Consider the following 72,089-nt stretch of genomic DNA (forward strand, 5'->3'; position numbering starts at 1 on the left):
TGCCTCAGTTTCTCAGTAAACCCTGGTCAAAGTACGAGTTTGGCAAACTCTGGAGTAAGGCGGTCTAGTTTTGTTTAGCCAGTGAATCACTTCTCAGGCTCACAGGAACACAGGGCAAGGGCCACACCTCTTCTCAATATCATTTCTGCCATTGTTTCCCTTTGTAGCCTTCTTTTCTTGCTTTGTTTTCTGACTGGCTTTCCATAGCTATGGATTTCAGATTCTGTGGGATTCACCCAACCACAATGGACAATAGTTTTTAAAATTTCATCTGTGCTGACCCTGTTTGAATTTCTTTCTTGTCATCTCCCGGATAACACACTGTATCCAATTTCCACCGCACTTACCGTGCATTTTTATTGGCCACCCAGAGAGGATTTAAATATACAGGAGCCTGTGTGTAGGTTATATGTGACCACGCTCCCTGTTATGAAAGGAACTTGAGTGTCTGTAGGTTGGTGTCCACAGGTATCCCCAAGTCCATCAGCTATCAGGATAGAGAACTACTGTGGTCTGTTGTCTGTCTTCATACCTTTATTAGAATTTAAACTTCATTAAGATAGGCATAGGCTGACCAAGGAGGATGAGGTACTAGAGGCACCTCCTATGCATAGGATTCTGCCTATGCATAAATGCACTTTGAGGACTTAAGCCAGCATGCTCCCACCAGGCTGTGGGAAGCAATTCCAGGGCCAGGCAAAGGCCACTTTGCTGCTAACCCTGGCAATGATGGCTCATGGGAATCACCCAAGACCCTTCGTTTTCAACACCCACAGCTTGCTCATCCAAGCTCACCTTAATACCCTTGTCTTGCTGGGTGTGGTGACCCAGACTTGTAATATCAGTATGCAGAAGGATTGAGAGTTCAAGGCTAGCTTGAGCTATAAAAGCAGCTCCAGTCTCAAAAGCAGCAAGAACTAAAATCAAAAGATCTCGCCTGTCTCTTTAATTGCGAACTTTGCCCTGTTCTACCGGCCTTGCTGCCTGGGAGAGCTACCTTGGAGTCCCACTCAGTCTTGGCCCAAATGCCCTTCCCTTGGTGGGCAGGTAAGTATCTGTGTCTCAATTTCTACTCATAAAGGCACAGTCACACTGGCGGGGCACACGCTAAAGACTGTAAGGCTTCCTATCTAACCAACTCTTTAAAAGCCCTGAATCCGAATAGGGTGGCATTGGAGGTACCAGGAGCTGGGTCTTCAACATTGTGTGTGTGTGTGTGTGTGTGTGTGTGTGTGTGTGTGTGTGTGTGTGTGTGTGGTGTGGTAGCTTGACCCATGATGACACTCTAGCTATTTTGCCCTGTGTCAGTCTTTCTCACCAGGCCAGGCCAAGTCCAAGATCCCAACTCCTCTTCTGTCTCATCCTCATGTGTGGTCCTGTCTTTGGTTCACTCCGCTTCATCCTTCTTCCTGCTTCTCCTTGACCCTCTTCTTCTTTATGTAAGTACCACTTCTCATCTGTTGGACACTTGCTGTAGTATCTCAACACCTTATAGGAAACAATGGTTTTCTCCCTGTGCTGCTTGAGTGGAGGAGGATGGTGTCACCAACCTGTATGTCAGGTGATGGGGCCAAAGTTTAGATCTCAAGCTGTTGGGTACCAGAGATTTTACTCTACTCAAAACCCTGCCTCCTGCCCTGCCCTGAGAAGACATTGCACACAGCGGGTTACATGCAAACGTATGTTAAATAAGTGGACACATTGCTGAGTCGCCAAGGCCATTTAAAATATTTTTAAAATAGCAGAGGGTAAGGGAACCTGGTGGTTTGCGTCCCAGCCATTCGCCCGTGTGACAGTTGCGGCAGAAACACCAAACAGTGCATTTGTTAGTGGTCTTCGGGTTAATTAGTAGGTGCGCGCCCGCTGCTGAAGAAACGAGACCTCATTACCCTGTCGTTTTTATTTCCAGTCTGACATTTATGAAAGGTGAGAAGATACCTTATCTGTAAAAGCAGCCAGTCACCGCGGAACATCGCCTCGACAAAAAACGCCTCATCTTCTGTTCGTTTTCTGGTAGTCTACCCTGCTGGTTTTTTGGAAAGACTCGTTTAAAACATGAAGGCTGGGATTGCAGAGGGGAGGCGGCGACTTGGCAACCCCATCAAAGCTGCACAAGGAAGGGGGATGTCTCTGCCTTGGCACCAACCTCCAGATTCTGCCCTCCCTCCTTCTGGGAGTCTGCTTTCCTTCACTGAGACCCTTGGCCGGTCAAGGGACAGGATGCCGTGAAGAATTCTTTTCACCCTCTGGGTGGACACATCTGAAATTCAGAGACCTTGGGCTCCAGTGGGGACCAATGAGACCATGAGCATGGCTCAGCCCCTCACCATCTGCTCGCCTGACTGGGTCACAGTGCTGAGTTCTAAGGAGAGGTTTTTTTTTTTCAGTTATGTATTTTTTTCCTCCCAACTGTACCTCCCATTTTTAAAATTAAATTTATATATTTTTTAATTTATGTATGTGTTTGTTTATTTATTTTAGCTTGACCTTCTAGGTACCTTAGCCAACCCAATAAATGGTTTTAATGCCCAATGATATTGTAAAACTTTCAGATGTGATGAGTATATGTCACCCCCTATATGTCTTTTCCCTAGAGACCATGAGCCTCCACAACACAGCAGCGGAGAAGCGGTCACACCGAAGAGGACACGACAGCTGCCTCTTGATATAGCAGGACTTCCTCATGTGCGCCGGGGTGACACAGGACTTTCCACAGAAGCAACCTAGGCAGGAACAGTTGCTTGTGTGTCAGTTACACGTCAGGAAAGCTGACTGAGACCCCATGGGGACACTTGTGTCATGGCCACGCTTCATTCAAAGTGTCTTATGCACAGTCTTGCACACCATCCCTTTGAGGCCCATGTTCCACTCCGGTGGTACAGTGAGAACTTGAACTCAGCTACCCAGACTGCTACTCCAGCCTCCGTTCCCAGGTTATGTGGCCCTTCAAGAAACTACAGAACATTGTGACTCATGGCAAGTTAAGCCTGGAATCTTCTGTCCTCACTAAATGCTTTCAGGAGAAAACTGGTCCCTGGTTTATTTTGCTTCCCTATGCTAATCCTTCTCTCTTCAGTAACTGATACTTAATAGAGGCCCAACTAATCCGTATTCAATGGAGCCAAGAGGGAGCACTTTCGGCAGCCAGGGAGTGGCTGGTTTACCCTCAGCCCCAAGTAGTCCTCTGCCCAAGTGGAGTTAAGGTTCCTCGCTTTATCAGCAGCATTAATGTAGGCCTTAGCTTCCTCAGCTGGAGAGGGGGCGGAGCCCATGATTTGCTGCAAAATTTGAAAGAACTAATTCAATGGGGTTTAATAAAGATCTCAGACTACACGGGGCTCCCCAGCTGTAAGTGTTATTTTATTTTTAAATAAAATGACAAGGAGTTTCCAATAACACTCAATTTGGGTATCAGTGCCAACTGCCTTTGCTGACTCAGCCATTCTGGGGTCCGTTAGCCAGAGGGTGTGTCCGGACCTCCTGCTGTGTGCATGGCTCTGGGGAGAACTGGGTCATGAGAATAATGGGTCTTTTTGTGCTTGGAAATTTAGAGTCTACTTTAGAATAGAAGGTGCAGATCATCAAGGGCTGCTAGGTCTGGAGGGTCACCAGCTCAGAAGTTGATTGCCCAAACCAGAGACCAATGTTTGGTTTCACTCTGTTCCTGGAATTCTGCTGAATGGGGCTTCAGCATTCCAAGATTTGGGTTTGTATGCCTGTGCCCTGTGAGAGAGAATTCTAAAATAGGAAATTCTCCGACAATATGCTCTCTTAATCCCGCTTCCCCAACCTACCACAGCATCACCCTTACCACCTCATCCTGTCGTACTTCCTGCATCCTGGATCATCAACCATCCCCCTGCTTCCAGATGGACCAGCTTCTGGTATCCCCATTCTTTGCCTGAAAAAAAACCCTGACCAGAAGTTCTGTAATGAAGTAGCTGACTCTGGAACCAGAGCATGGAAAAGCCAAGGTGAGCCGGGAGTCCTGTGTCTCGGAAAGCAAAGCAGTGATCCAAAGCTGGAGGAGGCGTGGCAGAGTCGTGAAGAACTCAATGGGAAGGTTTAGCTGGTAAAGCTGCCATCACTGTCAGCATCACAAGACAACCCACGGAATGAGACGAAGACCCGTGAGACCGTCCCGAGCTAACGAAGCAGCTGAGTTCTGCTGCACTTACTGCCCCTATATCCTACTGGGTCCTCCAGAGAAACATCTCACTTGGCACCTAGTCATTCTCCATGTCTTAAGAATAAAAAGCATGTCATGTTCTTGGAGTTTTTCTCTAATCTGGGGGCACAGCTGGTGCCCATTGTCAGTGTCTTCTGCATTGTATGTAGTTCTTTTCTGATCCTCCCTACACTGACCTCCATGTATGTCAGTGAGTCCGTGTCTCTCTTGAGTGTGAGTATACCCAGAGAGCAGGTCAACACACATATCTCCTGCGTGTGTAATAGGTACTGTTGAGAACTCTGCCTGAGACAGGCTGATCCTCGGAAACTGGTCCCATGACCTGTCTAAGTGTTCCCATTGGGGAGAAGCTGTTCTTTCTCTTATCAGTCAGTTAGTACAGAGCAATTCTGTATATTCTACTCCAAGCGTATCCTGGATCTGCCCTCTGCTGTCCTCTGCCCTCTGCCCAGGCCCTGGCCACTATCAGCTGTCTCTTAGGACACCTTCTTACGTGGTCTTTGCATCTGCTTCCCATCTATTCCCTGCAGAGCACGGCCAGTGCTATCTTTCTAAGTTTGTCTTCAGTCCAGGATCCTTGCTTTGACTCTTGCAAGGTTTCCTTGGCCTTACTAATGAAGTGTGATTCTTCCAGAAGGATGGAGAGTCTTCCTTGATGGTCTTGGAAATTCTGCCTCACTCCCTCAGTCCCCCCACCATCTGTGGCTTTCAGGAGTGCTGCTTCCTCTGGTGAGCCACCTGGGACACTTGAGAGTGGGTCACATCTTCAACTGGATGCGGCCATGGCATCTCTTCACTCCTTTTGTGCTCACGGTGACCAGTGTCCTGGTCTTTTAGGATGGAGAGGTCTCCCAGGATGCTGGATTTCAGTGATAATGTTGGACAAGCCTGGGTCAAACTGGAATAAACTGGTCACATTAGTTGCAAGGGATTGTTGGCTTCTGTGATGCCTGCTTGCAAGGTGAAGAATCGTGAGAGCAAGGACCCTTGTGTCTCTCTCACATCTGTATTTCAGGGCCTACTACACCACCTGGCTTTCGTAGGTATTTGGTAAATATGTGTTGTGTGTGTAGCTGAGGGGATGGATGGGTAGATGATTGGAGAGATAGTGCTAAAGGGATCCTTTCAACTCTTTGGTCTAGAACTCAACACAGGTAAAGGTGAGTAAATAAAAAACAATGAGACCGATCTTCGAAAAGTCCTTGGGACAACTGGAGGGTGATTCTCCTTATGAGAAGGACAGAGATGGGAACAATGTGCTATTTCTAAATGGAAATCTTATCTTGAGACATGAAAGTCCAGGGCTGAGTGGTACGAACATTAGAAAGCTGCAGTCTACTGCCCACTGTGCTGAGTGTGGTCCACCCATCCATTCCTAGAACTGTCCTATCAGATGGGCACTTCTTTTCATCCTGAGATTGACCAGGGATGCTAATGTCAGGAAATAAGTTCAAAGTAAGAGGAGGGGAGATGTTGGAGAAGAGGCAGATCCCCTAGGCTGACGAGTTTCCTGCTTTACCCATTTAGTGACTCGGTGCCAGATGCTGCAAGAAGAGGGGACCCCCACGGAAGATGGGGGCACATGGAAAGGAAGAGCTTTCAAAGTTGGAAAAGGAAGCAGCATTTCCCCCCAAAACATCAGGGCTCCCCAGAGATTCTGAGAAGCCCCTGAAAATGCTGAAAGGGAACAGCGTCTGGGCAGCAGGAAATGGAGGCCATGTGACCCTTCCATATGACCCCAACTTGAAAGTTGTCTTTTTCAATAGAGAAGTGAGATATTGTTTGCATTTTTTTCTCATGACACAAGAGGTAAATTAATCCTCTTAGAGCAGAGTTTTTTATTACATTCTGAGTAATTTCCTTTGGAAAAACATTTTTTTAAGAGACACTGGCAGTAAAACTAGATTCTCCCACATCTTAGATGAAAACGTGTGTCATTATTCATGTATAATCTGATTCCAGATGACTCCGTGTTTACAGTTGGCTTTTTTTGTATTTGTTATGTAAGCAAGAATTAATACTTCCAGGCATGAAAGAAATAGATTAAATTATTTTTACTGCTTCTCTTTAGGACGTGCAATATGTCTCCTTTAACTTTCAATGACATGCAAAACAGTCAGGGAAAAACACAAATAAATACCTATAGAAACAAAGACAAACATCGCCAGGCGGTGATACGTGCTTGGGGGGGGGGGGGGAGTTTGCCTTGCTCTGCTTCCTCCTGGCACCTGCTTCGTCCCCAGACCCAGTGCATACCAAGGACACTGCCTTGCTGTCTCAGAGAGCCTCTTAGTTGAGCTGAGAGCAAGATGAGCCTCCAGATGTGTATGCTTTCTGTACATTTTGAGTTGGGAGCTTCCAATTGGGGGGAAATCCTAGCTTTCCCTGGCTTTCCCATTTTCAACCTAGAGAGCTGCAAGCTAATGCAAGTGTGTGTGAACAGTCTGGGAAGTAAATTTCTGCTAATCTCAAAGCCTATCAGAGAACTTGAACAGCCTTGCTTCACTTCCTGGTTACTGTGAACGATACTCCAGCGAGCATTGAGTCGCTAATAGCTCTTCAAGATTCCAGGCCAGCAAGATGAATGAGTGAGAAAAAGGCCTTGCCACCAGACCAGAGGACCCGAGTTCAATCCTTGGGCACACATGGTCCACCAGGCCAGAGGATCCAAGTTCAATCCCTGGGCCCACGTGGTTGAAGGTGAGAACTGATTGACTCCTGAAAGTTGTCTTCTGACCTCCACATATGCCCCTTGGCACATAGACATGCACTTGCCCACTACGTACACACACACACACACACACACACACACACACACACACACACACGAACAGTTGCATTTTATACAATCACTAATGCAAAATCAAAATTTTCAATGAGCAGCTGTCATTTATAGAATAGCTAGCACAATATTTTCATTTTAATTTGTGAGTGTATGTGGATGGCATGTGCGTATGCCCACAAATGGGCCTGTGTGATGGTCACACAATTCACTTTCTATGATATTTATTTATTACGTGTGTGTGCACAGTGCAGTTATGTGTGTGGGGAGTGTTCAGGCCTCTGAGTGTCACTGTTGGAGTCAGGGATCAATATTAGATGTTTTCCCACCCAGACACTCTTTACTTTATTTATGCAAATTATTATTATTGTTATTGTTATCATTATCATTATCACCATTGTTACAGAACCTGGGACTCATCCATTGGCTAGACTGACTGGAGAAAGACTCTGGGGTCCTTCCATCTCTGCCTCCCTGCACTAGGATTACAGGTATGCATGACCACTCTCAGCCTTTTTTTAAATATGGAAGTTGGAAATACAAATTCAAGACCTCACATTTGAGCAGCAAGAATTGACTTGATGAGCCCCAGACCTCTCTTCTTAAGAGAAGCTTCTGCACTATTTTCATAGTGACAGTGTTAGTTTTCATCTACCAAGAAGGAACAAGAGTCCCATCTTCCCGTCAGAGCTTGTTATTGATGCTGTCTTAACAGGTGCGAGGCTGTAGCTCACTGTAGCTTTGGTCGGTATTTTCCTGCAGGTGAAGGGCCCAGAATCCCACTGCATTCACTGGTCAGTTACTCACTTGTATTCTTCAGAGAAACATCTATTTAAGGCCATTTTTATTTTTATTTTTATTTTTGGTTTTCTGAGACAGGGTTTGTCTGTGCAGCCCCGACTGTCCTGGAACTTGCTTCATTGACCAGGCTAGCTTTGAACTCCCAGAGATCTGCCTGCCACTTCCTCCTGAGTGCTGAGATTAAAGGTGTGTGCCACCGCAATGGGCTTCATTTTTTTTTAAATCAAGTTTAAATCAGTTTATTTCTATCTGCTATTGAGTTGAAGCAGCATCTTCTATATTTTGGGAGTCAGATAGTCATGAAATACATGATAGAATTCTACGCAGCCTTTAGAAGGAAATTCCATATTATGTCATGTCATGGGTGACACTAGAGGACATCTTGCTAAGTGAAATTAACAGAAGAAAGAAAATGTCTTGCTTACTTACATAAGTTTGTCAGATAACTTAGGAGTTTAAATCATAGACTCAGAGAATAGAATAGTGGTCCCTGGGGCTTTGGAAGGAGGAGAGCATTGATAATCAAGGACAAAATGTTTACTTTCACAAGATGATTAAGTCTCAGAAATGTACTGGGCAGTGCTGAGTCATCAGTTGCTGTGGACAATGGTCTGTACCCTGTGACTTGTATTATTTTTTAATAAAAATGCTGATTGGCCAGTAGACAGGCAGGAAGTATAGGCAGGGTGACCAGGCAGGAAGTAGAGGTGGGGCAGCGAGAATTCTGGGAAGTGGGAAGTTTCAGCCTGCAGCTTCCAAGCTTCCAAGCCATGTGGTGAACCCAGAGAAGAATAATGGGCTAATTTTAAGATGTAGGAATTAGTTAATAAGAAGAGCCTGAGATGCTAGGCCAATCAGTTTCTAACTAATGTAGACCTCTGTGTGATTTCTTTGGGACTTAATGACTTCAGGAACTGGGCAGGACAGAAACCTCGGTCAACAATCAGTCATCACTGGTGTATTATAAACTGAAACTTTGTAAAGTAGGCAGATATATTGGGTTCTTTTGTTCGCTTGTTTTTTTCTTTTCATCGAGGTAAAATAAAGCAACATGATCCCACTGCACACTGGACACCTAAACCAAATGGTTTAGGATTTGAATTTTAGGGGTGAAGTCTTAAGTGGCGATTTGTGTCAGTACCACACAGAGTGTGGTCTCTTTAAATCTAGAGATCCCTCTCTTTCCTCACTATAGGTTCATTCCAAATATGCCCTGATCTGAGTACCTTTTCTGGAACCTTTTTTTCCACAAATCCCATTAGCTTACACTTAGCTTCCTTCATATGTATAGTTCTGTATGCATAAAGTACTTTTAAAAAATCTGTTTCTACCTCTTTAATTCATTGGTCACACCTTGTTCCCTTGTGGCTTTCATTATAAGAAAAGTACAGAAGCCTTTTGAAAGTTAATGCAGAAATCAGACAGCAGATCTTTGACAGGGCTTATCCGCTGTGGGAGTAATAGGGCTGTAAAGTGTGACCTTATGAATTCAGAATATGATGGCCTCTGGGATCTTGCGGCCCCTCCTCTCCCCGGGTCTCACCATCCTATCAGTCCCTGAACTATCTTTGAAGAGATAAACTAACTTCTTTTCCTCTCCGATTCGAATAAAGTACACTCCTTGGCAACTGTTGCTAGGTTGCAGGCTCAGAAGACAGCTGGATCATACACAGCTGGGCGCCACCGTGGACCTGAAGGGGAACTGTGTGGGGAACTCCTCAAATCTTGAACAGGTGCCTGCTCTGCCGGCAGCAGTCCCTTTGTTTTTACTTCCAGGGCCCAGCTTGGAGCCCTGTGAGAAGGGCCCTGCCCTGGGCCCTGTGTGCTCGAGTGTCCAAGCACAGCTCATGACCTTTCTTCTGGTTCTCTGCTGACCGTGCCTTCCTCGCTGTGAGGAGAGTTTAGGTTTGAGTCCACCTCTTCTCTTCTAGACTCCCACTGGGCTATTTAAGACTTTGGGTATCCTGTCTCCGGGTGTGTGTATTTCTTTCTTTGGTCTGCCTTCCTGAAGAGAGACGGCATCACCAGTGAGTGTCTTCAGCGAAGGAAGGCAGAGCTATGGTTTAGATCTTGAACATCCTCCACGTGTTAAACGCATGGTCCCCAGTGTGATTCAACTGGGGGCTGGTGTAGAGCTTTAAGCAGTGGGGCCTGATGAAAGGTATCCAGGTCGTTGTGGATATGCTCCGGAAGGTAGGACCCAGCTCTGCTTCCTTTGCCTCTTTCCTGGGTATGAGGCAGATGACTTGGCTATGTATGTCATAGGACCCAAAGTCACAGAGCCAACTCACCGCAGGCTGAACCTTTTAAACTATGAAACAGAATAAACCTTTTTGTTTCTTTAGTCTGCCAGCCTCTGGTACCTGTTACGGTTATGTGAAGAAGCATAGTATCGGTTTTTAGCTGGACTGGGGATGAGAACAGGAACAGGGTCCAGCAGTGTCTGGAACCCATGGAGCCTGACCTTGCATGACAAGGGTCTTTGTGTGCTCTTCAGCCCTGCAGGTGTCCATCACAACCCTATATGGCTTTCTGATTGTCCTCGTTTTATGGGAAAAGAAACTGATGAAAGTATATATGTGTAAAATTGTGAAAGGATTTTTTTTTTAAAATAGAAAAGTGGATATACTTGATTTCACTTGGAGTTTCTGGTGTGCTATTGACCTACACTGATCCTTTGTCTTACATTAGGCAGCAAATAGAAGCATGAAGTGAGGTATAGTGACGGCTTATTTTTCTAAGGGTTGGCTTCCATATTGATCTGTTTATGAAGTTCATAATTAATTCCGTTCCTAATTAATATCTAAGCATAATAAAATGAAAGCCCAACTATACGTTTTCAAAAAGGAAGAAACCTGGAACCCAGAAGAGTCAGGGAGGTGAGGGAGCCCAAGTTTTAAAGCTGCAGCCTAACTTCAGAGCTCTCAGTCAATGTCGTTATGGTCTCAATAAAGTCTGACCTGATTCTTTAGATCCCCACCCGTGGTAACACACTAGCAGCATGACAGTCAGAAGAAGCAGTAGAAACCACGGAGGGCTTCCAGGGACTGGGACCTGCACTGAGAATCTGATCTAACATATAAGTTAGAATCATCCCTGAAAATGGAACTAATAGACACATTATGGGACCAGCTCCTGTGACTATTGAAACTGAGAAATCACATGATTAGGCTCATGTTCCAGGAGGCCAGAGAGCAGGAGGACCCGGAGACAGGTGGCACGTGTAATGGGGTCCATCTGAAATGCCCCTGACAGGCCCATGTGGTTTGGATACTTGGTTCCCAGCTAGTGACCTATTTGAAAAGGCCGTAGTGTGACACGATTCACCTCAGATAGGGAACTAACATGTCCACAGTAAGGGTTCCACCAACCTGGTGAGTCAGCGGGGTTTTGGGGGGGGGTTATGTGCTGGATTATGAGTGAAGGGTTACCTATAGCACCAGACACCACAAAGCTACATCACCAAAAGCTCACCCTAACATGGATAACAGACAGCTCAAGAGAGTTGAAAGCCTTGAGTCTACTGTATACTTTGCAGGCAGATTGACAGGCCCAGCAATGTCACTTTCAGGTCCGAGGCTCTTCCAGCAGCTTGGCTGGCCTCTACCTTTCCGAGACACTTAGTTTGGCTAAGAGTCAGTCTTGTTGACAGAGCTCAGCTGATCTCTGGCCTGAGAGTGACTCTCAATAGTCTTACTGCTTTCTCTGGGGAAGGAGGGGCCTAGTGGCTATGCTGAGTTTCAGGGACTTCCTGATACCTTTCAATTGTTTGTTTCCTGCATCTAATGGATGGAATGTTTCACCTCTCTTTAAAACACCAGCTGTCTTTTCTCCATGGTAGAGGTTTGTCTTGGAGGTTAACTGCGATGCAACAGGAGGTAGGCCTAGCTGGAGGAAGTGGATACCTGAGGGGACCTCCTGGGAGTTATATTATTCCTGGCTCCTTCCCGTCATACTATCTACTTCTTGATATGTCAGCAGGCAGGAGGCTACCACTTCATGTTCTCACAGCTAAAGAGAAAACCCTTCTAGTCACCAAGACTTCTTCATCAAGGTGAACTCTTCCCTTTGGAACTGTGTTCTTCACATAGAGCTCAGAGATGTGTTTTGTCCCAGACGAGAAAAGTAACCAATACCATGCAGTGTCTAGTGAGGCACTAGACCAGAGAACCTGGAATACTAAGAGCAGGAACAGCCAGTGTCCAGTTGATGCAGGCAGCCGAGTTCATTCCTTCTTGCCTCCTTACCCTGTCCTCTTGTCCAGTACCTGAGGAGATTTCACGGGGCCATCTCACTGAGAAGATGGCTTCTTTAGTTAGTCCATCAACTGAAATGCTTCTTCCTTCCAGAATTGTTCTAAACACCACTAGAAACTCTGTGGAACCCTGGGTATACCATGGCCCAGGAAAAAAAAAGTTGCACAAATGTGACCATCACAACCTGTTAGAACCACTGCAGCTTTCCGAGTGTCCTGTTGTGGGTCAGGGGACACTCACATGGTTATTTGATAGGGAGTTCATTCTGGGCACCAGGAAAGCTAAGTTAGCAGCTGAAAGCACTGGGGATACAAAGACTTCACCAAATCTTGAGTCATTCAATATGGTGTCTACTAGGCTCTTTTGACTTTCAAATTTCAACAAATCAAAATGAAATAAAATTAAACTATAGCTCCTCCATCACACTAATCACACTGCAAGAGTCTGATAACATTTCCCCTCTCTTTTCTTGTTTCTTTCTTTCTTTCTTCCTCTTTCCTTTCTTTCTGTTTTTCTGTCTTTCTTTCTGTCTTTCTTTCTGTCTGTCTGTCTTTCTTTCTTTCTTTCTTTCTTTCTTTCTTTCTTTCTTTCTTTCTTTCTTTCTTTCTCTTTCTTTTTTTTTTGCCTTTTTCCCAAGTGTCACATGAGTTTTCTGATATAAACAGGATAAGAACTCATGAGTCAATAAATTTTGTAAACTTTTGTTTGATTGAAAGTTAAATTGTGGCTAGATGTGGTAGCACATGCCATTCATCTAAGCACTTGGGAGCAGAGGCAAGAGGATCAGGAGTTCAAGGTCATCCCTGGATCCATAACAAGTTGGAGGCCAGCCTGGGCTCCCTGAGAATTTGTCAAAATAAAACAACAAAAAGTTAAATTGTAGCTAGATGTGGTGACAGACGCCTTTAATTCCAGCACTTGGGAAATTGAGAAAAGAGGAGTACAAGTTGGGGCTAGCCTGGGCTACATAATAAGACCTTGTCTAGCAACAAGAAAGTCAGATGTGTCCTTAGTTATTTCAGGCATATGATTGCTATTGTGCCTTTCAATCTTCCAGCAGTTTCGGAGGAGCAGTAAAGTAGAGTTCTATATTCTTCGGTAAGCCAGCTTCAATTTGACAAGTCGGGTCAGCTCAAGAGTGCATGCTGAGGAAGATGGGAGCCTTAGGGAAGCCTCACTGTTTAACTTTTACTCTTGTCAAAGTCTCCAACATAGGTACAGGTTGCATGACCCATACCAAGCACCTCTGTGTGACATCCAGAGGTGCCCAGGCAAGCTTGCAGTCACATATTGCTCAAATATCTGGATTAAAGAGTCCAGAGGACTAGAGATGCAACCCAGTGGTAGAGCACCTGCTAGCACACACAAGGTTCTATGTGCTAGCCCTGGCAACTGGTCCCCAAAGGAAACCAGGAGAAAAATAAAAACTGCATTGGTTTAAGTCACTAAGTGTTGAGCCGTGTCTTACGCAGCAGCAGCAACCAGAACCAAATTTCTCCAAGACAATAACAGAATAATTCTGTCACTCACCCCTAGCTTGGAGTCTCTTTTGAATCTCAAAAGAAAAACAAAACAAAATGTTCCAGATATGCTGATTGTTCCTAGATGGGGGAGGGGATAGTGCAGCTGACTCATGCCTCTATCAGGAAAGGACACACACACACACACACACTCACGGTTGTTGCCCTCACCTCCATGTGGCCTGGTAGGCTGAAGCCTCAGCTCTTTCTTAGCTATTGGCTAGAAAAGCCGTTACTCATTGGCCATGAGAAGTTCACACCATGACTGCTGGCTTCAACAGAGCAGGGAAGATGCAGAAAGAAAATGAACAAGAAAGAATCTGCAGACTTCTGTACCCTAGCCCCGGGCAACTCCACTTACCATTTCTGCAGACTTGTTCATTCGAAGCAAACCCCTTCGTCCTGCTCACACCCAAAGCAAAGGGATGGGTGATAGGAGGTGGCCATTATTAGGGGCCATGATGGACGCTGGTGACGGCATTGACCTTCCAAGTGGCTAAGTGAGCTGGTAATGTTAACTGACGACCAGCAAGGCTTCTCACACACCTTTATATTTTACAAGATGTGTGACCATTACAAATGAAATAGGAAATGCTACCATCTGCCTTCCTGGGCATCTATTTTAGTTGACTGGTACCATTACCCTTCCTCCTGTGGCTCGTTTTGGACCAGTTCATGTAACATGTCTAAGTCACAGATGGCTCGTGCTGGACTTCTCGTGTGGTCACTCTCAGGAACGGCTTTCTCAGCCAGCCTCAGGTCCCTGACATGTTTCTGCCAACTGCTGATGTCAAAGGACCCCAGACCGACAGCAGTGACCCGAGGACCACTCTGGTCTCTTCATCCACTGATGTGCTGAAGAAGCACACGACTGAACTCCTCTTATTGCAGCAGCCATTGCATTCCCCCTCCTCCCAGATGCAGAGTGAGGTGCATCTCCCAGTGCAGTAGGGAGGGAGGGCTCAATATGCATGCTTGAGTGGGCACAATAAATTCCACTCCTCATATTTATCAGCTAAGGGTTCTCGTGTGTTTGTTTGTTGTTGTTGTTTGAGACAGGGCTTCTATTTGTAACAGCCCTACCTGTCCCAGAACTAGCTCCTTGTAGACCAGGCTGGCCTCAAACTCAGTACAGAGGTCTGCCTGCCTCTGCCTCCCAAGTGCTGGGATTAAGGGCATGTGCCACCACCACCTAGCTTCAGCTAAGGTTATAAGGTTATAAGAGTAGCATGGGAATAACTGCTAAGCTAGGTTTTGTTTTGTTTTGTTTGAGACAGGATTTCTCGGTAACTTTGGAGCCTGACCTAGAAGTTCCTCTGTAGACCAGGCTGGCCTCAGACTCAGAGATCTGCCTGTCTCTACCTCCCCAGTGTTGGGATTCAAGGCGTGCACCACCACCACCAACTTTTTAGCTTCTAAAGAAAATGTGAAACAGTGAGAAAATCGTTATAGAACCAAAGTCTTTCCCTCCAAGATCCCATTAACTTCAACATTAAATTTCTCTTAATGACACAAGGCTATCTAGTGTGTACCTTGCAGGCTCTTGAACAACAGCAACAACAGCAAAACCAACACATTGGACTCTTTGTTCTGCAGTGGGCAAGGCTGTCATTGCTTCACGTGAGCACCAGATAAAGTGCTGCTTTGGTTTATTGGCTTATTCTACCAAAATATACTTACTAAGTTACTTACCATTCAGCATAGTCACTAGGGCTCATATGAGTTAAATGTAAAGATATGGTCTTATTATTATTTTAGTCTATTTTCTATTAATATAATGAACTACTGAGTGCTGGAAGCATAGAGAAAGTTGTCTTTGGCCTACAGCTTTTGAGGCTGCATGTCTGAACATCATGGAGCTGGCTCTGCTGGATCACATGCATGCTGGATCACATGATGGAAGTGTGTGAAAGCAGGAGAGAATACATGGGAAATGTCACAGGGACCATGTTTGTCCTTTTATCCCTACCTACGGATTTCACAGTAACCATCTTCTTCCCAGGACAGTGTCCAGCCAACCAATCTCCGTGTACAGAATTCCATCTCTTTAAGTGCCTATCACTCCCTAACATCACTAAACTGAGGACCAAACTTCCATCAGACAAGTCCTCGGGACACCCTCAACTCATACCAAGCTGTAGAAATGAGTGTTAGTGAACACTACTACAGAAGATCAAAAACCAATCAAAATGTGTATCCCAGTCCCACCAGATACATCTACAAAACACCCTAGCCCCTAAGGATCAGGAAACATTTTGGAAGAGGTGTAGAAGGATTGTAAGAGTCAGAGGATGAGGGAGTTTGCTGGGAAATCGTGTCTCCGAGGAATATCAGAAGCCATGGTCATGAAGTCTCACTGACATGAGTGGCCAAATGAGAGCTAAACAAGGACGACATCAATGGACAAGATGGGGAAAAACTCACAGGACTCAGTTTGATAAAAGAATTAGAGGCAATGGAGGAAAGCTGGGAGTTGGAGAGATCATCTTCCCCAAGAAGAAGTACACCGATTAGTTTTCCTGTATTAAATGATCAGTCCTGAAAACATACATACAAATAACGTTATATGAGTTGAACAGACTATATTTAGGAATAGATGTGAAAATACATATATGCATACAACAGCAATTAGTGAGAAAAGAGATCATGAATTTGGAGGGAAGTTGGAAGGGCATGTGGGACAGCTTGGAGGGAAGGAAGGGAAAGGAGAAAAATCTCAAAAATAAAATTTAAAAATAGCTGTTAGAAGAGCAAATCATATTCATACCATAACAAATTCCTATAAAAAAAAACCAAAGCCCCCAGGATGGGTCAATGGGTAAAGAGATACTTGGTGCCCAAGTATCTGGGACTCACATTGTGGGAGGAAAAAAACCAACTCTGTGGAGCTGTCCTCTGACCTTCTCTTGTGCACCATGGTATAGAGTCACAGTGTGTATGCACATTGAAAGAACACAATAAGTGCACATATGACAACAAAAGTAATGAAAAATACCCATGCAGTAAGAAATTCTAACTAAAAAATTGGATGTGATGGCATATGCCTTTAATACAGGCACTGGGAGGCAGAGACAGAAGGATTTCAATGAGTTTGAGGTCAGCCTGGTCTACATAGCAAGCTCCAGGACAGCCAGAGCTGTGTAGAGAAACCCTATCTCAAACAAAACTAGCCACAAAGAAAAAAAAAAAAAAAGGAGGAAATTTCCATACAGGAGGCAAAAGAGAAAGGCGGGGCTATTTGAGGGACAGACAAGAGAAAGAAATCCCTCACCCAATTCTGGTTGAAGCCTTTTCCAGATGAGAGTTAAGAATCCCAACTTTGGAGCTGGAGAGTTGGCTCAGTGGTTAAGAGCACTTCCAGAGGACCTGGGTTCAATTCCCAGCACCCATATGGCAGCTCATAACTGTAATGTAATTCCAGTTTCAGGGGATCTGACACCTTCACACTTATGCACATAAAATAAAGTTAAATTAAAAAATGTAGTTAATTTCAGTCTAATGAACATTAGCTAGAAAGTTTCTCAAAATAGAGAAAATACTCTAAAAAAGGGGGGGGGATGTTAAAATAGCCCACTGACCACCCAAAATGCCTATGACCTGAGCGTGTAGGGTCTTCCTCTTTTCCTAGTTCTAAGTCTCTGTGTTATGGGGCTCTCACAAGAAAACCCATTGCAGTAAGATCTGTCTTTACCCACTTGCACAGTCCTAGTGACTCAGGTTTCTATCTTGCAGCTTACGACCCTGAGCAACTCTCTTTCCCCACCTTACTTAAATTTCTGCTAGTCTCCTCTAGATAAATATCAACCCACCCTCCCACTGGCATATCCTGAAGTGCTTTCCTGTGGCAGTGGCGAATCCCATGTCACTCGCCAAGTTGACGCAGTGGATAAAGGTGCTTGGTGCTAAGCCTTCAAACAAGCTGTCCTCTGAGCCCCACACAAGGGCTGTGACAAGTGTGACACACAAAATAAATAAATATAACAATAATAACAAAAGATTTCCACTGTACCCAAGAGTGGGTCTTGGAAACAAAGCCTCCAGGCTGTTGCCCACAGTGGGATGGTGCTGTCTCAGGCCATGCCATACTGCCAGCCACTCAAATGCAGCAGTTTGAGCTAACACATTTATTTCTATTAAAAAACACAGAACCGGGGCTAGCAAGAATCCTGGCTCTAGAGAAATTCCCAGGAATCCACAAGGATGAGCCCAGCTAAGACCATAAACAAAAGAGGAGAGGGTGCCTGAACTGGCCTTGCCTGTAGTCAGATTGATGACTATCTTAAATGGCATCATAGAACCTTCATCCAGCAACTGATGGAAACAGAGGCAGAAACCTGCATCAGAGCACTGGACTGAATACCCAAAGTTCAGTTCAAGAGTGAGAGGAGTGGGAATATGAGCAAAGAGGTCAAGACCATGATGTATACAGCCACTGAAACAGTCTGTGAGCTAATGGGAGCTCACCAATTCCAGTTGGACAGAGAAGGAACCAGCATAGGACCAAACTGGTCTCTCTGAATGTTGTTAACAGTTGCATGCCTGGGGCAGACTGAGGGACCACTGGCAGTGGCACCAGGATTTATCCCTACTGCTTGTACTGGCTTTTGGGGAACCTATACTTTTTGGATGGATACCTTGCTCAGCCTAGATATAGTAGGGAGGGCCTTGGACCTTCCCCAGAACAGTGTGCCTTACCCTCTCTGAGGAGTGGATGGGGGATGGGGTGGGAGGGTATGTGGAGGGAATGGGAGGATGGGAGGGAGTGGGAACTTGGATTGGTATGTATAATGAAGAATGAAGAAAGATAGTTTGTTTTCTTTTTAAAAAAATAAAAATAAAGAAGCATAGAACTAATAGTCTATATATCTTGTATAATAATAATGCAATTTATGGAAGCATACTAAAATATAAAGAAATGGTCCTAGCTGTGTTCCAATGAAACCTAGTTTATAAAAACAGGTAGTGGGCCAGGTCACAGCATAGCTAGATGGTTATTTTCTTAGTCTGCTTTGTGTTTGACCTCTTCACATCTGTCCATCTGTCTGCTCCATGCTCTACCATCCTATTGTCTGTCCATCCTAGGACTGATTCAACATCTTACTGACGGCCCCCAGATGCAGGAAGCCTTGGCTCCTGTGTTGGATGAAGCACCCTCTTCTCAATTCACACGGAGGCAAGAGGACACATGGTAATTGTGGTTCTATGCTTCAGCTGCCACTGAGATTGTGAAGCTGGGGCGAGTCCCCCAAGTCAGGGCACCCTCCTTTCACATCTAATTGCCCCTTCCACCCACCTCGTACCAAGCTGTCTTAATTCCTCCTCGAGCTTCAAGGAGAAAACAAACAAGCAAACAAATAAGTGGATCACCTTAAAATTAGGGATGCCATTTAAACCCCCCCTTTTCCAGGCACGGGGTAGAGAGGAGAGACAGGGAGGTCCCTAAAAAGACAGCCTGCATCCCTTTGCAATCTCTAGTGCTTCTTTTCACTCTGCCAGATGTGAGATGCGAGCTGGCCTCCATCACTTCCTGATGCAACTTCACTACATCCTGGAAGACCTTCTTGTGGATCGCAAGCCCTCTGAGCACTGGCACTGTTCCCACTGGGAAAATGCACAGAGCCTCCACGTCCCCAGCGTCTTTCTGTCAGTCCTGAAGAACTTGCCAAGCCTACCGCAGCTGCTTGGATGACGATGGCTAAACCTCAGCGCTACACGGGCGGCTGCCTTATCACAGACGCCTGGAAAAATATTGAGCAATCAATGGGAGATGGACATAGACTATGGAGGTCAATTCTTCACGTGACAGAGGCAAGCTAGCAGATGCATATAAGGTTTTCATGAGAAAATGACAAGTGTTTTCATGCACTTGATATTTGTCTTCCTTTGCACATCTGGAACCTGAGGCAGTAAGGGTCCTTGACTCTGGCTTGGTGTCTTGGGTTTGACGCCATCCTGGAAGACTGTCTCTACAGCTTTGTAGCCCCTCTCCAATTGTTGATGGGGCCTTCTGACCTGGGCAGAGATTCGAAGGGCCTTTGGTCTAAACAGGTGCTGAAAGCCAGGGCAAGCCAAAATATTTTGCTCTTTCTGGGTCATGAACTGTTTGCTGTTGGAAACATCTGTATGGACAGACATACAGGCTAAACATAACAGAAGCTCAGGAAATATTGGCGGTCTTTGGGAGAGAGGGGAAGGAGCCCTTGGACCCCAATGAAGTCTATCTCTTAAGCTCACACTCCTTGCTTTCGGCCATAGTGACAGGCGATAAATTATCCACGTTGGTTCAAAGGGCAAGACTGCCTCAAAACAACATTGTCCATATGCTGTAGTCAAACCAAGCCTGTTCCTGAAATACCATTTAGAGAAGACGTGTGTGTGTGTGTGTGTGTGTGTGTGCCTGTGCATGAGGTGTGTGTTACGATATGTACATGCATGCGAGTGTGTGAGTGTTTGTGAATGTGCTCGCCAGCGTTATGTGCGTGTGTTCAGCGCGAGGTGGTGATGGCAGCCCCATCTTTCAGAGGCAAAATCACCATCATTAGATGAAATGTTACAAGTTCATTTCCAAAATAAAGCAAGTGAGAAGGAAGGAGCTTAAAGACTGGGTGTTTAGACAGGCCTGCGAGCCCCCTTGTGACCTTGCTCTGATATTTAACAAAACATTAATCTTCTTGCCAGCAATTATAAAGGATACAGTGATGTCGCTGGCTCTCCGAGAGTGAGTAATAGTGATTCCATTGTTCCTCTTTATTTATGCCTTGGCTGTACCAGGCAGATGAGGTAAGTTGGGGCTTTGATATGTTATTATTCCGCACTGGCAATACATAAAGGGTGCTTACACAAATATCTGTCTGTTTCCGAGGCACTGTTTCACAGCTCCTTACAACCCCAGATCAAAGCGCTTCAACAATTTATTATGAAATCATGAAAATCCTCCTCTACTTTGCATATGAATTATAGGCTTTTTTTTTTTAAAAACCACCAGTGTACCCTGGTGGCAGTGGCTTTTGAACCGAGAAAGGGAACAAGGTGTTAGATATTATTTCTTGAAGACTGTGACTCGTGGACTAATCCTACTCAGTGCAGTTTGTCAGGGGCACCATAGTCTCCTCTGCACACAAAAGCCTGGGGGTGGGGAACCTGGGGGGCAGAGCCAAGGGCCATGGTTTTTCCTTCCCTTGAAGGGAAACAAAACTTGGTAAGAAAGCCTCCATTTAGGAGCAAAGGAGAAACGAGAGGTTACGCACCTCGTGTTTATTTTCAAGCTAAAGAAGAAAAAAAACCATCACGGCCTTCCCAAAATAAAATCCTTACCCAGAGCTTGGGGGATAGGAGCTGTGTTTACTCGGTGACGATTTAGAAGTTGTCACTCAGCCCTCTTGCTCCCGTAGATCTGGCAAGAGGAGAAGCGCTCGCCTTTGTAGGATTAGCATATAAACTGGGTCTCTTCCTTCCCAGCAGGCCCCCTTCGCTGGGGACAGTTAATAATCTCCTTTGGAATGCAGGGGGGGTGGGAGTGGGAAGGGTGCTTGCCTGGCACTTTTGATGTCTCCGGGATACATATGTGCCTGGTGTGTGTATTCTTTGACTTGGGGGTCTGTTTCTTATGTGGATCCATGAAGAATGGGTAGAAATCAAAACAAGTCCAGGTTAGAGAAGGAAGTTTGGGAATGAAGAAGAGCGGCTGTGCTTCTAGAAGATGCTTTTCCTCCTTCCCTCCCTCCCTCCCTCTCTCCCTCCCTCCCCTCCTTCTCTTCCAACCAGGAATCGCAGAGCTACATTTCCAGTCCTGGGAGATGCAGTTTAGATTTTCCTCTGGCTTCAGTCAGCATCTGTGGTCTGGGTCTATCTCCGTGACCCGAGGAGTGATCCGTCTTAACTGAGTTTGGGGGAAAGAGGTGTATCAGGAAGGTAAAGGACTAGTCCTCTAGCGTGAGTGTGTCAATCCATCCACACTCTGTGTGTGGGTGTGTGGGTGGGTGGGTGGTGTGGGCAGGGAGCAGGGGGCAGGGCGGGGAATGTGGACAGTAACTAAAGCTCTGAGCAGCTGAGTTAGCACGGGACACTGCAGACTCTCTCATCAACAATTGCCCTCCCCGTGTTCCTCGAGGAGGAGGTGGGGCAGGTGGCAAACTTGAAACCATTGCAAAGCTGCCAAATCATTCCCCAAAGAAAGGTCTATCCACCAGGCTGGCCCTGTTTCTTTCTGGCTTTTGCTAACGGACACTGCAAAGGAAGTTCTGTGGGGGCGCAAGGCTCCTTTGGCAGAACAGTGATGCCCCATTTCAGCTAACAGCACCCCAGGGTGTGTAGCATTTGGTATAAATGGTTTGCCAAGTGGCTCGCAGTTTGGCTCATTTAGCTGAGAACACACAGGCGTTTGTCAGAAATAGAGGCAATAGCTTCTAATCTCGTCCCCCTCCACCGCTGGTACTTTCTGATCGTAGGAGACTGAAGGCCTCCCTTCTTTCTACCAGTCTCTATTATTCTAAACGGCAGCAAACTCACCCTTCACCCTTAGGAGCCCCGCGCTTCCTCCCAGAGTCGGGTGTCTGCGCAGGTCCCTTCTCCATAGGAAGACCAAACGAGGCTGTTGACAGCCTAACTCTAAACCATCAATAACATCTGCCTAGTGTCTGAGTTAAGAGTTCTAATGCCTGGACGGAACTGAAGACACAGGAGATGTTTGCTTGCTTTTGAGTGCTGCATGGCCACAATCTCTGCATCTCTTGGACTGCCCACACTCCCTTTCCTTCTGGATGGATCACTCACGGGTCCCCGTAAGTCCTGCCTTCCTGTGTCATGAAGCTTTTCTGTGTGCGACCATGCCTTGCCTTCTTCATGGCTGAAGGTCTTTATGACCCCAGCTTCTGCTGTTAACTGGCTCATTATCCCTTGACTTTTGACCTTACTCGGGACAAGCTTTTGCATTCTTTTCCTTATCAAACAGGGCCTTAAGAGGGCCTGTTGCTGCTCAGCGTGCAATCAAACTGTGGCACTCAAGATATTTCACAGTTTACTGCAAAGGAACACTGTGGACTGTTCGCTCTCCCTCCCCACCACAGGCTCCCAGCTTTGTCTGCAGAAGTACACCTGTTTCCTGTAGCACCTATATTAACCACTCTTTAAAAGGCTAATAAATATTCAAAGTCTTACCAGGAAAGGAATTGTCCTAATTGCCCCAAACCCACAGCGTTTCTTCTGAAACTCAGGAAGAAAGCCGTGGCTGTCACATTACCGTGTCTGTGGCTAATTTGAAGACAGATGCGTCACTTTGTTTTAATTCTTATGTTCCATTGAAGGAGTCCTTTCCAGATGTCTGACATCCAGTAAGAGACAACATAAATTTGCATTATTTCTTCCCCACCCCTTCACTTTCCCAAGCATTGCAGAGAATTCACAAATCTGTAGGGAGGCCTGTCTCCATAGGTGTTGTTTCTGAAGGACCCATTGTCAAATAAAAGCTTCTTGGAGCAACATAGGACATCAGGAGCAAAGGTGTGACTTCCTTAGGGGCTCTTAAGTGAAAGAGAAATCATTACAATTAAGACCTTGCCAAAACAGCTATTGACCAAATAGAAAGGGTCACCCTTAACTTAAGAATTTGCACCTGGAACACTAATGTGATTAATGGTGTGTTCCCAAGCGGTTTGCCTAAAGGATGCTTTCTTCTCATTATCCCAGGAAAACACGATCCTGGCCCCACAACGCTGGGGAAGCCAGCCCTTCTGAGAGTAAACTCAAAGTCCTGAGAAGAAAGGCCACAGGAGAGAAAGAAGCAGTAAATATGGCCACCCAGTACATCTTTGTTCTTATATTACTGCGAATCTGTGAATAACAGCTTTAGCGCACTCATTTTGAGGGTTTTCTCTCAGATTCTGCCCTGGTCGTTTTGCAGCATTTAATGTTGCCAACAGGGTATGAGGTAGGGGACCCCCGACTGACCTTCTGCTGTTGAGACGTCCCCACCCCCGTATCCCCCTCGGGCCAGCAGTCCCAGCAGACAGCGAGGAGGCTCACAAAGGGAAGAATTCCACAGCTCTGCTTCGAGCTTGTTCATAATTTGTTCCATTGTTCCTCCACTTTGCTGCACGTATGAGATATGTAAGACTCCCGCCGGCTCTGAGACTGTCGTAGCTGCTGGGCACAATGGGGGAGAGCTGAGTCGGCTTTGTAGCCCTAGCCTCAAGTCTCCCTGCCTTTGTGACTGCCGCAGGGATGCTTCAGAGGCCTCGGGCTTGCCTTTGTGAGCACAATTAAACCCCGGAAGAGGAAGGGTAAGTAGGGAGCTGCCTGGGCACCGCCGTTCTTCCAACAGCATCACTTCACCCGGTACTGATGGCGCCAGTGTCCCAGTACCCAGAAGGGTCAGCAGCAAGAGGTGGGAGAGCACAGTAGGACTACTTTGTATCATGATAATGCCCCTGCACTTCACAGAGCTGGGAGGATCCACAATGCCTTCGCTGTAAGGAAAGGATAATGTTTGGGGAGGCACCTATGTCTAGGACTTGATTTTCACATCACACAACGTGTTTACATATACCAGAACATCACGTGAAGCCTCACATACACGGACACATTTTTCATTGTTATATACCCATCAAAATAAATTTAAATAAACGTTTTAAACAAACAAACATTTTTTCAAAAACTTGAAGCCGGGCACGGTGCCTCACACCTACAGGTAATCCCAGTCCTGTACCTCAGAGGTGAGGCAGGAGATGAGCTTCGGGTTACAGGCTAATCGGGTTCATATAGCAAGACACTGTTGGAAGGAAGGAAGAAGGGAGGGAGGGACGGAAGAAGGGAGAGAGGGAGGGAAAGAGGGAGAGAGGGAGGAACAATCCTTTCCAGAATAGCATCCACATCTGACATCCGAGGCCTGAGTTGTGTGTGTCGGAGTGATAGCAATCTGCTTTCCAAGTGGCCCACACTGGGAGCTTGAATTCCCTGGGAACTGCTCCTCACTCCTGCTCAGTCTTTTTGGTTGACGTACCCCGTGCCATGCTGTGCGGTACCTCGGGTTCCTCAGTGGCACACAAATAGGAGGAGTCTACAGCTGTGCAATGTATCCAAGGGCTGGCTAAATCATTTCCTACATTTACTTCACTTAATCTCTCCTTTTCACCCCCCCCCCCCACAACATTGCAAAGTAGGTCATGCACACGGAATCTGGGGAGCACCAGGGTAGATTCTCCAGGAGTGTGGGGGTGGGCGGGGCATGTGAACACTGCTCAAATCAGGAAGCGGGCCACAGTGGAGGCTAATGTGATTGGTTTTCCTCATGTGTTTCCTCCATTCTCGGTCATTCGTCTTTTCACTTCCAGGGGAAAATTCATAATGCGTGCATATAAACCAGGTGTGCTGGTTCATGTTTCTGATCCCAGCACTTGGGAGGCAAGGGGCCGCAATAGGAGGCTGGCCTTGGAGCTGTTTTCCAGGTCAGTCTGGGCTAGAAAATGATGTGTTGTGTATGTGTGTGTGTGTGTGTGTGTGTGTGTGTGTGTGTGTGTGTGTGTAGGGGGGGGCAATACACCGTGGCCACTGTGAGTCCCCGAGAACCATGGCCACATCACGCCAGAGACATTCCACAGCCCTTCTCTCCATCACAGGCCCCTTACACCATTTTTTCTGCTTTTTCTTCCATGGTGTTCTCTGACTTCAACTTCCTTCTCTTTTCTCTTGCCGTGACATCTGGCACTAACATCACTTTATGTCTTCTGATTGACAGAAGAAGAAAGGTCAGTGCTTTCTGTAAGTATTTCTAAACAATGTGATTTTTAGTTTTCCTTATGAGGAACACGTCTTGAGTGTTTCCTTGTGCAGTTCAGTTTTTTTTTTTTAAAAATTGAGGTTTTGGCTTGTTCCTGCCGTTGTTCTATTCTAGTTCTTGTGACAGGGTCTCGTTATGTCTGGCCTCAAGCGTGCAATCTTCCTGCTTTTCCTGCCTCGGCCTCCCGAGTGCTGAGGTCCCAAGAGTCACCCTATTTCACCCATCCTTATGTGGTAGGTTTTACCACCACTGATGCATCCAACTGTGTCCTATTCTGCTCGTTACTGTTTAACATTCCATTTTCTCAACCACAAAAAAGGCTTCCAGAATATGAACCCAGAGTTAGAAGTACCATTTTACATAGGAATTAAAGGCAACGAGGGGGGGAAAAATAAGATTGCTATTTATCTAAATAAGTGGGCATTTTAATCAGGCAATGGTGTGTGATCTAACCTATATTTTCATAAGGCCACATAGACTAGAAGGTGATGAATGTCCCAGAAGGGACCATTAAGACAATTACAAATTCCAAGTGGCTGGGGGTGGTGGTTAGGATGAAGGGCCGTTTTGGAAAGACGAGAAACTAAGGTGGACTCCCACATTAACTCATCTGGCTGGTCACACCCAGAGGCCGGTCCTCGGATTTCCTCCCTCTGTCCTGATTCTGCCCCTGTGCCTTGGACCATGCTCTGCCCAATATGTCAAATCCTGTCTGTCCTTCCAGGTCCCACTCACAGGCTGCTTCTCATTCGCCTGGCTCCAGCTGGGGGACCAGTCTTCACACTTGTCTCCATCCCATTGCCAGGAAGCTGAGTGACCACCAGCCGATCTCTTTCTAGACCCGGGCATCATCAGCCTCTCTGTCTCTAAACGGGGAGCTAGGGTTCAGTCTCCTCCAAGATCTTATTTTCAGACCGCGTGACCCTCTGCCATCTCTCTCTTGTCTCTCATGACATTAAACCAATGGGACTGAAATACCACATTGTCAATTTCATCGTTTTACCCAGACTCCTACCGAGGAGATATTGACTATTATAATCTAAGCAATCATCACGTGTCAGTAAGCATTTGCTCTGAGTTCTAGCTGGTATTTTACGAAAACAGGGAAAGTGGGAAAATCGACTCCTGTGTCCAGCGTCGCTGCTCATCCTGCGATTTTTTTCCCACTTATCCACATGCGTCCTTCCTGGTTCTGGTCATAGGAGTGAGTGGTCACAGTGTGTGTGTGTGTGTGTGTGTGTGTGTGTGTGTGTGTGTGTGTGTGTATGTGTCGGGGGTTGGGGGTAAGAATGTACATATGTGTTGAGACCAGAGATCAGGTGTCCTGCTCAATTGCTGTCCACATTACTCTTAAAGACAGAATCTCTCACTGAACCTGGAGTTCATGGATTCAGCTAAGATGGTTGGTCAGCAAGCCTCAGGGATCTAGTTCTACCTCGCAAACCTCAGATTTATAAGTGAGTAGCACCATATCTGGATTATTTTTCCCTTAACATGGGTACTAGAGAGCAAACTCAGGCCCTGATGCTTATAGGACAAGCCCTTTACCAACGGAGTCATCTCTCCAGCCCGTTGCTTCATTTTCTTCTAATGTGGCAGCAGTCTGCTATATGAGTCTGTGTGATGTTAGCATCTGTCCACCCAGATGTGGGTTGTTAAGAGAACCTTGTCATTAACTTGACTGGACAAGTGGCCTGGTGACTGGTTACAAATTATCTAGTCCTTTTCCCGTTGTTACAGGTTGATTTAACACGATGGGTTCCGGAGATGTCCGCACAGCAGGACAGCATCTCCTCCTCGCTGGGATTCCTGACAGGCAGCTAACAGCTCAGATGCCAGCATTTGAAGCATTGTGTCTGCTGGATGTTCTGTTCAAAGATGGCCATCCCAAAATGCCAATAGGCCTCCTTTGCAGAGGCCGCCTTCCCCAAGTTCAGCATCTCTTGGGCATCTGTTGGGCTCTGGCAGAAGTTTTGGTCTCTATTATCAGGTGCTCCCAAGAGTAAAGATATCAGCTCTGTAGTTAGAGAGCTGGGATCCCAGTTTGCCCAGTGCTCCAGAAGACAGACAAACCGGAGTGCTACTGCAATGCGGAACTTGGAACTGAGGAAGCCGTCTTAGAGTCTTAGAAATAGATCTTCAAGGATGGACGGAAAGGAGCCGAATGAAGAATGGTACTCCAGAGATGGGAAGGAGCATCCACAGAATGTTTCTTGCAAAGTAGGGACTTGAACGAGATTAGCAGGAAAAGGCACGTTAAGGATTTGGTGGGGAGCAAGAAAGCAAGGATGGGACTGGAGAGATGGCTCACGACGGACAGCTCCTGCAGGGGACCAGGCTTTGGTTCCTAACACCCGCGTGGTATCTCACGACCAAGTGTTACTTCAGTTCCAGAGGGTCCTACATCCTTGTCTGGCCTCCACAGGCGCCAGGCCTGCACGTGGTGCACAGATACACATGCAGACAAAACGTACAATCATATGCATAAAATCTTTTAAAATTTAAATTATATTAGAAAAAAACGAAAGCAGGAGTGATGGTCAGATTCGAGCTGTAACCTTGGCATAGGATTCAGGTCACTCTTTCTAGGTGGGAGACCTTAGATTAGATATTAGACATTAGTCAAAGGGGAGCAACTAGTCCAGAAAGACATTTTTGGAAAGTTTAAATGCAGAAGGTGTGGGACATTGACAATGAATGATAGACAACTATAGAGACCATTAAAATAAACCGGCAACCTTGCTGAACAGCTAGAGGAAGAAAGGGCCGTAGATTTCTGAACTGAAAATCTTCAGGCTGCTGAAGGTGGCTGCTGGCTCTGAATGGTGACACTCTCCACTAGAAACCCCTGGTGCCAACCCAAAGTGTGAAACAGATGGTATGCCTGCCTGTTGTTTGCTGGCATGGCCACTGCTTCCTAGCCATGACTTCTCTTAGTGACCTGTGCGCTGTCACCAACCAAGGACTCTCTGTCCTAAGTTGTGACCCTTTCTGCTTGCCACCTGTGGATAAACTGTTGATCTCCTTTGCCACACAGTCTGCCCCAGGACAGTAGCTAGAGGGCTTGCCTCCCATGCACAAGGCCCTGAGGTTCTATCCCAAACTGTGGGGTACCCCAACAAGTAGGTCCCTTCACAGTGTTTAGTAATACAATTGAGCTGGTCTCTATCTCTGATGTTTCAAGGTCTCCACAGTAACCCTACGTGATGGCCAACAGTGGCTGTCAACTAATTAGAACACAGAAAGGTGGCAAACTCCTGGACTTATCAATGTAGGAGTGTCTAGGTTGGACTAACTCAAGTGTGGAAAGACTCACTGGATTGCCAGTCACAGGGAAGCTGGTTGCTTCACTCCTGTCCATGATTTGTGGTGTGGGACTATCTGGTGTCTCTTGGACCTGGTGAGGTGTTGACAGAGCAGAAGACAACGTTAATTTTAGGAAGAAAAAAAATGTTTCTTCAGGTTCTGGTAATTGAGGAAGAGGGTGTCAGGACCAGGGAATTGAGAGAGGGGTGTATCTGACCTGTTTAAGGTGAATCCTTCAATTCAGTTCCCTGGAACTCACAAGAATTCTTTGAGTTTGTGAAAACATAAGTTTCAGACATATGTATTGTATAAACAGCAACATATTTATGCCACAATGTCTGCAAGAGATGTTTTTGCACAATGAAAAGTATCTTTAGAAAACAACCAGAAAGAATTTAAAATCTTGATCTTGCAGTGTAGTAGTGGTAGCATTCTCCCAGGGTTAGATTAATAGCTTATCAACATTTTATTGATACTGTGAAGACTATGAGTGGCAGCACAATAGGAGAGAGAAATCTGACAACTTCTATTCGTCCTCAGACCTTTGTAACTCGTCGGTACACACCTTAATAACTTGTATTTGTATACCTTTTATTAGACATAGTAAGAGGTTGTGCTGAAATCTGTGAGGTTGTCCTGGCAAAATCTCTCAGCTGTCAAATTGCATCGGAGATCTTTGAGAAGGATAAAATTTTACTTAAGTTACTGATTTAAAAAATGATAGAGAACTTGCTCAATTGGCTACCTAGGTGCTCTGTGCATCGAGGGCAGGGGCTTTCAGGGCTGTATTTGCTTTCTGCTGGGGCCTGCCAGGCTTCAGAAGAGCCTGTGGGCTAGGAATCTGTAGGAAGACAAGCCTACCTAGCACTGAGTAACGAGGCAGTTGATTGCAATGCTCATTTGTCCATGTCTGGAGATCTTTAGGAGTTTGGATGAAAGGCAGTTTTGCCCACTGGTTAGCTCTTTCACTTGATGAAGCGAGCTGCAGATGAATGTTATTCTGTGTCCATCTGTCTTCTGTCTTCTTTGGAGCAAATGTGGTGCTGCTGCTAGGAGACAACCCGTTTCTCTGTTACAAAAAGTCTTTTAATAATTAAACATTTAGCTGGGCAGTAGTGGCGCACACCTTCAATCCCAGCACTTGGAAGGAGACAGAGGCAAGTGGATCTCTGTGAGTTCGAGGCCAGCCTAGTCTACAAGGACTAGATTCAGGACAACTAGAATTGTTACACAGAGAAATCCTGTCTCGAAAATTAAAAAAAAAATTAAATATTAAATGCCATATTCCCCAGATCTCTGAGCTCTTGAGGACTTTATCAGGTATAGATAAGTTATAACTACAGTGTAGGATCTGCCTGGAGAGTTGAGTCCAAGCTTGACTGTACTGGTTTTTAATATAACTGTTTAACATTAGAAGCTTCACGGTAAAACTGACAATAGTGAAGAACAGCTTATAGGAAAGGCTCTAGGTTAACTTTAAATTTTTATAACCTTAAATTATTATTATTATATACACTATATTTCAAAGAAGAGTTGAATCACATGTACAGTATGTTATAACATATTTGAAAGTGTATACCAATTTAAAATATTTGAAGCTTATTGCATTGTTAGTGTGGAATGAGATACGATGATCAGAGCTCATTAGTCTGTTAGCGGACAAGCTGCTGGCACCATTTGGCTAGGGGAGGATCCTCACAAGTCTGTGGCTCCTCCCTATCTTAAGCTCAAACAAAATGGCAGTGGTTGCCCCTAACAAAGATGGTGGCAAAGTCACATGGTGGAAAGCACTGAGCAACCATGGCAATAGTTGCCACTAACAAAGATGGTGGTGGTCATGTGATGCAAAGCACGGAGAAACTGCAGGGATTTTAAATAACAAGAGAGACATACAGGACACATAGAACATACATTTAAAACAGAATCACATCCGTGTGGTACACTGTTCCCATATTCTTTATATATGATATAGACGGGAAACTTTGTCAGCACTGCCAGCTGTAGTCTGGTGGGAAAAGGACATGCTCTGTGAATGGTGGGGATAGGACAGATAGAAGAGCAACATAGATCCTGCCCCAGGAAGGGGCCTCTGTGCCCACCCTGATGGCTGGAGGTAACTGGGGGTGGACAGTGGCAGCAGCAGGAGTGGTGGGTGTGGACGCCGAGGGTAGCAACCCGACCAGCCTTGATGGCTCCTGCTTGAGATCATGCCCCAGTCAGGCTTGGCTGTGGTGGAGGCAGCCCAGTGGAGGGAAAAGCAAATGGGCGTAAGAAAGCAAATGGGCATAAGATGACGGTGGGATGGAATTTAGCATGAACAGAAGCTTTTCCGTCTGCCAGTTTGCTGACAGAAATTAGAAAGCTCCTGTGTTGGGGTCTTCCATTAGGTGGCCAATTTAGGTTGTTATTTAAGGGGTACATAGGCCATTTACCAGAACTGAGGAGGGGCCGAGAGATGTGATCCAATAGTAAATATGTTTTAGGCATCCCTAAAATGATACAAAGATCAAGCAGATTGGTCAAACCATCCTAAGGTCTATCAGCACAGAAGGTGAGAACCAGGCCACTGGACTACTGTCCAAGACGAAGAACAACAGCCTGAGATGAAAGACAACAGTCGGAGATGAGAAACAAGACCCTAGTCATCAGTCGTGGAGAATTCCAGAGTTGAACGTCAACAAAAGCTGACTTGGAGAAGGGGACTTTACCATTAGGTCAGTGTTGTGTGTAGTCATGGAGCAGATGGGAAGTTGGAAAGTGGTCCAGGCTCAGGGACCACCCAATGCCTCAGCCTGTCTGCCCATGGGTGGGAGGGGACATGGAGAGAGCCTGGCTGAGTCACGCACCAATGTTATGATTTCCGGCAGTATAGGTGACCTTGGCAGGTCCCACTGTGAGTAGGAGACCTCCGTGGGTGGGAGACAGACAGATATGCCATGTGGAGAGGGCTTGGGTATAGAGTTTATTTAGAAGGGTATAAGGTTAAGGGGTAGAGAGAGAGAAAGAGGGGGGTGGGACAGAGAAAGAGAGGAAAGAGGAAGGGGGAAGGAGAGCTAGAGGCTGCCTTTTCAGAAAAATGGACAGAAAGAGAAAAGGAAGAGAGGAGGCCTGAGATCAGCTTGCCTCTGTAGGAAGGGGGAGTTGGGAGTGGTGGAAGCTTGTGTCTTAAAGGGACAGTGTACCAGGGTGACAGGGCAGGCCAGCATAACTAAACTTACAACAGTGAGACCCTGTCTCAAAAAAACAAAACAAAACAAAACAAAACAAAACAAAACAAAACAAAACAAAAAACAACCAAACAGAATACCCTTCTTACACTTTAGAGGCATCTCATACTTATTAAGGGTGATGAAAGTCCTTCTAGATCTTTCTCTCCGAAGGTATGCATTTGTGTTTACAGACTTCATTGTACCGCTCAGTTGTCCCTCGTCCTTGCCTTTACTTCCTTCTGGTTTAGGCATCCTTTGTACAGCCCAAGGACAGCATGCTGCAGACAGCAGTGCCCTGCTGGCCTCAAGGAGTGCCGTCCTGTGGGGTTCCTCTCAGTGACCTCTTCCAGAGCAAGATCCCATCCTTGACAGTCTTGCATAAAGTCCAGCAGGGAATTCAATTTACAGTGCATTTTCTTAGACCTCTTCAGCAACCCTGAACGATAATCTAAGCAAATAAAAGGAACTCGTTTCTCGTGAACCAATGAGAGAGATTCAGAAGGAATCAAGTTGGCCTTTTGAATGTTCTCCACTGGTCCGTGTGTTCAGGACGCGGTCCCCACCTTGACACCATGGGGGATGTGATAGAGCCCAGGAGAGGTGGGAATTAGTGGAAGGACTTCAGGCCATCGGGGTCATCATCCTGTGGAGGACTCTGTCCATCTGGCTCTTCCTCCGTCGGCCTGTCTCTTCATTTCATCCAGAAGAGTGGTGTTCCTCTGCCCTGCACGGTTCCTGCCATGTGCTATCCCATCACAGCCCCAAAACAACGATGTCAAATCGATAAACTTCAGTTTCCTTGGCTATGAGCCAAAGGAACCCCTTTGTCTTTGTAAATTGGTTGTCTTGGGTGTTTGCTAACAGTGAAGGAAAGCCAACTCATGACTGCAGGAACTCTATGCTGAAAGCCCTTGTTTTCCTACTACCCTCACTTGAGAAGGAGTGTATTCATAGAGGGTCTGAAAGTAGCTTCAGAGAAATTAATGAGGCATAACCAGAGGCAGCAAGTGACAAGAGCAAAATGACCCTCAAGACTTTGGTTAAAATGGGAAGAGAGTGAGCTCAGGATGTAAAGGGAGTTTAGGGATGGCCTAAGGCCAGGGCTTTAGTGCCTGGTGCATGGGATGTGTGACTCAGAAACTGAGGCTACTGTGAGAAAGGACAGTATGAGCCTTTCTGTTTTTCTAGCAAACTCCTCCAAACCAGTCTGCAGTTTTCCCTAATCCCCTGCAAACAGAAAGCCTACTTGAAGAAGAAAAAGAAAAATACCTTGGAGTATATTCGGTTCTCAAGTCCCAGGGATCATGTTATATTTGGAAATAAAAAAAATTGTAATTGGATTATGCTCAATTGCAGCCGTAATAGGATTGGATCTCGGTATGGAATATGAACAAGGTCAGCCTACAGGAAGTAATTCATTCCTCTCATGACAACGTCTTGGTCTATGAAACGAAGATCAAAGCTCATTCAGAAATAAATGCATCTAATGGCACAGTAGTTAGAGAAGTCTGGAGAATTGATTTTATTTTCCCTGTATAATATCTGTTTCTCATACGGTTGTCCCAGTCACTAGCACTTTTCCTATGCTTACGACTTCGCATGGCTTTGATTAGCTTCCTCAGAGTTAATGTCTCGGGGAGCAGACCGTGGCACTGTGAAAGTCTGGGTTCTTGAAGACTTTGAAAAAAGAGAGCCGTGGGCCTCGCTCTATGCAAATTCAGAATCGAGTCTGATGGCTATTATCATCTTAAAATAATTGAAGCACTGCTAAAAATAAAAAAAAAAAACAGGAGGAAAAAAAACTGAACCTGAATAAAAAAAGTGGAGTTAGCCCAGATTTGGATACAATTCTTGCAGCAAATTGAGCTTAAATCTCGAGTCTTAGGTAATTTAACATGAATGCCAAAAGTTTATTTTTTTTTCCCCTCTGTGCTGTTCCAAAGTGTGGTCTTCTCAGGTTCACAACATTGCCTTTTACTTTCCTTCTGCTGTCTGTGGCTCCCTGTAAGATGAAGGGGCCATGGCAGGGCAATGCCATGGCAGACCCAAGTCTTGACAGATCTTCACTTATTAGCCAGCATGGAGTTTTGCATCTAAGACTCTAAGGAAAACAACACCATGGCCTCCTTCATGGGCTTCAAGGGCCAGGCTGCCCACTCCTTCCTGGTTAAGCCAGTGGGCTAGTTCAGACTGAACAAGAAGATGGGCTTTCCAGCCATCCTCCTAACTGAGCAGGAGGAAGGACGCCCACAAATCAGGGTGCAAGCAGAGCTCCAAGGTTAAGCCTTGCAGTCTGCTGCTCAGGAAGCTGAGGGAAGAGGCTGCTGTGGACCCGGGAGTTCAAGGTAAATCTAAGCAACACAGTGAAGCTCTCCTCCCAAATAAGGAGAGAGGGGACTGGAAGATGAATATGGTCCTAAAATTGATTTCCCTTGAGAATCGAGCTGTCCTTTAAATTCTAAAACACTGCCCTAATCAACTGGGGTAGTACGAGAGAGGACACTTATTTAGTTATTATACTCTGTACTCAGGACTAGGGAAAGTGGGGTTACATCCCGCCACCCCCCAACATACTGATGCCCTTATGCCCAGGATGGTGTGTGCAGAGGAGATGGAGAATGAACAAGTAATGAGCAGTCACAACAAACAACAGATTTCTCTTAATTCCAGCATTTGGGAGGCAGAGGCAGGAGGATCTCTGTGAGTTCAGGGCCAGTCGGGCCTACAGAGCAAGTTCCAGGACAGCCAGGACTACGCTGTCTCAAAAAAACTAAAACCAAAACCAAAACCAATAAATAAATAAATCACGAAACAACAACAATACCCAGATTTCTAACAATGTCACAAAGCACAGATAAAAGCTAATGATGCAAATAGAAATTATTAGTTATTTTCATTCTTTTAAATTCATCTTTTATTTTTAACCTCTGTAATGATAGAGACTGGATCCAGGGCCTGTGCAGGCCAGACAGGCTCCTAATCACTGAGCTACACCACCAGTCTCCCGTCCTCTCTGAGACCCTCCTGCCCCATATTGCTTCCTTTCTCAGAGAAGGCCTCACTGTGCAGCTTAGCCTAACCCTGGACCTGACTCCCTAACCCAAGGGCAACCTGGTGGTGTGACTTTCCTGTCTGCTTCCCAAGTGCTGGGACCTCAGGTGCGTGCCTCCACACCCAGCCTTCCCATTCTTGTGAACAATATGCTTGCTATTTAAAAATTAATATTTAAGCTTCCTTCTAGAGGTGTTTTTCTTATAAAGAAGTCTTAATCACCATTGATGATAATGTGTGTTGACTGAGTAAATGCTTTGTCAACTGGATATTTTGATCAAATTTCACCTCTGAACGTTTGTCTAAATTGTCTATTGTTTTTCATGGCCCGTTTGACACCACATGGTGTTTGGATTTTTCAATCTTACTTTAGTGTTTACTCTTCTCCCCTTGGATTCTATTTCCTTGAACATGGACCAGTTCAGAGCTAATTCATTCACCTCTTCAATTCACAGATGCGGTGTCCACTCTGAGGCAGGCTGGGCTCTGGGTGCCGGGCGCCAGCCCACAAGACAGCAGGAAGCCACCAATGGCGATCGATCTTCTCACTCCCTCTTTCGTTTGCCTCTCTAGTTTCCACTCTTATTTGATGCTCAGACCAAGCTGGGCCCTGTTACTTCCAGTTCTTCACAGAGCCGTTTAGGGCTGCTGAGAGGTGCCGATGGAGAGGTGCCCAGAACAGCAGGAGTCCCGATGTCTTTCTGGGGACAGACCACTCACTACTAAGTGACCAGGAAGAGAAATGGCTCAGCCTGTTTTCTCTTGCAATACTCAGTGGGACTAACTCTTGTCCCAGAAACTATCGCTCCTCTATCTGAAAGTCGGCAGCCTTTGACGAGTGCTTCATTACCTAGTTTTCCTTCTAATGATGGGCATTTTATTAGGATCCAAAGTCATCAGGTTTAAATGAAAGGATGCCCACTTCCAAGGAGAGAAGGCTGACTCCATGTCAGCTGTTTTCCTTCTGCTAGGAGTGCCATCTATTGGGACCTAAAGCAAACTGTGAGGCGTGGTGACTTCAGAACAAAACATTTCCTGCCTCACAATGTGAAGGACGGTGGGTGAAATCTGGGCAAGCCCTAGCACCAATGCTTCTGATCGGGAATTCCAAACTGGCAGGCCCGGTGGGGGTTCTCACCGGCTGCCATTTAACATTGGCATTTGGGCCTCTCCATAGTTTCTTGCGGTGTGGGAGGTATCACCTCCTTTGCAGGGAAGCCTTTCCTTATGAGTTTGTGTGGTTGGAGTCCTGTTTCTTTGAGAACAGCGTACAGGTCTGTGGGAGACTTGCGCGTCTAACTTCTGCTCATTTGTGAGCCTCCTGCATTGACAAGCTTGGAAAGTTGGCTCTGTGCCTCATCAATTCTGTTTTCCAAAAATCTCCCACTTTCTTCAGCACATGGCTGCTGTTCAGTCACTGTAGCGAGGGGCTGCGGGCAGGCCTGCTTTTCGCCTCACCCGGCTCCCGCACGGCTAGCTTAGTCCCAGAAATAACAACACACAAATTGTATTCATTTAAGCACTGCCTGGCCCATTATCTCTAGAGAGTTAGTTACTGACTAACTCTCATATCTTGATATTAACCCATTTCTAATAATCTGTATAGCACCACGAGCTGGTGGCTTACCGGAAAAGATTCAGCATGTCTGACCTGGTAGCTGGCTCCATGGCTTCTGCCTCATTGCCCTCTTCCCAGCATTCTGTTCTGTTTACTCCGCCTACCTAATTTTCTGTCCTATCAAAGGGCCAAGGCAGTCTCTTTATTGACCAATGAAAATAACACAATAGACAGATAACCCTCCTCCATCATTTCCCCTTTTTCTGTTTAAACAAAAAAGAAAGGCTTTCATTTTAACATAGTAAAATTACACATAACAAAACAGTTATCAAGCAAGAATTACAGTCACAATATTTATAACTATATCTTTATCATAATAATGGAGAACTATAACTTTGACTATTCATTCTTCAACTCCATCAAAGACTCCAGAAGGATATATTACCTAAGTAAACAAGAAGTAAGCAACTTCCAAAACTCTAGAAATGACAGAGACATCTCGCTGCCTGGACAGTCACCCAAAGTTCCTCTGTATCGTTGGGGCACCCATCTTCAGCCTTCAGGCCCATAATATCCAGCAGACATTTCCATGAAGCAGGAAATTTCAAAGGCAGTTCAGTCACTATCTGCTGTGTCCTGCAGAATGTCTCACAGACTCTTTCATGAATCAAGAACCCTGAAAGATCATCTCACCTTTAGGCAAGTTCAGCAGTCCTCTCTCTGTGGGTTCTCTGTGTCCAGTTTATACAACAGTCCAGGCAAGAGCAGTTTCTTGCCCAAATGGATAACCAACTCCATAAGGAGCCTCTTCAATGCCCATCTTCCTCTTGAAGTAGATTGGTGCTGCCAGAAGCAGACGTGTCTCATTATCCTAAGTTATTAAAACATTAAATGCCATGTTCTGTAGTCTTTGAAAGATATGAAGAATGTCTATCTGAAATATATCTATGCACATCTAGAAAATCAAACTAACATTACTACAAGCTTGACTATTATCGATGATTATCCATTAACAACCTATATTTTTAATTATACATTGCATTTTTATATGAAGTACACAATCAAAATCAGAAATATATACACATATAACAAAATTGACCTTAAAATTCATACCAATGCAAATTATTCATATCTATATCATATCCCACTTTAAATGTAAAAGAACATTTATAAGTAATATCTGGGAATATGGACGTAGTTATTTCTCTCCAAACTTCTTCCTGCTGTATAGGGGCGCAGTTAATCAGGTCTTTCATGGTATAACTTGTCTGCCAGGTTCATCTCAGTTGGCAGTTGAGTGAAGTAATTTTTTGAGGGTGTTCACAGAAACCTTTCAGGAGGGTATGGTATCCCATACCATATTGGGATAGAAGCAATCCACAGGGTCTCATCCTCTGTGAAAACAAAAGAAGAACCTCCTTTCCAAAGCATCATATTCTTAGACCCAAATTCTGAAGTCAAGGTATTTTCAAAATATCTATCTTGGATTAGTTCTGCAGCATTTATAAGCAAATGTCTTTTGGCGACTGTTGCTCCTTCCTCAGCATTCAAACAATTAAAAGAGAGCATAATAGCATACAGTATCAAGATTCTCTGTATTTTCCATCTTTATGTAGCTTTATTTTTAACCTCTATTTCTTTTATTTTCATTTTACTTTTTGACACAGGTTCTCTGTATATCTTTGTCCTGGAATAACTCTGTAGACCAGGCTGTCCTTGAACTCACAGAGATCTGTCTGTCTCTGCTCCCCAGTGCTGGGATTAAAGGCGTGTGCTACCACACCTTGAACTCAGAGATCCTTCTGTCTCTACCTCCCGGGCATTGGGATTAAAGGTGTGTGCTACCACACCTTGAAGTCACAGAGGTCAATCTACCTCTACCCCTTGAAGTCACAGAGGTCAATATGCCTCTACCTCCCGGGCATTGGGATTAAAGGTGTGTACCACCACACATAACTACTCTCTTTTTACTTTAAGAACTTTAACTTTTATCCTGCATTTATTTGTAACACACTATAAACCATTTAGAGGTTTTCTTCGTCTTTGAATCTCTCTTTACTGTATATCTCTCCTTTTTTCTGACCACATGAGCCTAAAACCGTGGCTTTGACGGCTGGATCTAGGCCATTTCTTAGCTTTCCAGCCTCATGGCAGAGGTACTGCTGAAGCCATTTTTATTGCCACAGCTCTGTGGCATTTCAAGGTCCCTGCTAGCAAGCAAGCTGCAGCATTCTGCTCACAGACCACACTCCGTAGGACTGCCTGCCTGAAACAGTCAGAGATTACCCTGGCAGGGCAGCCCAGAAAGATGGCATTTTAAAACAGCACAGCTTTTTTCCTGCTACGGCTGAAAACCGAAGGATGAAATGCGTTCAGCTTTTCATCAACACCGTTAAAGTGTTTCACGGCAGGACCTCTTAAAGGAGCTACAAAGTTTTGCAGCTAAAGCTGAGTCAGGAAGCCTCTCTTAGATGAGAGCATTTGCTTGTCTCTAGCAAGCAGAGCAGACCCGAGAAATTGCTGCCACCAAGAAAACATGCTTTACTCTATTCTTTTCCAAACTTTCTCAGGCTTTCTGAGGATGCAGTTATCCACGTGGGCGCCATCTGTAGTGAGGGGCTGCGGGCAGGCCTGCTTTTCGCCTCACCCGGCTCCCGCACGGCTAGCTTAGTCCCAGAAATAACAACACACAAATTGTATTCATTTAAGCACTGCCTGGCCCATTATCTCTAGAGAGTTAGTTACTGACTAACTCTCATATCTTGATATTAACCCATTTCTAATAATCTGTATAGCACCACGAGCTGGTGGCTTACCGGAAAAGATTCAGCATGTCTGACCTGGTAGCTGGCTCCATGGCTTCTGCCTCATTGCCCTCTTCCCAGCATTCTGTTCTGTTTACTCCGCCTACCTAATTTTCTGTCCTATCAAAGGGCCAAGGCAGTCTCTTTATTGACCAATGAAAATAACACAATAGACAGATAACCCTCCTCCATCAAGTCACAGTTTGCTGAATTGAGTGAATGGGGGGGGGGGAGAGCGAGAGAGAGCGAGAGAGAGGGAGAGAGAGCGAGAGAGCGAGAGAGAGAGAGAGAGAGAGAGAGAGAGAGAGAGAGAGATGTTATTAAGAATAGCAAGGATTTCTCTCTAGGAGACTTTTGAATGCCCCTGTAACATTCCTTCTGGTGGCACTAACCACCTTCCACAGTGTTTCTTTCACCTCCTCAGACTCTGAGGTGCCCTCCACAGGCCTTGCCTGCGGAGGAAACAAAAAGCGGTCTCCCGTATGCAATTACGACGAAGCTCCGTTCACATAGCCATTTCCTGGCGTCTGACATACCCTCTCCCGGGCTGGGGTGGGGTGGGATTGTCTTCTCCTTCTGATTTGACAATTACTGCTCCAGGTTCGTCTCTGAACCCTTTTACAGCCAGAATTCTGCGAGCCCATTTGCTGCCAACATTTGGTCAGGAGATGAGCGGAGACGAAAGGGATTTAAGAGCTATGTGGGACAGCTTTGTTCTGGGGCTGGCGTTGGTGCCACTGTGGTCTGGAGAGGTTCTGTGCTCAGGGTTTGATTATTTGCTAGTTTTGGCAACTGTCGAGATGTTAGATCTCATATTGTTTCTATCATTTTTTATAGTTTCTTGTTTAACTCTTTGCCGAACGTATCAGCCGCTCATCAGGACTCTTGAACTTGATTTGAAACAGAAGCAAGAGTGGCGCCTCCCGGTTTTCTTGGGGCTCACCTGGCAGACTGAGTCTGGACTGTTATAGGACATTGCTTCTCCTTTCTGTGTGGAGGAGGCCTGTGCATGCTCAGCAAAGCCTCAAGCCCACTAAAGACAAAGGGAGAATCAAGGCCTCCCAAGTCCAGCCATTAGCGTATACTGCTATGGTCTGGGTATTTACACATGCGTGTGTTTAAGTTGATTTTCATTTGATATATTGATGCTTTTCCCTTCTCATCTCTGCTTGAATTTTTGTAGTGGTATAGATGGCATCCAAGATTCTCATTTATACCAGGCCAGTGGCCTTCCATTGAGTTACGCCTCCAGTCCCATATTTCTTTTTAAAATGCTTAGACCTACCTTGTTCTCTCCCAGTTATCACCTATTTCCCAAGAATCTTACCATTGAATGTACCATATCCAAGGAAACCACCCTCTCCATTCTCCATCCTCTCTACCTACCCACCCACCACATACTTAGCTCTACTTCTTCAGACTTTTTTTAAATGCCATCTTGGAGGTTGGGGAGATGACTCAGTGGGTACAGTGCTCACATGAGTCAGGACCCAAGTTTCAATCTCCAATACCAACCCAAAGCCAGGGATGCAGTGCACACCTGTAGCCCCAGTGCTAGGTGCATGCAGGGGTTAGAAGCAGATGTGTCTCTGGGGCTCACTGGCCAGCCCAGCCTAAAGGAAACTGTGAGAGATCCTGCCCCCCTCCCCAGATAAGATGGGGAGCATTAGGGGAAGATCTCACCTCCATAAGGGCACACACAGGTGTGCTCCTCCCACTGATGCCTAACACCCCCCCCATCTGTTTTAAATAACTTTTGAAGAAATCATACTTCCATGCATCCAGCCAGTCACTCCGAACACTAGCGTGTCCTCTGAGACTGCAAAGGGAGGCCATTTCCCTGCTTCTGTCCCTCAGAGTGAGGCTGCTGGCTCTGTGGGCTGAGAATGCGAGGCTACATCACCATCAGCTCGTAACCGTGAGCTAATGCTGACACTTTTATGGCCACTTATTATACTATTGGTTTTTCAGTTCATAACTTAGAATCATATTGATAGGAACATGACATCCAAGCTCTGGGAAGTCAATTCCAGGTCCTGGACTCTTGTGTGCCAATCTTGTTCGTCACAGTTGCTGTGTCGGGGGCCTGACAAAACCCCACGGGCTCTGGGTGGAACTTTCTGGGTTCTGTAAGCTGGAAAAGCACAGTGCCATAGGCAGGCATCTCAGTAGCTCCGACACCTGTCTATAGAGATTATTTGCTTGCAATTAATAGGGGCAGATGGGTTCAGATGACATTAGGGAGCAGCCTCCTTTTTCCTGTCTGTCCTTGCAGGTTTATATAGTTCTAAAACAGAAAGATTTAGTTTTATCTTTAAGTGTGTGTGTGTGTGTGTGTGTACATGTGTGCACATGTCTTCAGAGGTTGGAAGGCTTCAGCTTTTCAGCTTCCTGGAACTGGAGTTAAATACGTCTGTGAGGCACCTGAAATGAATGCTCGGTAGGAAATGAATTCAGTTCTTCTCGCTGCAAGCCCTGAACGACCGAGCCATCTCTCCAGCAACTAGGTAAGGGAGCTCTCTATGTGCTAACAGAAAACCTGACAGCTCCCATGATTAGTGTATTAGACATGTATTTCATGTTCACATCAAACTCAATTAGAGTTGGGGACCAGCAAGGCTCTGTTCCAGGCAGCTGTGCAATGACCAAAGCTGGTTTCATTCGTGACTCAACCTAACTCCATTTAGCCTATGGGGAGAAAGAGAGTGAAAACACTTGTAGAGACGCTTTCATGTGCCAACATTCACCAAGCATAGATTAATGACATGGTTTCTGTTCGAATGTCCTCCAGGAAGACAGACCTCATTCTGCAATTAGCTCCCCAAAGGACCTGTGCCCTGAGCCCCCGCCCGAGAACTCTGTCCTTTGCAAACATATGCCTAAAAGTATGTTTATTAAAGAACATATGGCTGATTTGAGATGTGGATCTGGTGCCTGGCATGGGTGTAGTGCATCCTGTAACCCAGAGATCTGTGACCAGCACAGCTCAGACCCCAGAAAAACGCTTCCCTTCCATCCAGCTTTCTGTCCTCCAAATGAGAGGCCGCTGGGCACAATACCAGACAGGGCTGGGGGCTTCTTCCTGAAAGAGCAAGGTGAGGACAGCTTTGGGAGAGCAAGAGGAGTCTACAGTGGGTGATCTTCAGGATACAATTAGGCACTAATGCCTCTAGTCAGATAGGGAGTCTGTTGTGGATCCAACATCCAGAGATGAGAAGGGATGCCCAGAAGGGGGGCACACACTCTTCTCACTTCTATTTGTTTCCCAGGTGATACTGGGGGAAGCTTCGAATGTAGTTATACACCCGTGAAGGTAGCACTGTGAAGCTTCATTGTCTAAGGGACCTGGGATTGTTGGCTCAGGCAAGTAAAAATTCAGGACGTCTTTCAGTGATCTGGAGACCCCAGGGAGGACATTTTGTTAGCTTCATTAATAACTTTAAAATGTTTGTGCATGCGCATAGTGAGCTTCCATTTAGTGGGGAGGCTGAACCCCAGTTTTGCTTAGGATTTAGATGACACTGTTTTCTTCTCGGATGAAGCCTGTGACCTTTGAGTGACCTGTTGGCACAAGTCAGCCTGGTTAAGACAACCCAGTCACAATGAGTCTTTGGATACATGCTGGAGACTAAGAACAAAGGCTGATGCATGATTAAAAAAAAAAAACCTCAGGGTCAGAATTTGGGGTTCAACCTGAAGATCCGGAAAGCAAAGCAGCCAACCCTTGACTCTCACCTCCACCTCAGTCTGAAATGGCGATCCTGCCTCCAGGAATCTCAGAAGATTCTGAGATTCAGAATCTCAGAAGTGTCTGAGAGCTGTCTCCTCCCATCCTTATTCTTCTCTCGGGCCTGGACTAAAGGTGTGCATAACTGGGATTAAAGGTGCGTGTCATTGTGTGTGTGTTACCATAAACCTGGTCTACAAGGCTGACCAGTGGGACTGTTTTACTCTCAGATCTTCAGACAGTTCTTTATTTATTCAAAGACATTAGAAATGCCATTACAAAAGGCACCTTCTATTTTCTTGATGAATTTGAACAAAGAACAGTGTTGGGGAATATTATTTTCAGGTGTGGACCTTTGTTTACGCTGATTTGCTTAACTGCGAAACTGTGATTCATTGCTGTCTAAAACACCTGATGGTTCTGAAGAGCTGAACAGCCAATAGTGAGGCAGGAGCAAGGACAGGGGAGGCTGGCAGGGAGAGAGTATAAATAGGAAGAGAAATCTGAGCGGAAAGAGAACAAGAAGCAAGAAAACAAGGAGAGGAGGAATCAGGGGCCAGCCACCACAGTCAGTCATGGAGAAAGAAGTAAAGAAAGGCATACAGAAATAGAGGAAGATAAATGCCCAGAGGCAAAGGTATTTGGGATAATATAAGCTTAGAAAAGCTGTCAAGAAACAAGTCAAGAGAAGGCCAGGCATTCATAACTAAGAATAAGCCTCCGTGTGCGGTTTATCTGGGAGCTGGGCGGTGGGCCCCTCAAAAAGCCAAAAGAGTAAAACACCACACAACAGAACACACGGACTCGGGGGCTATCAGCAGCCACTTTAAACTACTACAGGCAGGCTGTGTGGATCTGAATGAGAATGTTCCCCATGGGCTCAGGTGTTTAAATAGTTGGTCCTCATTTGGTGGCACGGTTTGACCGGGTTTGGGAGCTGTGGCCATGCTGGAGAAGCATATCTCCCAGGGTCAGGTTTGAGGTTTCAAATCTTGTCATTCCAAGTTTGCTCTTTCAGCTTCCTGCTTGAAGTTCAGAATCGAAGCTCTCTGCTTCCTGCTCCGGCCGCCAGGCTTCCTCTCTGGCACCATGGACTCTTACTCTCTTGGAACTCTACACCCAGATGAACTCTTCCCTCTACCAATTGTTTTGACTATGGTGTGTTGTCACAGCCCCCAGAAAATAACCAAAAAATACAAATGTGTTGACTACTTTTGTCTTTCTGTATGACTGAACTGCTCGAGAAGGCAGCTTCGAGAAAGGAGGATTTACTTTGCCTTGGGTTTCAGAGGGCTCAATATGTACAACTGGCCCGTTTCCTTGGGCAGAACATCAAGGCAGTGGAAGCACGTGGTGGAAGTTTCTTCACCTCATGCCAGCCAGGAGACAGAAAAAAGGAAGCAACTAGGGTTCAGTACACCCTTCAAAGGCACAGCCCAGTGACCTCTTACAGCTCGGCCCTGCATCTTCACCACACTGTTCTATCCTACAAGTTCTGAATGGCTCGAGCATAGGGCAAACAACATTAGAAACAGAAGGAAAGATGGTATTTCATCTGAAAGTAGTCACGTTTAATGTCCTGGTAAGGTCATTTCTTCTGGTAAATGTTCTAACCATGGAAAACAACCTTAAAGATGAACAGAGAGGAAGTGAACACTATCCAGCTGTGGCCAGAATGGTCCCTTGGTTTAGAAGGGACCCTTGTTTTCACTTCTGTGTCATAGAAAACTAAAGTTTCAATGGTTAACTCACTTGTCAAACACCCAGTGGGTTTTCTTAGGTGTCTGTTTAGGAATTCTGTCTAGTGGATGAGATTCATAAGTGAAAACACATAAACAGCCTAAAATGCTGGAGGTTTCTGTAGGCTTCTGCAGAGGGTGACCTCAGGTATCAGCAGAGCAGGCTTGGTCCCAACTTGAGGCCAGGAACAATTCAGACTAGAGGCTCTGGCCAGAGCGTCTTCCCTCCTGTGCTTCCTAAAACATTTACTGACTACTTCTCTTGTGGATGGAGCTAGATGTTGGAAACAAAGAACAGGAAGATTCCCTGTCTTCATAAGGATTCCATTCCAGAAAGACACAGAAGCCTATGAGCAAACGGATGCAGAAGTGTGATGATAGGGTTTAGAGTCACCTAGGAGATACATCTCTGACTGTGTCTGGGAAGTTGTGTCCATAGGGGAGTGACTGGACTGATGGGGGAAGACCTGCCCTCTAGGGCAACAGCACCTTCTACTGGGAGGCCCCAACTGAAGCCTCAGGGAAAAGTAGAGTCACCTGCCTGCCTTCACTTCATCCCTAGTGGCAGGTATATTGCTGTTGCCACCATCATCAGCTGACAGCAGACTCCAGTTGCCATGGCTCCTCGGCCTTCCCATGGGAATTCAACACTGGGTATTCAATAGGAGCCTCTGATAAGCTTCCAGGCTTCCAGCACTAGAGAAAGACTGCTGAGGTGTCCAGGTTTGTGCACTGAGCAGTTCCTGGCTTTCTGTCCCTGCAGTATGCAGGTGGCCATTGGTGGACTATGCAGCTGCTACCATGCAAGCAAATCTATTAAATCGATAGTATGTATACACTACATCAGCTCTGTTCCTCTTGAGAACCCTAGCTAACTCGCTAACTAACTAAACTTCAGAGGCTGCTGAGTAAGCACAAGCTAAAAAGACAATGGTAGAGGAAGAGTCCAAGATCAGACCCCTTCAGAACAGCCATGAAAGCAAAAGAAAATATAAAGTGGAATTAATTTTAGTGAATTCAATAATTCAAACTAATATGCATTTCTTATTTCAGTTCATCTAAAATACCATTTCAACATGTAAGACATATCAAAAATATAAATGGAACATTTTATCATTTCTCTGCCCTGATAATGGAATCGTCATATTCAGTCATATTCATCCCTAAGTGCACTTGCCTTAGTCATTAGCTGCTGTGCCCTACTGTAGAGCTCTGGAATTGTCCTGTAGCCCAGGGAAGAGCTCCTCCAGTTTGTATTGTTAAGTGCCTTAGTTCTATTCTTTAATCTTATAAAGGGTACCTGGTAATTTGAAGTTACTAACAATGTGGTGTTGTTACAGAGAGCCCAACAGAGCTGCCTGAGAGTCTTTATTCCAGCTGGCTGGGACAAAAGTCAGGAATTCAGGACCCAAGCGTAGCCCTGAGCATCTAAACCAAAGGGCTTTTGAAAGCAAACCTATATCCTGTCATCCCACTTAGCAGTTGCAGACGTAGGTTTGTACAAGCAAGCAGTTTAACAGAAGCTAAGATAAGCAGTTAGCTGGAGGCGGGGTTGGATGGGGTGGGAGGGTGGTGGTGGGGGCGTTGCACAAGCAAGCAGTTTAACAGAGGTTAGGATAAGCAGCTGCAAGGGGAAGTTTGCACAAGCAAACAGTTTAACAGAAAATAAGATAACTTAGCTGGGGCATCTTGACCTTGGATTCCTTGAATAGAGTTAGACCATTTTCCACAGGATTCTCCACCATGGAGATCAGATTCTAGATAAACCTGAAACGGCCTCAGCCAGAATACAAGAAAGAGGACCCTCTGTACTGTCTTGCCTTGTCACGGTTTCACTGATTCTTAAAAGTGAAGCCCCAGTGTTGACTTTCTGGAAAGACTGGAAGGGTTGACTTTAGTACTGGGGTACCAGCTGAAGAGAGGGCTAGGGGCTTTGTCACGTGGGAAGTCCTCTTATGCTGGAAGAGGTAAAAAAGGAGTGACTGAGTATGTCCCCCAAAAGTTCTTACCCTGGCCAAGGAGAGAAATGAACAGCGGGAGATGTTACTTATGTAATCTCTGCCGATGTTGGCTGCTTCCAGGGGCACCTTGTGATCTTTTGTAAAATGAAACCATTTTAGGAAATGATTCAGAGTGTGCTCTGGAGGAGGCTGGTGACCCATGACTCCAGCAGGCCCCAGTGTCCCCTATGCCAGGTCTGGCTGCTCTTGGGACTGTTTCTAAGCTTGTTTGACAAAGCCTCTTGCATTTACAAAGTGTTCTCAGAAGAACACTGGTGTGGGAGGTTCTTCTGTATATGTGTTGCTTTTATTGGTTAATGAATAAAGAAGCTGCTTCGGCCTGTGATAGGATAGAAGAGCACTAGGTGGGGAAAACGAAGCTGAATGCTGGGAGAAAGAAGGCAGAGTCAGAGAGAAGCTATGGAGCCACGGCTGGGGACATTCATGTCTGCTGGAGCCTGCTGAAACTTTGCTGGTAGGCCATGACCTCGTGGTGATACACGAATGAATAGAAATGGGTTAACCAAAAATATAAGAGCTGGCTGGAAATACACTTAAGTGATTGGCCAAGCAGTGATTCAAATAATATGGTTTCGGTGATTATTTTGGGGCTGAGCAGCTGGGAATGAACAAGCAGTCTCCCCCAACAGAAGATAATTGAGAGTGATTAACTTTAAGGACAGAAAAACTGAAGTTTGAAATACGGAAAAAAAGAAACGTATTTTTTTTCTTATGGGATTCCATCTTTACAGTTTGCTCCCTAGATAAACTGAAGGGGCAAAAAGTGTTATTATTGCTCATGTGGATGTGGTCCTGATGGCATCTAGTCTGGCCAGTGCATTTCAGCTGTTCTCTGGGTTCTTATCGTACAAGAGGTGTCTCGGTGTGTCTCAGGTGTTACAACAGAAGAGCTGCCACTATCTAGCTCACGTGACAGAACTTATTTTCCCAGAGTTTAGAAGACCGGAAGTCCAAGAGCAGGCTATCTATCAGCATGGCTGCACTCTGGTGAAGGCTTGCTCCAGGTTACTGACAGATGACTTGTTTCATCTCCACACAGTGGGTAGATAGGCAGCGGACTAGCTTTCTGCCCTCTGATTGGAGGGGGTGTTAATCCAATGAGGTCTTTGCACTCACCGCCTACTCAGCTCTGTGTCTGTCAGAGTTTTGTGGCTGTGATGAAACATCCGACATCAACCACGTGAGGGATGGAAGGTTGACTTTTACTCATGGCTTCAAGTGGCTAAGTCCAGTTGACTGCAGGGCAAGGTAGCACACCACAGTTTACCTGGGCGTGGCCAGAGAGCAAATAAGAGGTTGCTAGTCAACCCTTCTTTTCTCTCTTTCATTCATCTATGTTCCCAGTCTATGGTATGGTGCTGCCTATATTCAGGGTGGGACTTAAGTCCTCTGCTAATCTTTTCTGAAAACACTTTCAAGAGCATATTGGGGGCTTTTTTAATTTCCCAGTCTATCAAGTTGAAGATCAAGATTAACCGCCACAAATCTATCCCTTGCCAGCTGACATCCAAAATTTCCTTAAATTATAACATCTGCTCCTGGCCTCCCAAAGGCTCGTGTCTATCCCATAATACAAATGCCTTCAGTTCATCTCCAAGACCCTAGGGTCTTAACAGTTCCACCATTGTTCAAAAGTTCAAGTTCAAAGACTCTTCTGAGATTCAAGGCCAGTGCTTAGCTCTGAACTATTGTCAAATCAAGAGAAAATTGATACTTCTGAGACATAGTAGTACTCATAGGGAGTACCCATAGCCAACTCCTGAGATGCTCTGTTTCCTACCATCCTAATGCATAGGAGCTGGGTTCTTTTAAAGGGTCCTGATATCTTCAACAGCCACACCATCCTTAATGCTAGCTTTATACATGCTTGTCTTTAGGCAAATGGTAAGTGTTCTTCCTTTCTTCTTTCTCATCTGTCTTTGGGTCATAATTCCCACCGTAAATGTGGCTAAAAGCAGCTATCAACATCTGTGTTGGAACTTGAATGCTCCGATGCCTGAGAATATCCCCCACTAAATTAGCTAATCCATCACTTTTAAATGTAGCTGCACTCAAATCTCAGTGCCTGGACAAAACGGCAGTAAGAACTTTTTCACAATACAGCACAAATGACTATGCCAATTCCCTTCGGAGTCTTTGCTGTCATCTGAAACCTCACGAGCACTTATTTTCTTTCTATTATGATATTAACATTCTACTCATTTAGTTTTACAACATTCATTAAGTTGTGCTTCTACCACTCTCGGGATTTTCTAGCTTTTATCTCCAGTATTTTCCAAATTCCTCATTTAATAGCTCCCAAAACTTTTCACCTGGGTAGCCAGGTGGGCACAGCAATGACCTCAATCCTGGAACCAATTTGCTTAGTGTCGGACTTTCATTTCTGTGACAGAATACCTGAGGAAAGCAACTTTGGGGAAGACAAATTCCTTTTAAGGTAGAGGAGCATCTCACCTTGTGACAGCCGGAAAGTAGAGAGCAAGAACCCTGTACCCACATGCTCTGTCTGTGTTCCTTTTCATCCCCACTAACACCCTCCAGTTTATGACACAGTTTTCACGGTATTTTTACCCACACACAGCTCTCTAAAATGGTCTGACAGGGACACTAGAAGTTTGTGTAACTGGACACCTAGATGTTTCTCAATCCATCCATGCTGAGAGTCAACATTACATCTCCCAAATAGATGTCTCCTAATAGATAATGACATGTTGAGAATAAGGTTTTAAGGGAACATGCATATTAGTCCTTTTGGTTGCTGCTATTATCAAATTGAGTCTTATATCTCTATCTATCTATCTATCTATCTATCTATCTATCTATCTATCTATCTACTACCTATCTATCTATATCTATCTATCTATCTATCTATCTATCTATCTATCTATCTACTATCTATCTATCTAATTTTATTGTACCTCTAATAATGGAAAGAACTTGATGAGAAAATAGCTCAGTGTTGTCTGTATAAGAGTTTCCTAATGGAGCCACAGTATACAATCACAGATCTAGGTAGCTTAAGAAATAAATATATGAATGAAAAATAAACGAAAAAAGAAAATTTCTCCCAGGCATGCCCAACAGCTTGAGTTTTAGTTGATTCCAGATGTAGCCAAGTTGACAAGCAGGATTAGTCATTACAATAAATATTTCTTTTTCGCAGGTACTTAAAGCAAAGCTAACAGTGTGTCTTTCATTTCTGATTAAATTAGATGTTTTTCTTAAGTTTCATAATGTCCTCTGTATTAGATATAGCATAAATATATAGCTTAGTATTTATATGTACTCCATAAATGCAAAAATTCTTAATCTATAGATACATTTGTTATTATTGTTCTTTTTGGACATAGTCTCACTACATAGCTCTGGCTGTCCTGAAACTTACTATACAGACCAGACTAGCCTCCAACTTACAAAGATTTGCCTATCTCTGCCTCCTAAGCATAATCATATCCAGAGTTATAGAAGTATAGATATGTTTCTTACTGACAAAAACACTTTATTAAGGATTAAGTGCATGAAACAATCATCGTTTTAGAAAAATGTAAATGTAATCTGATAAAATGTTATTGAGCGGCTTAAACATTTGTGATCTTTTAAGTAATGATCAATAGTCAGTGAAAAGGGGTGGAGAGCGTGACTCAGTGGCTAGGTCTCCTGGCATCTTCATTATCTCCTCCTACTTCCTCTCTCTGCCCAGAAGTCCCGCCTATACCCCTGCCTAGCTATTGGCTGTCCGGTTCTTTATTAAACCAATCACAGCAATATAGCTTCACACAATATATAAATATCCTACAACACTTGAACCCATCAGGAATTCTTCTATCTCAACTTTCTGAGTGCTGGGATTACAGGTTTGAGACTACTCCTAGCCACTCCATCTTTAAAATAGATTAGTGATATAAGATTACCATTCTTATTGGATTAAACCTCTCATGGTTTGATAAGAATCATCCCCACAGAAGGCATGTATGCTGAAGCTTGGCCTTCAGCTGGTGAAGCTACTGAGAGCTGAGAGAACCAGGAGGTCTCTGCCTTCATTAGTGGGTTATTCCCTTGATAAACTGATAATATGATTGATTATTGGAAAGCGGTGGGGAATAGAAGGGGAGGCCTAGCTGGAATACGGAGGCTGCTGGGGGTGTGCCCTGGAAATACAAGCCTGGACCCAAGCCTTTCTTCTCATCCTTCTCTCTTCCTGGTGGCTGTGAGGTAAGCTTTGCTGCATCGGACCTTCAGCCTTGCTGTTCAGCTTCCACAGTTTAAGAACAAAAGGTCTGATCCATGGACTGAAAACTCCCAGACCGCGAGAAGGAAAACCCTTCTCTAAATTTCTTCTTTCTAGGTGCTCTGGCACAGCGAGGAAAGTCTGATAAAAACAGAACGCTACCCGGCCACTCTTCAAACGTTTCATTATAATCTGAAAGGGCCTACCTCCAAATGCATTCACCTTGTGTGTTACAACTTTGACATAATGGATTTTGAGATAGACAGTTTAGTTTAGGGTAAAGATTCACGCAAACTCTGCATTAAATGCCAAAGTTACATGAAAAATTAACAGAGAAACATCAAACTCTGCTGCAGCCTGGTTACCTTGGGAAAAGATCTCTGAGCATCTCCTGAGACTGACTGGCCTATAGGAGTGCTATTCTAGGACTTCAAATATTTTGCTATTGTCTTTTTTTTTTTTTTAACCACACTCGTGTTCCCCTGTACTATAGTTAATTTATTATCTTCTTTAAATTGACTCCTATATCTCAATATTATAAATGTGATGATTAATTGTCACAACTTTGCATCATTTGGGAAGAGAATTTGCATGAGGAATTGCCTACATCAGTTTGGCCTATGGGCATGTTTCTGGGGGGGGGTCGTCTAGATGTAGGAAGACTTTGCCTATTGTGGATGGCAACTGTTATCATTTCTCTGTCCCCTTCTCCCCTTCCCTGTCTCCTCCATAACCCGCTAAATAAGCTCTATACACCAGCTCTCTCTGCATGGAGTATCTATCTGTCTCTCACCCGCCGTGGTCCTCCCAACTGCAAGGGGACATGTTGAGGCCTCGGGTGACTTGCACCACCCCTTGTGGAACTGGCTAGGGGTCACCCGTTTTATAAATGATAACAGGCATCATTCCAGAAGCAAGTGGAACTGACCTATACAGAGAGAGGAGAAATCAAGATAGCAGTAACTAAGCAGGCAGCACGGATCCATCCCTTTTTCTGTGCTCTGTGTGCATGGCCGTGTGTGTCCAGCCATGATGGACTATGGTTTGGAACTGTAAGCCAGACAACCTTTTCTTCACTAAATTGCTTTTTAGTTAGAGGGTTTTTATCGCAGCAGAAGGGATGGCCAGAACAATAAATTTATAGTAAAAGAAAACTTAGATCATTAGAATGAAAGAAAGTCTTCCTTGAATTTACAAAGAGCAATCACAAACCGAAGCAAGGAGCATAATGTTTTGCCAAATTTTCCTGCTGCGCGATTTGACAAGTGAGTTGTACTTGCTATGTGCCAGGTAGCCTGGGCACACTGTCTTCATGAACGAACTCTTCACCTTGTTTCCCTTGCTTATGGAGGAATAATTAAGGTACGGAGGAGCCTGCTTCTAGACCTTCAAAGGAGAGAATCATATCTTACATTTACAGGTTCGAAGGTGAAAGTCCTGGATATCTCTGTCCACCTACTCAGCATGAAAACTGCAAACTCGGGTCAAATAAAAACAAACCCAAACTCTTTCTGATTCTAAGAAGTAGCGTCAAGAGTTTGGCCAGTGCAGCACTCCAGGGTCCCCAACTTAGAAGCTGCAAATGCCCATTGGGGTTTTGCTGGAGAGGGAAACATTGGATGGACAGAGAGTCAAGTCAGAGCAGGTTCAGGGACCTGATTCTTCTTTGTGGGCTTCCAGGGAACCCTTTGCAATCAGAGATCTCTTCCTAGCAGGATCCAGGAGGTGGGGGTAGGGGGTGGGAGTGGGTGGGTTGGGGAGGGTGGGGGGAGTGGGGAGTGGGGGAGTGGCGGAGGGGGTGGTGAGAAAGTACTAGCTTAAAAGGATGGTGGAGTTGGAAGCTCCTGAGACCAGCCCGGAAGTCAGGTAAGCACTAACCGCTAGTGCATGGGTAGCAGAAAGGATGACTTAGGTACTGAAAGATCCTTCTGGAAAAGGTTCCCCAGACTACTTCCTGCCTTTGGAATCACTTGGTTCTCCCACAGCAAAACCTTCCACAAGTCGGTTCGCTCCAGTTGGCTAAAACCACATGCATGCTCATATTCGTGTATGTTAACATATATTTTAATCTTGGTGATACATGAAAAGTTACAGACATGAGAAATTCTTTCATTGTGCCGTTGGCGATTTGTTTATACCAACATGACTGAGATAATAAATTTGCATGTGTGACATTAAATACCATAAAGTATTTACTTTCTTCCCTGTGGCCCTACGTCTATAACAGAAGACAGAAAGAGGGAACTTTCTCTTTGTTTCCTTAGCTCAGCTGTGTCAGGCTGTCCTGACAGCCCGGTGGAAAACAGACAAGCTCACCCAGGCCATCCCCAACCTACTCTCATCCCAGAAACCGGCGTAAGAAATGCCAGTCATGGCGGTCCAGCCAGCCAGTGTTCTGGGGGTGGCTGACCTCTGAGCCATGCTTGGCTTTGCCACGGTCCCCAGTGTTGTGTTGGATGTGGGCCCTGGCATTCACAGGGCCATTTGTGCCCTCCCAGCGCAGTGTCCCTTGCAGTCAGCAGGGGTCTAGGCCCTGGCAGCCCGGGTTTTAAAAGTAGCTTTGTGCAAATGATCCTCTTCCAGAAACAGTCTTAGAGCCCAGGGCCCAAAGATTTCCAGATCCCGGAGAAATGCTGGCGGGATTAAACTCTCCAGGGCTTGGGAGCTGGGGGCGGGAGTGTGTTTATATTTTCTTCGCAGCCTTTTGGGATGGGGGCGGGCGGGGAGGGGGAGGGGCCGAGGAGGGAGAATCTTCATTTATATGCTAATAGTTGCCCGCACCCAGGCTAAACTGAGCGAACTATTTCATGGGAAACTGACAATTTTTGTCAGCCAGGCTGCGCCTTCACATCTCAATGGGCCAATAATCTTGATTAGCAAAACAATTGGGGGCCTTGGGTTCTCGCTCAGGTTACACTGGGCCAGTTAGAGCATTGCTGGGGCCTCGGAGATGGAACTCATTGTCCCGAGCCAGGAGTTTAGGCAAATGAAGGGGACCACTGAGCTGGGGGAGGGAGGTAATGGACAAAAGGGGTTAATTTGATTGACCGAATCTTCATCGTTTTATAACAATCATTTACTTAGCAAGTAATTCGAAAGAAACCAGTGGCGCCGACAGGAAATTGGAGGCTGTATCTATGTGCCCCAGATGTGTGGGAATTTGAGTTGCCTCTTCCTTCCACTAGCCAACCAGGGGAAAAAGTAAAACAAAACAAAACTCAACAAAAACAAGAATAAAAAAAAATCTCAACCCTTTGGGTCCCTAATTACTACATGCATAATAAGTCCTTATCTAAACACACACACACACACACACACACACACACACACACACACACACACACACACACACACACACACACCTACAGTCACTGCGGGCCACGGCCAGCACCTCATATCGCCGCGGATCAGCTTTCGGTTTTAGTTCAGGGATTGATAATTGATTCAGGACGCAGCGCCGGCTTCCTCCTTCGAGGAACTCCGAAGCCTCGGGAAGCTGCGGAGGCGCGATTTTCGGCGCGCCCCACTGGCCCCGTTTCGTGTTTGCACACACGCGGCCAGAACGGCTGCTGCTGTCCCTGCACACGGGTAGGATTTCGTCCACACCCGCGGCGAGGGACCGCCCCTCGCTGCCGCTGCTAAAAAACTGCAGTTCAGCGTGGCAGGGGTTAATTTATTGGAAACTTTAACTTTTTGAAACAGTGAAGAACTCACTACAAGTAACTATAAAGATACCGCGAGGTCCCGTGGACCCCCGCGGTGCGGAGTTTTCAGAAACTGGGAATTTGGCCACACTATACAGCTAACCACAGATCTCACTGCGGGTCACAAGTTTTAAATACTCCTGTGTACGTTGTTTCTTTTTCTTTTTCTTTTCGTTTCTTTTCATTTCTTTTCTTTTCTTTTCCTGTGTGTGCTTCTATGTCTTAGTTTTAATTAACTGAAAAATACACAACATTTCAGAGCTGGGAAGGTGGTGGTGGTGGTGGTGTGTGTGTGTGTGTGTGTGTGTGTGTGTGAGGAGGGAGTTTCATTCCACCCACCCCCCTCCTGTTCTGAGCACCCTCATTGCAATCCCCGACTCCCTCCCATTCCTTTAGCAGCTACCACAGCCTACCTCCCCTAACCCTTTTAAATATCTTGGTCCCTTTTCCTCTGAAAGTCCTCTCAAGGAGACACAATTTTAGTGACTCAGATTAAGCCAGTCTAACTCGGTGGCCCTTTTTCAAGTCATCCCCCAGAATTTTCAAACTCCCTATGACAGAATGGACCTAAATCCTGTGTCTCTTGAGATGAGACCATTACTGCTGAGACCATTAGGGCTTGAGGCTAAAATGGTCGCCACAGATTCATGTTTTAAACAAATGGTCCCAAGTTGGTGGTGCCCTTTTAGAAAGTTCTGGAAACTTTGGGAGGTAGGGACTAGTTGGATGGAGTGGGTCACCAGGGGTGGGTTATTGCATATTCTCCAGGGACCCACTTTCTAACTACTCTCTCACTTCCTGGTACACTGGTTTGAACAGCAGCACTTTAGGCTTTTGCAAAGGGCAAAGTCAGAAAAGGCAGAGAGGAGAGCCTGCCCTTTTAAAGGTGTTTAATGGCAGAAAAATGGCAAGGATGTTGTCTTAGATCTCACTCACGTGGATGGATGGGATATATGTCCCTTGCCAAGAAGACAGGAGCAAATGCCCATCCCAGCTGTCCAGTGGATAAGAGAAATACCCCACAGGAAGAAGCCGTCTGCGACCTTCATAGGAGAGGAAATGACTCCGGAGCCCGCAAGGAAAGCTGGGAAGGGCAGTCTTTGCACAGGAAGCTGGCTTTCTGCTTTTTCCATCTCTAATCTATTGATTAATAATCTAACAGTCCTCCCTTGCATACTCCTTCAGCCATAGCATTCTATGCCTGTGCATCGGGCCAAGTAAATGTGAACTGAGCTCCCTGCAGCCCCGAGCCAAAGTAAATTCTCCTACCTTACATTCTGTCAGGTAAGAACTCAGCCATAGCAATGCAAACCTAACTGAAAAGGGGACACAGGTATCAGCATTGCTTTTAAGAATCTCAGCAGAGTGAGCACCAGAGACTGTCGTGTAGATAGAAGTTTCTGTCTTGCCTAGTTCATAACCATCAGTCCCAAACAAACACAAAGAGGCTTCTACTAATTATAAACTGTTTGACCTATTGCTCAGACTTATTATTAACTAGCTCTTATCACTTAAATTCACCCATAATTCTTGTCTATGCTTAGCCGTGTGGCTTGGTACATTTTTTTCTCAGTGAGTCATTCTCATGTTGCCTCCTTAGTGTCTGGCTGGTGACTGTGTCTCTGCTTTTCCCCTTCCCAGAATTCTTAGTCTAGATGCCCTGCCTATACTTCCTGCTTGGCTACTGTCCAATCAACATTTTATTAAACCCATAGGAGTGACAAATCTTTACAGTGTACAAAAGCATTATCCCATAGCACTGCCTGGAAGCCTGCAGGTTGTTGAAGGTAGCCTGGAGGTGGTGGTGCACACCTTTAATCCCAGCACTCAGGAGGGGAGGCAGAGGCAGGCAGATCTCTGTGAGTTCAAGGTCAGTCTGGTCTACAGAATTAGTTCCAGGACAGTTAGGGCTGTTACACAGAGAGACCCTGTCTAGAAAAAAACAAACAAAACAAAACAAAAAAAGGTGCTGAAGATAGACCCACCCCCATTTAGAGTGAAATACAGCACCCAACTAAATTTAACCTTGAAGCTAACAACAATAATAGCTTCTTGCTATAAATGTATTTTAATATCTGTCTAGCATACACTTATGCTACAAAAGCTTGAAATTTAGTGGAGTATCCTATACTTGTGTTTGCTAAGTCTGTTATGATGATATACACACAAGACTTTCTTTTTCACACCACATTCTCCCTAACAAGTTTCCAAAACCTTTGCCAGTGAATGATTTGGACTGGGACACGTTTTGAGACTGGCTCCAGTGACTGCCCCCTCAGCTCTGGTCTTGATATTGCTTCTTATTCTTTCCTCCTGGCTGCAGGCCGCAGCCATCTCTACTGTCAGAAAATTGAGAAAGTGAGGGCCAATACCAACACCAGATTCGGGCACAGGTGACCTACGACCTTTCACTTGTTGGCTAATACTGTGCTGCCATTTCACCTGATCCACAGTAGGGCATGTCCTAGCTGCTCGGTGTCATTCTTGGATATGAACAGCAGTGGCACCCAGGAGCATGATACTGCGCGGAGGAAGAGGAGTTTTCCTGTTTCAGGGTAGTGTCCAGAAACGTGTGAATTAGCGCAGCCATAGACAGAGTATCAAAGAAAAGGACTCACAATTAATGAACACAGTGAGGACATGCATGTTGAAGAGTTCACAGGGGTGATTGGAATTGGGGTTCATGTGACTAACTTACAGCAGGAAGGGAGTAGGAATGAAAGGCAAAAAAAAAAAAAAAAGCAAGGCATGTTTTGGAAAAGGTAAAAGGCAGGACGGCAGGTGGATGTCTGTCCGGGGGTAGAGGCAACTTTTTCTCTCTGAGAATCCAAGTTTACAGTTGTTCCTGAGAATGGTATTTACGACAATTGAGTAGTTATACTGATTCTCATCAGAATTGCCATCCCTTCCCCACCTCTGGGTCAGAGTCTGTGTGTTAGCTGGCTCCTCAGGCTCTCCTCAGTTGTGAGAGTCCTAAGTGCAGCTGCCAACAGAGTGCATCTCCTGTCTTTAGATAGTGTCCTTATCTGAAACACAGAACCCCTGTGTGGTACACAGTCCTGTGGGTGTGTCTCAGTCTCTTGGGAGAGGTGGGCTTTCTCTGTCACCCCTCTAGGAAGATGAGAGGAACTAGATGTCTTTTGTTTCCTCTGCAGCCATAACAGCTGATCCTTTAGAGGCTGGAAAGACCATATTCAAAGCACCAACAGATTGAGCATCTAGGGAAAGCTTGACTTTGTTTCCAAGATGGCTTGTTTCTGTGTCTTCTGGAAGGGATGAATACTTTGTCCCTCCACGGTAACAAGGAAGAGAGAGAAAGGCAAATTTCTGAAGATTTTCTTACAGGCTGTGAGTCCCTTCATGAGAGTGGTGCCTTCAACATTTAATCACTTCTTGATTTAATAAGAAAGGTCTCATTCTCAAGACTATCACCCTGAGGGGTAAGTTCCCATGAGGAAGCTTGGAAGCACAAATCATAGCAGCAAGAACGCAAGAGACAGATCCAGGAGGCAGAAGTGAACCTGTCATTGTTCTTGACGTGTATGTGAACTGCTCAGAGTTCTGACTAGGTGTCTGATGGTATTTCTAAAAGACAAGGAGCCAGGATGATCCCTGATCAGCTCGGCCAACCAAGAAGACCTCTGCACAGCGAAGATCCGCTTCGGACTGAACAAGACCAAGCCTTAGCCATGATGCCCTCTGTGCCCTTCTCTCCCCTGTCTTAATGTGCTCAGCAAACCAAGCAAGAGAGTAAGCTCACAGCCAGGGCTTTCAACACTCTGCATTGGTTTCCCTTCACCTTGGTTGAAACCAGCATTAGTCAGGGACAACCATCTAGGAACTATTGTTACAGAGCCAGAGGTTTACCCTGCAGAGGCTCCACACCTTGCAGAGGCTCCACATTCCACAGAGGCTTCACACCTGGCAGAGGCTCCATGCTCTCGACAGAGGCTCTACACCCTGCAGAGGCTTTACATTCCACAGAGGCTTCATACCTGGCAGAGGCTCCATGCTCCACAGAGGCTCCATGCTCTCTACAGAGGATCCACACCCTGCAGAGGCTCCACATTCCACAGAGACTTCACACCTGGCAGAGGCTCCATGCTCCACAGAGGCTCCACTTCCCGCAGAGGTTCCCTTCATTTAATCACACTGCTAACTCCTTTTATTGTGAAACATGATTTCCTCAAGACGATGAAAAACTTTTCCAGTTATCTCTTGGGAAGTAGATTCTTTCCCGTTTCCCTAGAAGCTGAATTTAGCTGTAAGAACTAGGAAGGTCCCCAAAGCAGATTTGTATATAAGTTACATTCATGCTCTATAAGCCCATGCTTCAAGGTAGAGGAATTAACACATCACTCTTTTCAAAGGGGAGCCATTTTTTAATTAGCTAAGGCCAGGAAGCTTGGCTGTTTCATATTTGAAGGCCAGAGTCAGTACAAATTGCAAAGTGTCATATTTCAGAACAACATATTGACTGGTCTTAAGCTTTTCTTTGTTATGTCTTGTAATTTATCAGATTCTAACCTGTTCAAACTAGGAGAGAGCCTAGAAGTCACTTGCTTCAGGGGATATTGACAATGTTTCTTCTTTTGCTTTAACCCTGGGCAGAGAATGAGGATTATACTGAGAGGAATCTGAAGCTAGGCTTTAGCTTAGTAGGAAAGATAGAAATGCTGTGATCGATTAGTGATGTCTGCTCAGAACCACCGTGTTGAAGCGGCAGCACTATACCAGGCTTTGGTAGTGTGGAACTAGCCTGTCCCTCATTTTGTAGATGAGAAAGCCGCCTACCAGAGAATGAGAACAGCTGAAAGTTTCAAATGAGCCAAGAATGTTGTAAGGAGGCTGCTTGTTTGTTCCCGGCTGCTCAGCCCCGAAATAATCACACAGAAACCATATTATTTGCAATACTGTTTGGCCAATAGCTTAAGCATATTTCTGCCTAACTCATATCTTAAACTAACCTATCTCCATTAATTTGTGTATCATCACATGACTGTGGCGTCCCAGCATAGTTTCAGCATGTCTGTCTCTGGTGGAGGCTCCATGACTTCTTCTTGACTCTGCCTCTTTTTTTCCCAGCATTCAGTTTAGTTTTTCTACCTAGTTCTACTCTGCCCTATCAATAGGCCAAGGCAGTTGTTTTTTTTTTTTTAATTCATCAATGGTATTCACAGCACACAGAGGGGAATCTCATATCACAAGATGTTTTGTTTTGCCCTAGACCTTAGCTCTAGTGCTATTTCTGTGATTTAGCACAAGGTCTCCAATATCCAGTCTGACTCTCTGTATTAGTTGAACCTGTAGGAAAATTGCTTAAAGCTGATTCTGCCTCCACTGTGCAAACATTGCCTTATTGTACTTATTTCAGCTGTTAGTCTACTATGTAGTAGTACTTTCTCCTCAGGACTGCCAGCCTACACATAACAACATGGAGACTTCTTATTAAATATGAAAGCTTGGCCTTAGTTTAGGCTTGTCCCACTAGCTCTTATAACTTAATTAGCCTGTTTTCACTAATCTAGGTTCTGCCACGTGGCCTTTACCTTTCCTCAGTACAGCAAATCTAACTTGCTCCAAGTCTGCTGGTGAAATCCTCTCACACCGAGATTCTACTACTCTCCTCTTCCTCTCTCTCCCTGGAAATCCCTCCTATCCTCTTCTGTTTAGCTCTTGGCCATTCAGATCTTTATTAAACCAATCAGAAGGCACCTCAGGCTGAGACACACAAATAAACATTCTGCAGTACTGCTACACACAAATAGTAAAGACTCCAAACTTACTTTTTCTCTTTTATTGAAAATATTTTTTTCTCATACTATATCCTAATTTTGGATTTCCCTCCCTCTATTCATTCCAGTTTCTTTCCCCCTACACCAAACCTGTTGAGTAGAACAGAGTAATTATTCATATACTTACTAATATAGCAGCAAAGTGGGTCATAGGTCAAATGTCCATAAACATAGTTTTGGTGGTATCGGGCTAATGATTTTTAAAGGTATACATTTATGAATGAATGAACTGCAATTGTTTTAATACTCAATAGGGCACTCTGACTCCCTAACAGCTGACTGGAAATTGTTATCAATGCAAGAGACCAAGAACTGTGGTTCATTGTTAGGAGTATAAATCTGTTTTCCCTTCTGGGAGAACAACTCCAAGAGAGACTTTAAATGTGGAAATACCCTACTTATTCACGGTCCCTTGTTGCTTGCTCTTGTTCTATTAAAGAAAGATTCAATTAATTTTATTTTATGTGTATGAGTGTTTTGCCTGAATATATGTATGTGTACCATGTGTGTGCCTGGGGCCAGATGAGGTTTTCAGATACCCAGTGACTTGAGTTACAGATAATTGTGAGTCACCACATGGGTGTTGGGAACTGAACCTTGGTCTTCCGGAAGAGAAAAGTGCTTTGAACTAAGGAACCATGTCTCTACCCTCTTGTCTTTGTACTTGAGGCAAAGTTTCCCTGTGTATCCCTCGCTATCTTCAAAGTCATTTCCTCCTGCCTCTGCCTTTTAAATGTTGGGACCTCAGGGTGTGCCCCAGTGCCCATGTAGTTATCTTAATACAAGCAAACAAGCTGCTATTTGTGTGTAGCACAGATCTGAGGAATCCACAGAGAAAAATTGTCTATGCATAATGATGTGTCAATTTTTACTATCTTTCTTAGATCTAGTCATTTATTTGCTCATGACTAGATCCTCTGAGAACTGAAAGGGCTAAAACTAAAGTCATTTTTTTTTTGTACAAGGTTGGAAGTTATGGCAGGAGCTAAAATCCTCCTCCGAAAATCCTTTTAGAATAAATAACAAAAGTTCTGCTTTAGCCCATAGTTGGATGGCTAAAAGCTACATGTCCCTGCTACCCTTGCAGCAAGCTGATAGAAGCTGACAGAACACAGTGGGAGACAGAAGGTATTCATCCTTGATATCACTGAGGTACCATTTTAGCTCTGGGCCATACAAGGAAATAAAGTGCTGTCTTATTTAGACCATGGTTTGGGGGGCACTCCTGGCAGAAAGGAGATGTGCATCCTTAGGGGTTGGGCCTCGTGGGTTACAGTGACCCTGCATCTGGCCCTAGCTCTCTGCTTCTGGGTCTGCGCCCTGTGATCAGCAGATGGTATATGCTCCTGCCGCCATGTCCTTGCCACATGAGCCGCAGGACCAGGGTCCAGTCACTTCTCGATGTCTACACCATACGAACTGTAAGTTAAAAATCTCCACCCACAGGCAAGTTTCTCCACTGTCATTAATCAAGATTTTTTTTTTTAAAATTCTATTGACAAGTCATTGAAGTTAGGCTACAGTCCAAACTATTTATACAGCCCTGGAGGGTCCCGACTTTGCCCCTTCCTACCTTCCCACAGCCACTCCCACCATTGGCCTCCCTTTTCTGCTGTTATTGTGAGTATCTTTCCATTGTCTTCTCATTGGTCACCCTCCTGTTACCATTCCCTTCTTCCTAGTAATGGTTGGATTTAAATATCAGCTCTCTGGAGAGCAGATCTGCCCAAGGACCCATCTGAAGTCTATGTGAAGTTTCCCTTACTTTAATTTCCATCATTTTCACCACCACCACTCTCATCATCATCATCATCATCATCATCACCATCATCATCATCATAATCATCATCGTCATCATCATCATTGTGGTCCTCATTGCTTCTTCTTCCTTCTCCTCCCTCCTCTTCCTCTTCCCCATTTCCTCTTCCTTGTCACCTCGCTCCTTTCTTTTTTCCCTTCCTCCACATTTCCTTCTTCTCTTCCATTTCCTTGTCCTTATTATATTTTCATAATGGCATCAACCATCAGTAGTCAGTTAGCCTCTCCACTTATGTTCTCTCTTCCAGGGAGAGTACCAGCTTCAGGCTGATGTGGGCATAGCAACCCACTGACTGTAGACATGCCAGGAATGTAGTAGGTGCTCAGTAAATATCTTCTGAATCATCACAAGAGACCTTTTATGTGATGTATCCTGCTGTTCAAACTGGACAGATAAGGAAATGGGGAACAGGTTCACAGACTCAGAAGGGTGATCAACTCTCTCACAGGGTGGTGAAGCTCATGCATTCAATGTGCCCATTCTGCATAGTGGGGGCTCTTTTTTTTTTCTAGACTAAATCTAGGCTTTTTTCTTATTTTTCTACAGTTCATCAATATTAGAGCCATCATGAATGTTTATTTATCTAATGGGAATGTGTTAAAGGAGACGTCTGGCATTACAACACACTTGCGGGTACAAATAGAAAGCAGAGAGCTATGAGCAATTATTTTCCTTTTGGCCCCTTTTGTGTCAGAATGTGAGAAAAGAATTTTTATTATTTTTTTATTTATTTATTTTTTTTTAGAATATGTTTTTAAAGTCTGTTCTTGGGTCAGGCTTGATGGGTAGTGACCAAGACATGGCAATTTTGATCTTATCTTGAGAGCATCCCGTGAAATATAAAGGAAAAGAGACACCAAAATAAAGGTTTAAAATAAGTTTATTGATAGATTTCTAAGAGAAACTAACAGATTTGGTCATGTTCCTGGCTTCCCTCGATTGGGGAAGAGGGCTTGTCCAGCCAGACCTGTGTTTGGTTATAGATTAATAATCTAAGGTACAAATAGTTCAGAACATTACAGAAAACAGAAACTACAATAGCCAACAAACGGGAGTTCAAAGGTTTCTGGAATCTGCTGAGTGTTCTCGCGCAGACATTTTTGAAAGAGGTGATGCAATACAGGGCTTGGAGCTTCGCAACACAAGCAGTAGGTCGATTTCTGCCTGAATATCATTGCGGATTGTGCAACCATTCCACAAAGGCCGTGGAGGAAGGCAAACAGAAAGGGCACAGAATGTAGACTGTCAATCAAAGAATAATCCAGTAATTCCTCTGCAGCAAATGTGCCTTTTCTATTGATTCTCCATTGCGCTGGGTTGAGAGAAGACAGGACTTTGGGCTGTCTCCAGATCCCGAATGGCTCTGACAGAGTCAAGTGGAAGAACTGAAGCTCCATGTGCGCAGCCAGGCACGGCAGCCTACGACTGCAATCCCAGTACCGCCTAGGGTCTAGAACAAGTTCAAGACCGTTCTGGATAATTTGGCAAGATTCCGTCTCAAAAAGCAAAAGCAAAAATCTACTGTAACTTTAGCTGCTGGGTAGAGTTTATGCCTAGCAGACGTATGCCCTGGACTCAAACAATCCCCAGTGCTGGAGAGAAAAACAAGTCATGTCATACTCCTTAAAAATCCGAATGCCTTTACATGGAGATGAAACACACACACACACACACACACACACACACACACACACACACACACACAAAACTCTTCCTTGTCCCCTTCTTGTCACACACTTTCTTGTGCCAGGGCTTCAGCCTCACTGGACAGCTTCATGCTCCTACAGCACACAGCTTCCTGCTTCAGGACCTTTGTATCCGCTCTTCCCTCTTCCAGAACCTTCTTTCCCTGTTCACTTCCCTCACATATCTTTTGGGTTCTGAGTAATCATGAAGTCTAAGTGGAATGGCCTCCAGTCTTCTACATCTATTTGAACTGCTCATTTTCTTTGTGTACCCAGCGGACTCAGGAAGTGGATTGTTTGATTAGGCGCTCTCATCTACTGTCCACTTGGGGTGTTGGGTTCCAGAAGAAGGTAGCAGAACCAGACCTGTCCCTTGCATCCATGCCACTCAGAGTCTTGCCGAGCTCTCCTCAGCCATTTGCAGAAGACAGAACAGACATAGAATGCGCCAGTCTCGGCTGGTTTCTGTCCTTGTCCGTTTGCACTGGGAAGACACCAGGTCCCTCACAGTTCAGGGCAATGACTAAGTGGGAGGTGGCCTGTCCCTTGGTCTGAAAGCACTGAAGAAACATTCAGAAGAGGGGTGACAGTTCAGATACGACTTAGGGTAAGTCTAACTGCAAGGGCCCCCACTTTAGCTCAAAGACGTGGGTTTTAGTCTGATAAGGGGGGGAAGGGGAGGAAGATCAGTAGCACTCTTGCCGCATGGAACTGAAGGGCTGGGGAGGTGGCATTCCGGTGGGGGACTTCCTCTTCCTCCTCTTTGCTTTCCTGTGTCCTGTCACCTCTAGAATAGTAAAGAATGCTGTTTGCAGACCCTTACCACAGCCTGGCTTCTGGGCACAAAGAGAGAGGTGCCTTCTTAAGGTTTCTAGAGCCTTCCCAGAGTTCTCCTTGGCTTGTTTTAATCATGGGAGCTCTTTGAACTGGCCACCCTGGAGAGGGGGATGCATGGTCTAACTGACTGCAGATAGGGAACAGAGTAGCCTTAGGCCTTGGAGTTGGACTTAGTAACACTGAGCAACATGGAACAAGAAGGAAGTATGAGTGACCAAAACCAAAACAAAACACAGCAGTGTTTAGCAAAAGCAGAGCTTAATTGGTGCTGGGAAGAGTATGGTGTGTCGTCTGCTGTGAGCTAATTCATTGACGGAGTCGCTGACTCAGTGCGTGGGTCCCACAGCAAGAGCAGCGAGTGGAGTCTTCTGGCCCCACTAACCTTGAAGTCTATGCAAGCCATGATCCACCGTGCTCCATTGTGCTCCACCGTGCTCCACGTGCTCCGCCGTGCTCTGACGTGCTCCACTGACACGTCTGGTTAAATGACCTGGCTTGGGAGGACTGGAAGAGTGAAAGCAAGGGAGACATTTAGGAAAAGGCAAGCTGGTGTCTCCCTCTCTCTGCACGAAAGCAAGGAAGATCCTAGCACCAGAACTACTGCCTCTGAACCCTCCGAAAAGATAGAGAAGCATTTGAAAGTGCACTGGGCCTTCCAGTTCTCCGGAAATTGGTATCATGTAAATCCCTGGACGAACAAAGTTAAGATAACTACAGGGGATTTGATTCATTCATTAGTCTTGTGGTCCTTGGACAAGCGTGGCAGATGTGTGCTGGGTAGCCAGAGAAGTCCCTTTTCAAACCTTCCCCCTTTTGAGACGGGGTTTCTCTGTGTAGCTCTGACTGTCCTGAAACTTGCTCTGTAGACCAGGCTGGCCTTGAACTCACAGAGTCCCAAGTACTAGGTAGGATTAAAGGCGTGCACCACCATACTCGACCTCAACCTCCATTTTTAAGGGACTTTACAGCAATGGTCCTTAAAGTCTTTGTGGGTTAGTCTTTTGTCAGTTTGACACATGCTAGAGTTATATGGGAAGAGGGAACTTATACTGAGAAAATCCTTTCATGAGACTGGCCTGTAGGTGAGCCTGTGGGGGCATTTTCTTGATTAATGGTTGATGTGGGAGTGTTCAGTCCATTGTGTGTTGTGCTACTTCTGGGCAGATGGTCTTGGTTTGTATAAGGAAGTAGATGCTGGGCTGGAGAGATGGCACAGTGGATAAGGGCCCTGCTGTTCTTCCAGGGGTCCTGAGTTCAATTCCTAGCAACCACATGGTGGCTCACAACCATCTATAGTGGGATCTCTGTCCTTTTCTGTCATAAAGGTGTACATGCAGATAGATAATATAAATAAATCTTTTTTTTTTTTTTTTTTAGAAAGCAGGGTGAGGCAGGACAGTGGTGGTAATTGCCTTTGATCCCAGCACTCAGTAGAGGATCTCTAAGTTTGAGGCCAGCCTGGTCTACAGAGTGAGTTCCAGGAAAGCTGGGCCTATACAGAGAAACCCTGTCTTGAGAAAAACAAAAACAAATAAGTAAATAAATAAAATATTTAAAAACATTAAAAAGTAAAAGTCGTGTGAACAAGCCAATAAGCTAAGTTCTTCTGTGGCCTCTGCTTTGGTCCCTGCCTCCAGGTTCTTGCCTTACGTTTCTGCCCTGACTTCCCTTCATGATGGACAAAGCGGTGTGAGGAAATAAGCTATTTTCTGCCCTAGTTTCTTTCGATCGCGGTGTTTCTCACAGCAACGGAAAGCAAACTAGTGCAGGGTCCTTGGAGAAGATGGTGTTAGCCTTGGAGAACATGGAAGACCAAGTTACTGCCTTCTGGAGGTATGGCAGCCAAGCTGAGATTTTAAGAACAAAGTTCTCAGAGTTCTCATTGGATTATGATTTGCCCGGAGACCTAGTGTCTTAAAGCTAGTGTCTTAGCTCCCAGACATTGCAGACAATGGCTGTCACTGTGGCAAGTGATGAAACAGACTCACGAGCACCATTTTACCCTCTGTCTTCTTAGTCTGTTGGGAGCCTTTTATGGATGATAGAATTATATCAGATTTTTTAAAAAATCTATCAAAATCCTCTCCTTTTATAGTATATTTTTAAAATTGTTTGGGTAGTGAATCTTTGAAAAATGTTTTATGATAATTTGGGTTAACTCTATTAAGAACATTTGTTGGGTGTTTACTTTGCTCTGGCACCGGCTTCGCTGTCCTGAAATGCCTGGAAGGACACTCTGCCATCTTCCTTGGGAAGACGACTCTAGGAAGCTTCCCTGGGGAACTCAGAAGGCAACAGGCATGCATTTGTAGTTGTAAACATTTGGTTTCTGTCAGCCTGTGGTGGCCGTGCATTGTCCAACTCTGAGGGCACTTAGTGACGGTAGTCAAGAGAAGCTTAGTGCTCAGGCCTTCGAGGAAAGGGGCACTCTGGAGAAGGACCAGCCATTGAGTTTCTGAATTCAGCTTTGGCAAAGCCAGACTCAACTTTGCCAAGAACACAGTGAAAGGCGATGTCTCTTAACTTTGTATTTGAACAGAACTATTGAATGCTGGCAAGTGGGATGGTGTTTCTAGAAGAATCCTAGGCCATAAGAATGACCATAAGGAGTAACTTTAAGGTCTATCTGGTCCAAAGTTGTCTCGTTTTACTCCAACAGCACCGGAGACCGAGAGGGGAATGGCCTAGTCAAGGTGACACAACCAGGGAGGAGTCAGGGCTGAAAGTCTGGCCTGGGAGCTGCTGTTATTTAACCCCATCTCCATGGTTGTGATCAAAGGACGCAGTTTCTCTCACACATGAAGCAATAACCTGGCCTTAATAAAAAGTTGGGTAGGTGACTAATGAACTATGTCTACCATGAAGTGGGTAGCCTTAGTCAACCGCCAAGCCCTGTGCGTGCACAAGCTTTTATGTCTGTGTGACAAGCTCTCATTTGAATGCACAAGTGAACGCATAGACCCCTGTGGAAAAATCATTAACTGAGCTGTGGTGGGGCCCACAGGTGGCCAGACCACATGTCTGTGCCACTTCTGGAAGTGATGGAGAGGCCTAACACTTACTTCCCACCGTGCGCGCTTGTCTCAGACACATGAACTCGAGTTCCTCCTGGGAGGTGCAGAACCAACCTGTATGTGCTGAATGACTACCCTCTGCCTACCTGGTCCTCTCTTTCTCTCTTCCCTCAGTACATGTGTCATGGGCATGTCTGGGCATGGACATGCAGTCACATGCAATGAGAAGTGGACATGGCTATATTTTATTTTTAGAGGCATCTTAGGACGGTCAACCCTTGCTCTGCCTTTGCTGTTTTCTTTTACGGTTTTCTTTCCTCTTTCCGCTCCCTGCCCTTTTTCTCCCTGATGCCTATTTTCTTTGGCAGGATCTTGCTCTGTGGTCCAGTAGAACATTAAGCTGGCAATTCTCTCCCTTCAGTCTCCTGCATACTTAGATTGCTGGTGTACAGTATATCACACCGTAGCTGGTGTGTCAGAGGGTTTTTGTTATTTCGTCATTGGGTGCTCTTTGTTTTAATTAGAAATCCCCAAATCTATTTTTAAAGGCATACCTTTGTTTGTTTGTTTGTTTGTTTGTTTTTAAATCTAGTTGTTATCTTCTGCTCTGAATTGGGTCTTGGGTTTTATTGGGTCCTGTAGACCACACTGCAAATCGATGCATCTAAACATAGTTGGAATACGCTATGATGGATGTACTAAGTGATTTTTAATTTTTACTTCTTTTTATTTTCACGTTTTGTGGGACTGACTATCCAACTAGGGCCTGGTTCATGTTGGGCAAGCATTTTATTCCTGATGTCCATGTCTAGCATGACAAAGGTTTCTAAGGAAAACAAGTGTTATCAAAAGAAGAGCTGCCAGACGATGTGGAGAGAAGACACGACCCTGATCTGACCTAAATACTTGTGCCTCATGAATTGGGGCAGACTTGGTTTACAGAGGTTGAAGTCACCTCTGTAGGCTCCTTTGCAGCAACCGGGAGGGCCTTTTCCCATGTGGGTTTAAAGTCATGGAGGCCTCAAATCCAGTTCAGGCACAGAGATCCACCAACCCAAGGGGTCCTTCAAGAACCTTTAAAAACCAAGCCCAGGCTCACAGCTTCTCTCCCAATTCTGAAAGTTCAAAATGAACACTGCCACCATCCAAAGTCCAAGGTCCCAAGTTCTTTATATCCTAATTTTGTACCAGTGTCAAACTCTTAACCTTCTGAATGTACAAAGAGGTTTTTATTTGAAATCCACGGCACAAACGACCTCTTCAGATTCATAATGAGGCACGCATTGAATGGAACACAGCTCAAGGTGAGTCATTCATTAATCATAAACAAAACAGCCCCTGATCAAGGACACGTCGGCACACACTGTAAAAAGAGGCTGGTTGCCCAATCCCTTTATTTAATATTAACTACATTATGTTTTTCATGTGAGTCCTGAGAAGGTGATTTTTCTCACTTTATTTGGAGGCAGCCCAGTGTGAATAGATAATCACATCCCCCAGTGTTGTTCCCCCTGAAGGTCCACTATGTTCGACAAGACCCTAGCAAATCTGGCCTCTTGTGGGGAGGTGGAGTATGAGGGGCCCTGCGCCTGGAGCTGGAGACTTCAAGCCGGAATCCACCAAGCATAAAAACAGCTACCAACAAGAGTATTACAAACGACATGAATAATATTTGTGATTAATAACAGCTAACCAGAGTCTCATGAGCCAAGAAATGCATGATTACTTTATTACAGATATCTGATACGTTAATTATCTTCAAAAATTTCACCAGTGTTCTCTGTTTGGGCAGAAATTTGAGCAGGAGAAGAGGAAATTTGAACTTTTATGTAAGTTGGAAACAAAGCCTTCAGGAGATTGGACTTTGGAAGACCTGGGAACGGTATTTGGTGTTTAATTCTGTCGGATGAGAAGGAAATTAAATCACACCAATAGAACTCAGCATGGAGACTGAAATTCGAGTCTAGAAGAACTTGGCTGTCATCATTAGAAGCTTGTCTTTACCTTTCGGGACCAAAATGCTCTGGGTGTTAACGTGGGAGAGTAAAGGGATGAGATTGGCAAGGTTGGCTGGGGCTAGGTATAGTTCTTTGCTTAAGACCAACCTTGCCGGAAGGATTTTCTCCTTACTCCTGGGAACTTTCCCACACCGGCTCCATTCCCAGGCAAGCTGTCATTCAAGTGTCATAGAGCAGACCAGCGGGATTGTGTGTGTGTGTAGGGGGAAGGGGTTCACCCAACTACTAATACTGATAGATAGGCTGAGTCAGTAGTTGCCAGCGGTCCCAAAGGATGGCAGAATCCTGGCTGCACCAAGTCAGCCATCTGGTTGTGGGCAAAGAACTGACAGTATTGGGTTTATCTGCTTGTCCACAGCTCTTCTCCCAGTTGGATCTTCTGGAAGTTTATAGTCAAGGGTGGCATTTCAGTGTTGATGGCAAATAAAATAGGCTCAAACATTTCTCAGATAGTCAGCAGTAAGGCAGGCTTTCTGGAAGGGGAGTGCCCATTCTTTGCCCCATTTCTTCAGCTGAATTGCCAGGGTGGCAACACTGCAGTTTCTCTCTTCTGTCTACTAAAGGGGTTAGGCCATTCTTTGCGTTTAGATCAGAGAAGAAAAGATGTCAAGGCACACATGGGGCAGCTGCTGGGGGGGCAGGCATGAAGGTGAACTTGGACTTACAAAGCACACGTAGACTTGGATTTATGAGAATGTCCCACAGCAAACAAGTGAGCCTGCAACAGCAAAGAAATGGTCATACAGAACATTCTACCTGCCATAGCTTAAGCCTGTGAACACCCTGGCCATAGCGCCATCATTCACCAGTCAGGGCTCTCCAACTGTGTTGACTCAGCACAGGTGCACTCATTGATAAAACACCAGATCTGACCACTTTTGATCTGTATCTTTCTGTGGTTCAGGCTTCTAAACACCTGGAAAGGGGACAAAGCCAGCCTCTCCTGCCTGCAGTGTGTGTAGACCAACGACGAAATGCTGAACCCAACGACCTACTGTTGAAGAGAGTTCACAGTGTCCAGACTAGTGTTTGGGACCTGTAGTCTTCATCATCCCCTTGTCTTAGTTTAGAGTCAGTAGAAGACTGGTGGGGTGCACCGCCAGTCTTGTCCGGGAGGGTGTTTCTAAAGATGATTAGCAGGGCCAACGAGGCAGACCTTGAAATTGAGTGTCACCACCCGTGACTTTGGAGGAGATAAGAGGATTGGGGGAGGAGAAAGCCACACACAGTGGCTTCTTCCTTGCTCAGCCCCCAGTCTCACCGTGTGATGCTCTGTTCCACCAGTCCTTCCTGCTACGACGACGGACTGGAAGCTCTCAAACTGTGAGCCCAGATACTATTACCCACCCCCAAACACACCGTGAAAGTGACTCTGTCAGATGCTCCAGTCACTGGAGCTGTGAGGAGAACGAGCAAGGGCCCTTGATCTGCAGCACACCTGCTTCACACCTGGCTCAGTGACAGCATTTCAAGGTCAGGTTTCCTCGAATGTGAAAGGTGGAAAATCGTAACCCTTTACACGCAGAAGGCCGTGCGGAAGGTAGAAAGTCTCAGAACTATTTCAGTGCGGAGCTGGGCCTACAGTGAGCGTGGCTAGAACCTGGCTAGTTATTGCTGTTAAATCAGCACTGTCATTAATCACCAGCTAGCTGTGCTATTGCGGTTACTAGTGCTAGCACCATGACTGTGTTTCTCTCTTTCTTTTAGCCTTTCTAACTCCCCTGCTTGATATCTGATACACGGACAGCTACAGACATCCCTAGCTGCTCAGGCGATTTGGAGCCTCTTAAAGGATGTATGAGCCAACTCTCAAACATTTCAAGGGTAGGAAGAAGAAACCGCGATTATTCTTTGCGGTTCTTCCTGCCTCTCACATCCGCAGCTCTTTGCTCACGCTCTGCACAGAGTAGGTGAGTTCTAGTGACTTCTGTGAGCCAGGCGAGAGCAGAGAATTCAGGTTGATTAACGCCCCTTTTCTCAGCAGGTGCCAGGGAATTGAGACTAGTTGGCTACATTTGCTGAGGGGCAGCTGGAAGCTCCAAGGGAGTCACTAGGCGCCTCCTCCAGTTGTTGCCTGCGGCAGCCTCTGTGCTGTAGGCAGCTTTGATTGAAAAGTTAATCAGCAGGTTGCAGGTGCTATCAATAAAGAGGAGAAAGATTGATTTGAATACTTGATAAAGTTTCTTTCAAAGCCTGAAATCCCAAATAGTTGAAAATGTACAGATAACAAGTCAAGAAGCAGTCAAAGATGGG

Source organism: Myodes glareolus, chromosome 22 (genome assembly GCF_982192425.1).
Source record: "Myodes glareolus chromosome 22, mMyoGla1.1, whole genome shotgun sequence".
In the NCBI taxonomy this organism is placed as follows: domain Eukaryota; kingdom Metazoa; phylum Chordata; class Mammalia; order Rodentia; family Cricetidae; genus Myodes; species Myodes glareolus.